Source organism: Stylophora pistillata, chromosome 11 (assembly GCF_964205215.1).
Source record: "Stylophora pistillata chromosome 11, jaStyPist1.2, whole genome shotgun sequence".
Classification (NCBI taxonomy): domain Eukaryota; kingdom Metazoa; phylum Cnidaria; class Anthozoa; order Scleractinia; family Pocilloporidae; genus Stylophora; species Stylophora pistillata.
The window spans coordinates 17596349-17650046 of record NC_142529.1 but is presented as its reverse complement, the minus strand read 5'-3'; the positions used below and the strand labels follow the sequence as shown (position 1 = coordinate 17650046).

Here is a 53698-nt window from a genome sequence, read left to right as displayed (position 1 = left end):
AATAAGTGTAGTCTGCGTCTTGGGTATTCTGATAATTGATGAAAGTCGGGTATTTCATTAAAGGTAGTTTGCTCATTAGAAAGTTCAATTTCGGTCTCGTTTACGCAGTTAAATCACCTTAACGCTTCATAATAAAAATATTTTGTCACGGAGCAATCCAGAAAAGTATCCTCTATTGAATCTGAATTAGGGCAAAAGGTTCAAATTGAATCATCAGTTCATCAAAATTTGTGCAGTTCCTTTTTGGTTACTATAACTCTACGCAATGATCTAAATGAAATCTGTCTTAACTTGTTGTCTCTCGTTGATTGATATACACAAGAAAATTTGTTTTTCCCTTCTTTATGAGTATCGGCAAAATTGACTTACCAGGTTTTGATGCCAGTTGGTTCTACTGTGGGGCTTTTGTTAAATATTTTATAGTAGTGTTTGCAGCGCATGTGTGCCAAATCTACGAGACTGCTTCCAGGAAACAAAGATATCGTAGTAGTGTTCAATAGCTCGCGCAAGGGAGCTTCACATTCCCTGGCTTTTTTCTTCAAGTCAGTTGGACTAGCTGCTATGAGTTGGAAGTAGTGGAGATAATTTGTTTTTATGTTGAACTTATTTTGAAATTGTTGGAAAGTAAGAAAGTTTTCATCCGCATTTAGGATATCTTGTATAGAGAGGATGTTCATCTTAAACCAAGATTTCCAGAAAAGCGTATTTTTATCAATAGCTATTTCCTCGTTATTCCATAGCAGGAGTTTGCCATACTAAAATATTTTCGTCTTATCTTTAAACTCTTGAAAATATTGTAAAAGCTCCCGATAGAAAGTAGGTAAACCATTATATATGGAGGCGGCATTATAGCTGCATTTAAGAAGGAATTTTAATCCTCCATAAGTATTGAAATAATAATTTGGAAATTATTGCTTTCCACGAGTCGGTGCTGCTGCTTAATAACCGACTTATCCACGCTAGGCGCAACGATTTTACTACTACAGAAAAGTTTACGAAATCGAGACCTCCTTCCACAAGAGGTTGGTACATGACCGTTCTTCTTATTTTGTCTTTTTCGTTTTTCCACAAGAATGAAAAGAGCTCTGTTTGAACATTTTTTAATACTAAAGGTGGAACAGTCAGCATGGACGCTACATAGACTAACTGAGATACTCCTAACGTTTTAACTAATAATGATCTTCGGTATAGCGTCAAATCCCTGGAGTGCAATAGATTTAATTTGGTTTTCATCTTTCGAATCCTGCTAAGAAAGTTCTCTTCGATGTTTTTATTTTGATTGTAAGATAGAAAGGTGCCTAGAACTTTAGTAGGGTTCTTTGTGCTTTTGAATTCTAATATATTCGAATTACTGTGTTTCATTGTACCCAGCCAAATTGCTTTAGTCTTTTTCTTATTTAACTTTAAGCCTGAGACGGTGCCGTTTACTTCAATTGTTTGGAGATGCGATTTAAGAGAGTCCGTGTTGTTAGTTATTATGGTTGTATCGTCTGCAAATTGAGAAATTTTTACTTTTTGATTGTTCTGTAAATATCTGCCCTCACAGTTCCTGTTTTGGCGTATCTTAAGGGCTAAAAACTCGACTGCAAGAATAAATAAAGAGGGGCTAAGTGGACAGCCTTTGCGAACTCCACTTGTTATTTCGAAATAGTTTGTCATAAATCCGCCATTTACGACGGCGCTTTGTATGCCGTTGTATAACACAGTAAACCATTTTTTAAACTTATTTCCATAATTAAAAACCTCTAAGGTTTTTGATATGAAACTCCATTCTAAGTTGTCAAATGCCTTTTCAAACTCTACGAACAGAAATATTTCCTGGAACTTTTGCTATCTGAAAACTCCATTATGTCACTGAGTAGTCTTATAGTTTGGCTTCTATATCTTCCGTTGACAAACCCTGTTTGATCAGAATCAATTAGTTTAGGTAAGTGTTGCTCCATTCTTTTGGCCAATACTTTAGAAAGAATCTTGTGGTCGATGTTAAGTAGAGAATTAGGGCGCCAATTCCTTAGGTCAGACAGATTTTCATCACCTTTCGGAATGAGCGTTATTGTTCCTCGCTTCTGGTAAATTGATAATGATCCTTTGTTAAATGCATCGTTATAAGAATTTAAAAGCCATTCCCAAGGAGATCAAAGAATGCCTCATAGAATTCCTTTGTGAATTCATCTTCTCCTGGAGATTTATTGTCCGCAAAGGATGTTAGAGCATCTTTTAGTTCCTCGAACGTCAGATCCTTTTCTAGATATTCTTGTTCTTCTACATTTAATTGTGGGGTGTTGAGACCTTCGATAAATTTGTGAATGTTATTGTTGTGTTCAGATACATCGCTGGTGTTGTTACCAGTAATTTTAGAGGTATACATTTTGCTATAAAAATTCTCGATCTCTTTATTAACTTGCACAAGGTTGCAGATTACTTCATCATTTTCTGTCTTAACTTCTCGAATTAGTTTTTTCTCGTAGTTGCTTTTTTCTAGGTTGAAAAAGTATTTCGTTGGCTTTTCTCCTTGTTCGAATCATTTCGTCTTGGATCTAAATATAGCCTCCTACCCCCTAGTGTCGTGTATCCTTTTTAATTTATCCTTAGCGGCTTCATATTTCTCCGAAGTTTCCTGATCGAAAGCATCATTGTTACAGATTTTTTGGTCCAGTTCTTGTAGTTCTTCTTGAAGAGCTCTTTCTTCCTTTCTTAACTTATATCTTTTCTCTTTCGAGTACTTGATCGTTTTCGCGCGTAGCTCCATCTTTACTAATTGCCATAGAAGTTGTCTATCTGTAGTCTCGCTGTATTTAACTAAAATCTGCGGATAATAGAACTCAATGAGCTCTTTGTCATTCTCATCCTCCAGTAAGGTGTTGTTGAATTTCCATAATCCCGGGCCTCTAGCGAATTCATTTTTAATCTCGCTGTTTAGGAATATTGATTTATGGTCGGGTGCTATTGATGAACGAATTTCTGTGCTCTTTACGCAGTAAGAGAGAGGACGAGAAATAAGGAAAAGGTCGATCCTTGATTTCAAACTTAAGGGTTTTGATTCATAAGTAAAAGATTTTGTGGTGGGATGGATTTGTCGATAAATGTCTATAAGATTAAGTTCTTCCATGAGATTCATGAGAGAGTTTCTATAGTTTGTAGCTTTCCAAGGCTGGCCGCCTCGCTTATCGATTGGATTGAAAGTAGTATTCCAATCTCCTGAAGTGACGACTTTTGAGGTGTCTGCATTCGAAATAAGTTGTTCACTTATTTCGTACCGTCTATTGTCCAAATACTGTGAATGCAACCATCTCTTCGTTTTGTGTTGGCTGATTTCACCAGCCCTCTTCTGTACGATGTCAGGTTTTCGTTGATAAACAGACGGTCGTTGAATCTTGCTGCCGCGGCCGCATATCCAGGAAACAAGTCCGAGGCTTTGATGTTTTTCAGCCTTGTGCGTTGTTTATACAGCTTGGTTTCAATTTTATGACTGCAAAATTTTACAATTTTAGCATTGTCACCGTTTTTTCGTTTCAGTTTATGTGAGATTTCGATGTCGCTTGCAGCCACTTGAACTTCGAGTGCAGCTGCTATCTTTAGAACGACTTCTTCGGTTGACTGGTAGGAGTTTTCAGGAATTCCGTGGAATTCAAGACTATTTTTGCGTGTATACTGTTCTAGATTTTCTAGCTCCTCATTTAGACGGTCGACTTCTTCAGTTTGTTTATCTAAAACTCTTCTTGTTGTTTCAAGTGAGGTAGCTGTCGCCTGCAGTTTTTTTTTCCAGTGCATCATTAGACTTGGCAGTTTTGTCGACCGAGATCTTTAGTTCACTAATTTCTTTGTCCTTGGTTTGGATGTAATTTTTCAGATCAGCTAGTTCCTCTTTTAATTGTTTGTTCTCAAGCGCAATTGACGACACTGCAATCTGTATGTCGACCAGCATTGATTTAATCTCATGTAGGCTTGGTTCTTCTTGTTCTTCGCTCTCTTCGTTTCTCGCATCGGCCTAGCTGTCCGCCATGTTGTATCTCTTCGCGGCTGAGGTTTCTTCTTCAACTGAACCACGATCGCCTCTTTTGTTTTTCCGCCTTGGCGGCATTCAGCTCTTGATTGCTTGATGTTGTCCGTTTCCTCGTATTTAAAAGATAAGCATCGAAAGAGGAAGGGTGAGGGCTCTCCGCTCAAAACACACAACCGCCCTGCTTGGGCCCACGCATCCTCTTCAATTAATTTTGTTTTTTGGACTAGACTGCCATTGAACAGAATTGTAGCCTATTCTTTCGCGCAGAGACGTTCTACAAAACAAGTTTCTTTAGACGACGCTTTTAGTCAATACCATCTGTCTTTTATCGGAATGTGACTACAGTTAATAGACTAAAATAATATATCTGGGATTGGGAAGCGAATTTTTGAGCCCGACAAGATCTTTTTAATGGTCAACAGGTCGTTTGTAACTTTTCCTAATGCGAATGATACGATGCGCAGATAAGGCCGTAGTATGTATTTCACAAATTAAAATCAAAATACTAAGAAGACAAATAAAAGTAAAATAATAAATTCTTTACTCGAGAGTTAACATACAATACGAGCGGAAATTTTACTCGTATTAGCTCGTATTTTTCCTCGCGCGCTTCTCTTCGGGGCTCAAAAACGAAAAAAAAACAGAAAATGAAATAAAATACTACGCAACTCGCAAGATATCCACGTATATTATATTTTAAATCGTCGAATATGGTATATGTACATAATCTCGTAACGTGGCTTTGGATTGTTCGGTACCTTTCGAGTCAGACCATACTTAGTTTTGAAAAAAAAGGCCCAAATACTGAACAAAAGTCCCAAACGACCAGAAATCTGACAAGCTTGTCATCGATCATTCGAGAAAACGATAGTCATTTGTAAATACTTACCTCCGATAACCTCTGCGGAACTTGTCATTAAATTCTTAATGCTTTTTTTGTATCGTTATGGCAACGCGCGTGTTAGTAATCTTTTATTTCATCGCGTGTGAAGTTTTAAACGTAAGTATGTTTTAACAAATTCAATTTTGTTAACCAAATGTAGCATTTGTTAGAATAATTCCTAATGAGTGGTTTAATTTCCCCTTATCTCATTTTAGATCTTATTCACAAAGAACAATTCACGTTCCAGCTGGGGTGGGAACAGCGAGAAATACCCAGATAACGTACCAACAGCGTTCGACTGAAATGCTGCATGATGCAGTGTTTGATTTTGGGCCTCTTGGACGTTGAGTGGGGAGGGGTTAAATTGATGTTTCCCCAACTTCCTTCCCAGGGTCTCTTAGCGTCCCGTTCCCTGGGGCGAGAGGGAATGGGAAGATGAGAGACCCTGGGAAAGAGGTTCAATGTTTCTCTAATAGAATATAAATGTATGGTCCGTACAGGGATAATCTGCCTGAAAGGGGTACCCCTTTGTTCAGATTAAAAAGTGCGAGGTTTCACGAGCTGATCATGAGCTGCCATGAGTTGGCAGATGTTCTTCGAGCAAGATACGTTTCCAACTGATTTGAAAATCCTGCAACAATTGATATTTACCGTAGTGGAAGATTTACTGATCTTTTTGGGCGTCTGCTGAATATTCTCAGTTGATATTCGGTTGGAAGCGCTTCACGTGTCGCTTGTTTTGACTGCCGATAAGCTTACTAAGTGTTGAGTCAGAAACTATAGCAAATTTATAATGACTGTTTTCAAGTGATAACAGTCAAGTTATCTTCGAGAGACCCACCTTACATGTCACCACTGATAAAGCACCTTTGTAAGATCCGAAATGAGAATGCAAGAACAGAGAGTGATGCTATGAGAGCTACTCGCCAAGAGAAAATCAGTGACCTGATTCGCAAAAATCAAATAAATGCTGTTCGTAATGAAAATAGGAAACATTACAGGTGATCTAAAGGATAGTGGGACATGGCTAATAAAATTACTGGTACGAAAACTCAAGGTACCTTGGTTAGTAAAGTAATTAATCCTGATGATATTAATGCATACTTTCAGTCTATAAGTACTGATGATGCATATGTGGCGCGGAGTCTCTCGAGACACCAGACGGTACACATGTCCCCAAGGTTATCTTGCTTTCAGTTTGGATCCTCTTGAGGCACCAGACACGTACAGCTTCTGGACCTGATGGGGTTCCTTATTGGTTCTGGGGTGACTATGCTGACTATTTAGCTCCTATAGTAACGGGAATCTTTAATAATTCAATTAAACAGCAAAAAATTCCCCGTTTATGGAAATTGGCCAATGTTACACCTATTCCTGAGGTATTCCCATTAAGTTGGAATGTAGTCAATTGAGATCCATATCACTTACAAATGTGATCATGAGAAGTTTGGAGAGAGTCATTTACAAACAATAAATATTTCCTACCCTGCAGTCACCTATTGGGCCCAATAAATTTGCCTTTAAGAGGGGACAAAATACTACATTTGCACTTCTTAAATGCCAACATTACTAGTTAAAATGGTTGGATAAAGATGCAGACTTTGTTAAGGTGTATTATTTTGATTTTTAGTAAAGCTTTTGACCTTGTCCCTCATCAGATTGCACGGAATAAGTTCAATTCATATAATATTAATCCATATGTTATTAACTGGATAATTAATTCTTTGATTGATCGTAAACAGAGAGTCGTAGTTGATGGTGTCGCAACAAAGTTCACTGCAGTTGGCAGGGGTGTACCACAGGGGACTGTCCTATGCCAAGTGTTATTCTTCAAAATGGTTACTGACATAAATGCTGTGAATCGAGAAGCAAATCTGCATATTAAGTTTGCAGATGACATCACCATCATCCTAAATCGCTGGTGACGTCATGTGTAAGGGGTCTATTCCGGTTGGGCCAAATTTGCCTGATGACTCTTCAGTCAGTGAAATTAAAAACATTAAGCTTTGGTCAAGTATGAATTGTATGAAACTAAATTTGACCAAGATATGAGAGTTAGTGATGAGAGGAAAGACCAAAGCAAAAACCCATCCTGGAACTGTGCACATGATTGAAAGAAAGAGTGAGCTTATTGGGATTAACCTTTTATGAAAATCCATGCAACTGGGATAGTAATTTTCACAATATGATGGATAAGGCTAATTCAAGACTCCATATCCTTCGGATTTGTAAGTACTATGGATACACTTTAAAGTGTACGATCATCTTTCGTAGCTTAACTATGTCTGTATTTATCTACGCAATTAAGGTATGGGCATGTGATTATGGTTGTAAATACCTCTCTAAGATCGATAAATTCTGTAAGCGAGCATGGAAATATGTTTACACGAAGGATCGCCTATCCATCAACAACGTGATCTTAACTAGGGATGAACAACTGTGGGAAAAAGTCACACCTGCAGATGCGCATTGTTTGGCGGATCTCCTTCCGTGTAAACGTGCCCGTCCTTCACGTCAGCGTGGTCATGATTACACGTTACGGGTGTTCGCACAGAGCTTTTAAGCGCTGTTTTATAAATAGGCCTCTTTTTAACTTTATTTAGTTTAATGTCTGTAAACTTGCACGTATGTCTCCAAGTGTTTAGATTGATCTATAATAATAAAGACCTTCAGCATCATCATGTCACTGGGAACATAGAAGCTTCAACGGGGTGAGCCTACCTGAGATTTATAGTAAAAATTAAAAAAAATACAGCCCAAACTCCCATTTCTCAATAAGTAGCTCAGATGAAACTTTCGCCACCTTTTCAAGAACAAAGCAAAAGTTTGGACTATTACTTACGAACTTGTCACTGGAATATCAATCGGAACCTTGCACGCAGTAAGGGATTAACAAAAATTTATTATTCAAAAATTGAGGCAAAAAGCAAATGTAAATCTAGTACTGCTCGACATCGATATAGCTTATACTGTGGAAGGATCTTCTTAAGATCCCACGAGCTATAAGTAGAATAGCGGAAGAAGATTACTCACGTCTATAAAAGGGGTATCAGCTAAAATAAAGTAACAGCAACCGAGCCGTAACAAGAGAAGTTTTTGGCCTGTGTGATCCTATTACCGATAGGATCACACAGAAAAACATAGGATAACTGCTTTATCACACGATCGACATTTGTACTCTTTAACATCACAATGAAAACAGATCGAAAACTGTTGATGAAAGCATAAGACCGTATTCAATACAGCCAGATCGGTATGATATGACTCTTAAAAAAAAGAAAATACATTTCTCAGAGTACGATTAATATTCTTTCCGAAATATTATGAGTGGCTGAACTCATTTATCTCTGACAAAAATATTTTTCACTAACTTTGAACGATGACATCGAGATGGAAAGTCAGGTTTGCAAATATACAGCGAGCAGATCAAACTAGAATTTTTGAGCTCAGACAACTTAATCCAAGTATCCTTTGTCCTGAAATCGACAAAGCTCACACAAAATTTATAGATATGATTAAGTTTAAATATTTGCAAATGGACAGCAAAATGGAAGGTTACATCATTATTTCACAAGAACAGCGATCTGTTAAGAGAAGTTACCTCGCAGGTTACTTTCATTAGAATCTGTTCGATTGTTCATCATTTACTGCAGCCAGCATCAGCTGCATTGGCGGTGTAGGATATTGGTTTGGTGACAGTGGATAGCTGGGGTAAAGTGGAGGAGCCTGACTGTAACCTGGAGTAGGCTGGTTGTAGTTCATCGGCGGAGGAGGATGTACTTGCTGCGTCATCATCATGCGTGCTGAGAAGTTTTTTTGTCTCCGCTGTTGGCCAGTGAAGGCCACAGAACCAAGTGTACGATAGTAGTAATATGGGAAACTTGCATAGCAGCAGTAGGATACGACGGAAATGATGATGGCATAAAAGATAATTGTGCCGCTAACAGCCTGCAATAGCTCCGCCGCTCCAACCACACGTTGGCAAACGCACTCCCACTCAACAGTCCTATCCAATGTCACACTGATGATTTTGCGAACAAAAACAAGATGACAAACTATCGATATATTTGCCATTGCAACACTGCTCGTCGCTGTCATATTCGTAGTCTTACGGACAGAAACAAGAAGACGAATTACTGATGTATTTGTCCCACACTTGTAGTCGTCCCACCAGACGTAACGACTCTCTCTACAGACTTTATCTGTACAACAGAACTCGCTGTAGGAACAATTGTTGTCGTAGGTACAGGTGGTAGCACTTCCCGAGGCAAAGAAACAGACGAAAAGAAAGCATACGGATTCCTTAGAAGCGATTTCCATTACAATTTCAATGGCGTCTGCTCGATAAGGATGGACCGATACCGTACAGGGATGATCATTTTGAAAGAGGTACCCCCTTATTCAGGTTATGACTTCCGGGGCTTCACGCGCAGAGCGGTGTAAACACTAAAACACTTTAAATCCGTCAGGGACACAGATAAGTTTTGAACGCGTACCAATCTTGTTTTATTTCACGGTGATTTACTCGAAGGATTACACAGTTCCTAAAAGGTAAAACGAATTTGATACAAATGATGCAATGGAGAAAGGAAACGCCGAATTAAAAACGAACCAAACAATACGAATAGTACTTACAAAACACATTTTACCCCCGATAAAACGTAAAACACACTAAGAAACTTGAACTAACTCGACTTACTCAAGGTCGTCACTAAAAATGGCGACCATAACACATGTGGCTTAGTTGCGGCGGGCTGGGCCCTAAATTAGCGCGTGAAAACTTCCAGGCGCAAGGACAAACTTGAGCTTACATTCCCGCCCCGATAAATGCGCCTCGGGTAAGCATTTAGACAATGTTCCGAGTGTCACTTAATGTCGAGCTAATACTTGCGTCTTAGAGTTACTAAAGTTACTTCGATCCAATTTCCCAGTTTCAACTTGCAAAACAAAAAATAATAAAATAAAATGCATGTTGGACATAAAGGGTCCTTGAAATGTGTTCACAGTCCACATTCCTCCATGGCCTCGAGAAGGATACACTTGTCGATAGGGCGTTCTAACTCTGATGTCTTTGACTTCTCTTTTACTCGGCGCACAAATCCGTCTCTTCCGGGCATGACTTCGATTACTTTCGCCATTGGCGAACAGCTGCTAGGAGAGCTGTCATTCACCATCAACACAACGTCACCAACAGCTAAGTTTCTGCGCGGAAAGTTCCACTTCTGCCGGTGCTGTAACAAAGGGATATACTCACGAGACCACCGTCTCTAAAATTGATCCGCGAGATACTGCACTTGTCGCCATCTCTTGCGAGAATAGGTATGCTTATTTTTGAAAATTCCTGGGGGTACAGTCGATCCAGATCAAAGCAGAAGCAAATGGTTTGGGGTAAGAGCCTCGAGGTTTCTTGGATCCTGAGACACCTCTGTGATGGGTCTACCATTTATAATTGACTCTATCTCACACACGAGGGTTACCAAGGATTCATCGTTAAGAACTTGCTCCTTCAGTAAGCATTCAAAATCTTCCGCGTGGTGCGGATACACCTCTCCCAAATACCATTGTTGTGTGATCCAGAGGGAGGGTTGAAAATTCAGCAAACATCTTGCTGTAACAGGTACTCATGAATCCGCTGGGTGTTCCACTGTAGAATGTTAGCACGGATCTCCTTGTCTCCGCTGAGAAAATTGGAACCGTTATCGGTTCTCACCAACACTGGCTTGCCTCTCCTCGCAATAAATCGGCGAAGTGCATTTATGAATGAGTCGGTATCTAGCGAGTAAGCGACTTCTATGTGGACAGCTCTTATATTCAAACAAGTAAAGAAGCACCCATACCTTTTGAATCGACGTCTACCTTGCTTCACCAGAAACGGGCCAAAGAAGTCGATCCCCACATGGCTAAAAGGTGGTTGCCAAGCCGACACTTGTTCCTCAGGGAGATCTGCCATTTTCCGATTACAGACCGGGGCTTGTCTTCGTCTACAATCAAAGCACTTCACCCGGAGCTTCCGCAACACTGAATTTCCATGAATAACCCAGAACTTGCCTCGCAATAGGGACAGAACGTATTCTCTTCCTGAGTGACCAGATATGAAGTGATAGTGTCGTACTATCAAGTTTGTCACGGATGATTTTCAGTAAGATGACATGGTGCTTAGCATCCTGGGGCAGCGAAGCACGACGTAAACGTCCTTCGACCCTTAGCACACCATCCATGAGGACCGGGTCTAAACTAAAGACCCTACTACTCTTCTTAACGGAACTTGGCCTGGGCCCTGAGCCTGTATTTTCTTCATGATTCTTTGGCACCTCCAGACTCTGGATCTCTTCCTTGAAGTGTTCTTTTTGAACACATTTGATGATACTTCGTTCAGCATCTCTCATCTCGACTTTAGAGATTGGCTGTATAGGTTGGCTTCCTTTCTGCGTTACTGGTACCTCGAACGCTCGACAGCTCGCTTTATGAAGGTTAGCTTTGAACCTTAGGATCCAGGCGACGAACTTCTCAAGACCGTGTCATAAAGAGAATCTGTTAAATTCTTCATAAATTTTGGCAGTAGCTTCTTTCGTATGCACATCGCCGACTGAAATTATTTTCTTGACTTCAGGATCATCTCTTGAAATTTTCTCAACGCTGGACTGATTTGGCCACTTATCTTTCGGCTTCCACAAGAAGGACGGGCCTATTTTCCACCGAGCAGCTGTTAGAAGGGCTTCAACCTTAAGACCCCTTGACGCATCATCGGCGGGGTTTGACTTGGTTGGGACATGTCTCCACTGGACAGGGGAAAAACCATGGAGAATCTGAGACACTCTATTTGCCAAGAAAGTGTGAAACCTTGCATTACTGTTTCCAGTGTACTTAAGCACTGAAGTACTCTCTGTTCAGAAGGTTGATTCGTGCACAGACAACTCTAACTCTCTTCTTATCATCTTGTCGAGTCTGACAGCCACAGTTGCTGCAGACAGCTCGAGTAGTGGTATACTAATGGACTTTAGGGGGGCCATTCTTGACTTGGCCATGAGAAGCGCACAATGGACCTGGCCTCCTTCATCAACGAGACGAATGTAGGTGACTGCGCCATAACCAATCTGCATCGCATCGCTGAAGTGGTGAAGTTGGCATTTGGAGATCTTCCCAAACCCGTACGGCTTAACGCAGCGGTCAATAGAAAACTATTCCATTCGAGAGAGTTCTAAAAGTCATTCCTTCCAGCACTTCAAGCTTTCTTCCGGGATGGCTTCATCCCAACTAAGCCCTCTTCTACATAGGTCTTGGAGGACAGCTTTAGCCGGTAGTACGAAAGGACTTACGAAACCAAATGGGTCGTACACTGAACTCACTATAGATAACATTCCACGGCGTTTTGGAGGCTTGTCCTTAAACTTCACTTTAAACCCAAAAGTGTCCGATTCTAAACTCCATCTGACACCAAGGGCCCGCTCCGTTGGCATGATTTCACAATCGAGCTCTTTAACAGAACTTGCTCTCTCTGACTCAGGAATAGTTGCAAGCACCCTCGGAGAGTTACACAGCCATTTTGTTAAATGGAAGCCTCCTTTCATTAACAGCTCACTGAGTTTAGGCAGGAGCTTGATGGACATAGTTTCACTTTCACTCGACTTCAAGCAGTCATCAACGTATAAGTTTTTGTTCACAGTTTCGACAACGTCGGGGTGGAAGGTAGCACTGTTATCCTTAGCTGTCCTGCGCAAGGCAAATCCAGCGCAGCTTGGCGATGGCACCGCCCCAAACAAATGATCTCTTATACGGAAATCCTGAGGCTCTTTATTCATGTCGTTCCCAGGCCAACATAAATAGCGCAACGAATCACAGGGATCTGGGGCAACTTGGACCTGATGGAACATGGATTCTACGTCGAACATCAAAGCTATACGTTCTTGCCTAAACCTAAGTAGCACACCAACTAAGGAATTATTAAAGTCTGGTCCTTGCAACAGGAGGTCATTCAGTGGTGTATTTACGTACTTGGCAGCACAGTCAAAGAAAATTCTGGTCTTATCAGGTTTCGCGGGGTGTAGCACGGGATGATGAGGCCAATACCAGACCATACCATCAGCACGACTCAGTGAGCTGTCTGGAACCTTTTCACAGTAACATTTGCGGAAGTAATCATCAATAACACTTGAGTAGTTTCCAAACAGGTCAGTATCTCTGCGAAACCTCTTCTTAAGAAGCTTTAACCTGTGCTCTGCAAGAGCGATGTTATTAGGTAGAGAGGGTCGTTGCGATTTCCATGGTAACTATATCTGGTCATGGTTTTCATTAAATACAGTTGCCTGCTCCATTATCTCAACGGCTTTGAGATCTTCTCTGGACATCTGAGCTGTGGCATCAACGATAGAGTCGTTGAATTCTAGTCCGCAGAACCTTTCGAACTGTTTCTCTAGTTAAATGTCTCCTCTGATCAAGCTCGCACTGTGGCTTGCTCCATCACTCTCACGGCCTAGAGGACCATTCACTGTCCACCCGAACACAGTCCGAACTGCATAGGGTCCTTCACCTCTACTTTGCTTGATTTCAATTGGTTTTAGGGCCCTTGCATTGTCATTACCGATTAGTAAGCCAACTTGAGCGTCCACCTGGGGTAAACAGATATCGTGAAGATGAGGCCATCCCGCGATGTCCTCCTGCCTTTGAATATTGCCTGGTGAAACTGGCAAGATGGGGGTGGAAAAGACTGTAGGCAAGTCAACAAAGGCATTTTCTTCAAGGTCATAGGCTTCAAGGCTCACAACACAGCACTCCATCCCACTTTTCTCTTTCTCGATTGTACTCAGTGAGAGACTCGTTTCTTCGCCTTCTAGGTTCAATTGTCTTAGGAGTTCATCCATTCAGAAAGTTCAGTCAGAACCGCTTTTCAGGAAAGCATGTGTAACTACGTAGCCTTGATGCCCTCTGGCTTTCACTTTAATAGGTATGATTGGCGATCATACCTATTAAAGTGAATCTTGTAAAGATTGTGCTTTCTACCACAGTATTTACAAGAGTTCCTCCTTTTACATTTACGCACCCTGTGATCAGGGGTCAAACAGTTATAGCACAGGTAGTTGCTCCACGCAAACTGAACGCGGTCATCATAACTCTTGCGCTTAAATTCTGGGCAATCCTCAAGCCTGTGAACTTGTTTACACAAAACACAAGTTTTATTTGGTGAACTAGATATCCCAGATGCGAAGTTTCTAGAATTTCCATTGCCTTTAGCTTGGTTATCACTTCCCACTCTGGTGGCAAAGTTGTTGTTCTTGAACTTCGAATTGATCGTTGGACCTTAGGATGTCTCCAAACACAGGATGCGAAGAGGTACGAGATTCCTTCTCAACAAAGGCCACGATGTCGTCGAATCTGATCTCTCTATCCTCGCCTTCCATTATCTTATCAGCCGTCGCCCTCCATCTCTTTCTTAACTCGAATGGTAATCTTTCAACAACACCTCTAAGGCTGTCGAGATTTTCGATCTTACTAGCATAGCCAATACTCTTCAAAGTGTTTCTACAACTTGTAAGCAGGGTTGAAAGTTTTGCAAACCTTTACTGTCTTCGGCCGTAAGTGCTGGACCCTTCGTCACTTTGTCTACAGAGGCTGTGGCGATTGTGTAGTTTTCTCCATATCTCTTTTTCAATATCTTACGAGCTTCAGGGTAGCCCTCGTCAGGGTTCATGATCAAAAAGCTACTCATCCGTTCATGCACCTCTCCTCTAGGGTACTGCACAAGGTAATACAGTCTCTCACTATTGCCACTGGTTTTGGATTCGATAAGGCACTCAAAGGCTTTCACAAAGCCGCAGTACTGGATCGGGTCGCCACTGAAAACTGGTACTTCTTGCTTTCGTTGGGTTAAAGATAACGCACTCTGTTGCTGCTGAGCAACCAGGCCTTCCATACATTTTGTCTGCCTTTCTTGGAACTTAATCATCCTTTGAATTGTCTCAACATCTGAGTTTGGGGGACTTGCTGTAAATTACTCCAAAACGATCCAGAGACAAGCATTATCTTTTCATTATCCCACCAATAACGTAGCTCCATTTTCTGCCTTTAAAAGCACACACAACCCACAATTCGTCTATTCGCTCTGACGAAGGGCTAACGCTCAAAACGTCAGCTTTTGTAGTCGTTACGGTGGCCAATTTACCATTTCAACTTTGTGATATATCCAAATTATTACGTTACTCCCACCGACGCAGCCCCAAACAGTTTCTTTCGAAACTATCAGCCTTTATTGTTTTATTTCGGGGTGATTTACTCGAAGGATTACACGGTTCCTAAAAGGTAAAAGGAATTTGAAACAAACGATGCAATGGAGAAAGGAAACGTTGAATTAAAAACGAACCAAAAAATAGGAATAGTACTTACAAAACACGTTTTTCCCGATAAAACGTAGAACACACTAAGAAACTTGAACGAACTTGACTTACTCATGGTCGTCACTAAAAATGGCGTCCATAACAGGTGTGGCTTAGTTGGGGGAGGGGAGGGAGGGGAGGGAGGGGGAGCAGTGAAAGGGAAAAAGAAACAAGACTGGGAAGTTAAATAGGAAAGGGAGAAATCTCATGGCATTTATTTTACCAAGTAAAGCGATGAGAACGCACAAAACATGCCACGGTATCACACTGTAGAGTAGGGCAAATATACTAAGAAAAAAATTGTTTCACATTCCATAATGCATCCCTTGATTTTGCCAATGTGTTTCTGAGTCGTCTGAACCCACTCTGTAGGATTAGGGAAATCTAATTCCGTATTCTCCTTTTTCGCCGGTTTCCCAACCTTTAACCGTATTCTCTTTTCTGTGTCAGAATAAGGTGTGGCGTCAAGCGCTCCGATCCGTAATAGAAACAGCGTAGATGCCTTCACAGGCATAAATTTATTTATGAATGTCATCATCAGTATCTTTATCATTGTGTTGTAACGCTTCTTCGCTTGCTTACTACTTGTTCCATTCTATTGTTTGAGCCTTGTTCAATACTCTCATGAGTAATTCCAACTTTGTACAACTTCCACTGCTCTTGACAGGCCAAATTTTAATTGACATTTGAAGCCTTTGACTGTATGTCTGCGTCATGTGATCATCGCATGATCTCAAAACAATAGCAAGCGACTCATGGTGGGTACAAAAATTATTCTAGAAACATTCCCAATTTCCGGGCTTGTTTCTAGAATACTTTGTATTTGTTAGTTTCGTATCAGAAGACAGTCTATCAGGCATCGCTTTACATACGAGCGAGTCATGTGCTTGCTTTTATGAAGACCTGAAACTAATTCTAGTTAACGCCTAAGGTAGTAGAGGTGTTTATGTAATCGAAATAACGGTCGACTCTTTAATCAGTCATTAGTTAATAATGCAGTTGTCAACAAAAACATTTAAAACACGTTACGTGGCATCATAGCCGGAGAGTCATTTGGAGCCAAACAATAATCATAGGAAATTTTGGTCAAGTGCTGGGCAACGAGCCTATAAACGGTTTATTCATCACAGGAAAACTGTACGATTGCCTTGTCTTTTCGTGCCTCAGAAAATCTTCGTAACAGTATTGGGGTAATCATTCTGCTGGTTTACATCGGAACTACGTCGGGTTCGTTAGACCGTTTCTGCGAACAGAATTAATTCCAGCCATGCAGTAAAATTTGCTTTGTAATGTTTAGATCATAATCCTTCACTTATCTTAGACAATCCTACACTAATCTCGAGACTATGGATATGTTTGGGTTAACCATTGATCAAAGGATGATTTTCCATGATAGTTGACAAAGCGTAGTAACATTTAGCTTGCTGTCGTGAGAATCTGTTTTCACTGCAACAGTAAGTCAAAGAAGTGATCGGGAAGCTAACGACAGGGGATTGTCAAAAGATATGAGCAGGCTTGATGTCGGGGGGAGGAAGAAAGCGAGCTTGACAGGGGGGAAAGCGGAAGTGGGGAGGAGAAAAGCGAGGTTGCTGGAAGAGAAAGCGGAAGTAAGCGGAGGAAATAAGCGATCTTGGTGGGGGAAAGCACAAGTGGAGGGGGGAGGAAAGCAATCTTGGTGGAGGATAAAGCAGAACTGGGGGGAGAGGAAAGCGATCTTGGTGGGGGGAAAGCAGATGAAGGGGGATAGCTATATACATTCTTGTATCATTATTGTTGAGGGGAGGCGGAAGTGGGGAGAAGGAAAGCGATCTTGTTGAGGGAAATGCGGAGGTGTGGGAGGAGAAAAGTGATCTTGGTGAGGGGAAAGTGGAAGTGGGGGGGGGGGCGAGCTCGCGGGGCGAGAGGGTTAGGGTGTTTGATGAAGGCAATAATAACGCAGGAGGGTATTGAAAACAGTGATGTTATTAGGAAAGCAGGAAAGGCTTACCTAACAATTAACAACAATAAGTAATAATAATAATGATGAAAAAAGAGAACAAACTGTGGAATGGCGCTGTACCACTGTATGTTTGAGAGATCTGATGTGAATTATACATTGAGATTTTACGAATGGGAAAGCTGAGAAGAACCTCATGAGAACTGTCTGAACTGCCGTTTTGTTTTGTTCCAGTTTGTTCGTGTTGTTAGTTATATTCTGTTTCAAATGCGTTGAAATGAATCGCCAGAAACCAGCAAATGCAAAGGCACTGCAAGAGCTTGTTTCGAAGCGGTTCTTTATTCCGGTTTAAGTGCCCCCTCGGATAAAAGCTCCCCATGTATAAGCCTCATTATGGGAATATGGGGAATACAAAGGGAAATGGAATACAAAGTGTAGATCAATAAGGAATCTTAAGCTATTGACTACGTCTACATTCTTGTAAATGGAAAGAAAACCATTCACCGCAACATGTTCTGTTTGGATGAATTACATCCCAGCTTATTCTAGTTAGAGCTTGTTCGATTGTCCAGCGTTTACTGCAGCCAACATCAGCGCCGCTTGAGCATGTCCTGGCGGTCTAGGATATCGGTTTGGTGGTGGTGGATTTGGATGGATTGCTTGAGTATACGTAAGGCGGGGGAGCCTGACTGCAACTAGGAGGGGTCTTGTTGTGGTTTACCGGCAAAGGAGCTTGTACTTGCTGCGTCGTCTCCTGTGTGTCTGAGTTAGGACAAACTGTTGTTTCGGCTGCTGGGTGATGACCACAGTACCGGGTGAACGATAATTGTAGTATAGGCAAGAAGTATGCGGCAGAGGTAATGCTACCTAAAATTAACTCGCAGCAACTCGAGTTTTTCTCTTTCCAACCACACTTCTCCTTTTTTCTTAGGCGGTATTGTGGCGTCTTCGGCATCTTTAAATATATTTGAATCTGTCTTACCCTTACTTTTTCTCATTAATTTCTTGATCTGATAAATGGGATTCTGTGTCGTCAGAACCCACACTATAGGAGTAGGCAATTTGAATTCCTCAGCCGTCTTTTTTTCAGTTCACCGGTTTCCCACCGTATTCTCTTTTCTGTGTCATGATCCAATGTGGTGTCAACTGCTCCGATCCGTAGTGCAACCAGCGTAGATGCATCCTCAGGTTTAAATCTCTCTCCGTCTTTCATCCGCTCCTGTTTCTTTTTGTTATAACCGTCCTTTACTTGCTTCTCTACTTGCTCTATTCTGTTGTTTGTACCCTTTTCAATACTCTGTTGAGTAAAACCAGCTTTGCACAACTTCTACAGCTCTTTCGCCTCGTCTTTAAATGGAAAAGGATCATCATCAAGGACAACGGTATAAATGTCAGGGCTGTATTTCTCTCGGCGAATGCGATCATGAATCCATTCCTTGGTATTAGAAAAATTGCATAGGTCGAACATCAATTGATTTCCCTTTGTAGGGTCCCAGAACCACGTGAAAAGCTCATCCCAGGTTTTCGGCCATCCCCTCGCCGTCGACCCATGAGTTTGCCGTAGGCTTGTAGTGGGCATTCTTCGTTCTCGCCAGACACTAAAAAGATATTTCGTTATGATGATGACAATGAAGATAGTTGCGCCAATAATGATAACATTTGCAATAGACACGCCGCTCCAACCACAGTACGATCAACACACTCCCCCACAACATTCCTCTTCCGTGTCATAGTGGTTGTCGTTCGAGCAGGAACAAGAAGACTCGAGCTACTGATGCATTTGCCATTACGGTATCGGTCGCCACTGTCACATTCGGAGTCGTACGAACAGAAACAAGAAGACAAACCACTGATGCATTTGCCATTACAGCATTGCTCGCCGCTGTCACATTCGGAGTCGTGTAAACAAGGACAAGAAGACATATTACTGACGCATTCGCTGTTACAGCATGGTTTGCCACTGTCGCATTCGTAGTGGGACGAACTCGGACTAGGAGACGTACTACTGACGTATTCGCTGTTACAGCATCGCTCGTCACTGTCACATTCGGAGTCGTGTGACCAGGAGCGAGTAAACCAACTACTGATGCATTTGTTATTTTAAAAGCACTGCTCACTCGCTCTACATTGGGAGTTGGACGAACAGTACGAAAATTTTTCTCTGCAGACGTTATCTGCTCTTAGTATTGGCAAATTCGTTAAGTCTAAGATCAAATCATTTCCATTTGTAGAGTTCCAAAACCACGTGAGAAACTCATCCCCCGCTCGCTGTTTAGACTTTTCACTCGAAGTTTATTTTAGCTTTCCCATTACTTGAATATTCATGTCAAATGTGCAGCAGAGCAGCAAATCCCTCAAACATACATTGGTACAGCGCCGTTCAAAAGCTTGCTTTGTTCTGTTTTTATTATCAAACTGAGAATACCACCAAAGAAGCCCAACACAAGCTAACGCAAAACACATGAGTCGACGGCGACATCCTTTTTGTTATTTTGTTCCAGCTTTGTTCGTGTTGCTAGTTTTATTCTGTTCCAAATGTATTGAAATGAACTCTATTTGATGACGTCTTGAAGCGTCATTAGGAATCAGCAAATGCGACTGTATTGATTAGCACTGCTACAGCTTGTTTCGAGGCGCTTTTTTATTCCGGTCAGATGCCCCATCGGAAAAAAGCCCCTCCGTGTATAAGCGGCAGTTTAATTACAGTATCAACCTAAAGCAGTTCGTTTTTAAAGGCTCCTGTAAGCCGCAATGTTAAGCGATCTTTTCGTCTAATACTCGCTCATTTGGAGATCAAGCTCTCCCAGCTCGTTCTTTCCGTTTCAGATAACTGATACAGAACTTTTTCCGGTCTTACTTATCCCTGTAATGGTTGAATAACAAAACGAAACTCAGTGTGATTTCGAAATATAAAAGTCTAAAAATGCACATTATAGGAGTTACGTAGTAGTCAGGAAGGAACGCTTTCGGATTAGGATCATGTCACTGGGCACATGGAAACTCATAGTCTTTTAAGACCCTGAGTGTTGGTCCGGCCGGGGCTCGAACCCTCGACCTCCCGCACAACAGTGCGGCGCTTAACCAATTGAGCTAACCGGAAGGTGGTTTATTTGCCTTCAGTTCTATCGAAAATTATTTCAGCAGTAAGGATCATATTTATCTTACGAACACCTAGAGGGTTGAATTCTGAGTAACTAAAGCGTTTCTATATAAGTAACCTTTGTTTTGGTACTGAGCATGCTTTATCAGCGTCTTATAAGCATCAACGCAGCCGGCTAAATTAAGATTATAGTAATTACATCACGCAAACTCCATGAAAATGATTATAGAAATTTGCCTTGTTTTCTTGCAGTTTAGTTCCTCACGAGCCAACCTGCAATCATCGAAATCCCTGCCAACTCAAACTTGGCCGCTGTTTAGTGAAACATCTGTGTTTTTCTTTGTCTGTAATAGGTAGATGCGGGGTCTCAAAAAGCCCTACAAAATAGCATCTGCATTTTCAAAATTATAATAAATATTGCAAAACAAGATCAGAACTTTAACCACTTTGTATTCGCTGATTAGACTCTGTTTCGTCAAATTTCTGGGTAGAAAAGCGAACGCGACAAAGGCATGGTATTTTAATACTGAAAGCCATAAGCAACCGTATACAGATGTTTCCACCTGGTTGGCGGTGACATGTCTCGTCTGTTTACTTTCAAGAATACAGCCTCAAGAGGAATTCCTCATTGAATAGGTCGGTCGAAACTTTCGCCACTATTACAAGAACAATGCAAAAGCTCTGACTATCCGAAGCAAAAACACCCCTGCGGGCAGGCCATCGACATATCAAACCTTGCACGCGGCTGGGGACTAACACAAATTAATTATTCACAAAAATCAAGTATGCATAAAAATTTATTATTCACAAAACTGAGACAACACACAAATGTAAATACTGCTCGGCATCAACAGGGCATATGCTGTCGATGGATCGCCTAAGGATCCGATCGGCTAAAAGTAGAAAATGGAAAGGTAACAAATCTTCCTGAATAAGATATGCTCGTGAAAAATAGAAACAAAAACCAAGCGTATAACGTAAATATATTTAACAATTGTTTCCTACGTCAGCGTGCGTTCATCGAGATATGAAGCAAGCGGGAAGTTTGGAGAGCACGAAAGATGCATAAGAGTTGCTCGAGGCGTAGCCGAGAGCAACTCTAGCTTCTTGAGTACTTTCCAAACTTCCCAAGTGCTTCATATCTCGATAAACGCACAGATGACGTATGAACCACTTGTTTTATAATATTTTCAACGCTGCAGTTTATGTATAAAGGGCGGAAATTCCCTCTCATACGCTTCAATGCGTTGTTTATTTTGTTTCGGAAAAGTATTTCGCCATGCTTCAATTATCTTGTCTCAGATTGGTCAAAAACTGACAGGTGCATTCATGCGTGGAAATGAAGTTAGAGTTTCGAAACCAGATGAAACCCGTTGATTGTTTTGTTTTCTCTTTCTTTAGGTTCTTTCTCGGGAGTTAAAAACCCTTTACCAAAGAGAAAGTAGGCAGATCTTCATCGGCTTGTTCGCTTGTTGCCATGTCTAGTTTAACTTTTTTGCGGACGTTTTTCCCGTTTTTTAATGAAGAATGCTGAAGTCAATCGCGAGAAAAAAAATATTTTCGCGAGGCATTTGTTGGCTGACGTTACGAGCGTGCACAATGGAAAATTGAAGCAGGCTCGCGCTATTGAATTTCATTGTAGGAATTTACACGCTATGTTAAAATATTGGTTTTAATATGCTATGTCAATTTTACTTCTGTACGACACGATCGGCATTCACAATCATGAAAATCTCAATGAAGCACAGAACTGTGCTAAATACAGCCGCGGCTTGACTGATATGACACTTAAAGTGAAACTACAGTTCTAAGTATACGACATTCATTCTGGAATACAATTATCGTTGCCGATGGCCAAACGCACGTATCTCCAACAAATATGCTTTCCACAAGAAGCCTATGTCTACTTTTTGTTATTCTTTGAACGAAGAAAGCGACATATGGAATATCAAACTTGTAAAAGTACAGATTAGTCAATAATTTTAATTATAGACTACGTCTATACCTTTGTAAATAGATGTAAAATCGAAGGTTACTCATATCATCAGAGCAGTATTATGTTCGGATGAGTTGCATCGCAGTTTACTTTAGTTAGAACTTGTTCGGTTGTCGAGCGTTAGATGCAGCCGGCATCGGCGCCGCTTGAGCTTGTCCTGGAGGTGCAGGATATTGATTTGGTAGTGGTGGATTGCTTGAGTAAGGTGGAGGAGCCTGACTGAAACCAGGAGGAAGCTGACTGTAGCCTGGAGGAGGATGGTCGTTCTTCGGCGGAGGAGCTTATACTTGCTCCTTCAACCATTTCTTTTGTTCTTTCTTAGGAGGCACTGGGACAACTTTAATTTCTTTGAATATATCTAAATCAGCCTCAAGCCCCTCGCTACGACGTTTCTCAATCAATGTCATGATATCGTCAATGTGATTCTGTGTCGTCAGAACCCATTCTGTAGTAACAGGCAAATCTAATTCCACAGCTTTCTCCTTTTTTACACTTTTCCCAAGCTTTTCCCGTATTCTCTTTTCTGTGTCATGATGCAAGTTGGTGTCAATCGCACTGAATGGTAATGCGAACAGTGTAGATGTCGTCGCCTCTTCCCAGTTCTTCGGCTTGTAAGTCTTCTTTATCTGGTCTCTTACCTCCTTCATCTTATTGTTTACACTCCTTTGTGTAAATCCAACTTTGCACAACTTCCACTGCTCTTCCGTTCCGTTTTCAACATTTTCATCTTTTGCTTTGAATGGAAAAGAACCATCGTGAAGGACAATGGCATAAATGACAGGTCTGTATATCTCTAGGCGAATGCGTTCTTTCCGACCCTTAGAGCTAGCATATCTGTTTAGGTCTAAAATCAATTGATTACTATTAGCAGTGTCCCAGAACCACATGAGAAACTCATCCCTGGTTATCGGCCATCCGCTCGTCGTCGACTTATGTGTTTGGCTCTGGCTTACAGGGAAAATTTTTTGTGGCTTTGCTGGTGGCTCCGTCGACCCGCTTGTTTGGCTTTTACTTATAGTAAGCTTGTGTAGTAGCCTATTCGGTCGCTCTGGTGACTCAAGTTTTTGGCTCTGGTTTTTGCTGCTAATGTTTTGTGGCTTTATTGGCGGCTCTGTCGACTCACTTGTTTGGCTCTGGCTTGTAGTTGGCTTATGAAGAGGCCTCTTCGGTGACTCCTGAGACTCATTTGTTTGGCTTTGGCTTGTGGTGGGCTTCTCTTGTTGCTTTTCAGGTAGTTCTTTTGGCGGCATTCTCACTTAACGCTGGACACCAAAAAGATATTTCCCGATGATTATGATGGCAAAGGAAATAATTGCGCCGATAATAGTGTCTGTATTCGACACGCCGCCCCAACCACAGTACGACGAACACACTCTCCCACAACATTCATCTCAAGTTTCACACCGGATATCGTACGAAGAGGAAACTTATTAATTCTGTGCGATTTCAAAATATTTATAAAAGTCTAAACATCTGCATTTATAAAATACGAAAGGCAGCCAGTCGAATCCGTTACCAAAGCAACTTGGGCGCTGTTCAGTAAAATCTCTTTGCGTGTTCTTATTTGCAGTAGGCAAGTTTTGGGTCTCTCAATGCCCTACTAGTTAGTGTTTGCATCGGCAAGATGATAAGTATAGCAAAAAAAAATCGGAACTTTTAACCGCCTGTTATTTGCTGATTAATGTCTGTTTCGTCAAGCTTCGTCAAGCTTCGTCAAGAGAAAGCGAACGCGACAAAGACATGATTAGGTTTAATAACAAAAGCCAAGAGCAACCGTATACAAACGTTTTCAACTGGTTCGTCTCGACGTGTATCGTCAGTTTAGTTTTAAGTAAACAACCCCAATAGCAATATGTCAATGAATGAGTCAGACGAGACTTTCGCCGCATTTACAAGAGCGAAAGAAAAAATTCGGAATATCTGATGTACAATTCACTTGCGAACCAGTCACTGGTATATCAAACGGAACGTTACACACAAAGGCGTATTAAAAAAAAACATTATTTACAAAATTGAGACAAGACACCTATATAGCATTAGCTGTCGATGGATATGCTAAAGATCCGATCAGCTATATGTAAAACTATAACATAGTTAAACAAAAGCACGCGCTCTGATTGACATATATGCTCGATCCATTTGCCCGTGGGTTGCACGCCGACGTCAGTTTGGTTTGTTCGTTTGTTTGTTTTTCTTTTTTCAAGGCAACTTTTTTCGTCGATGTTGCCACTATATACAACATAGTTCATGTTTTTCTGTGGGTATTTTACTTGTGAAATATGATAAAATTTTGTAATTTTTCCGCAGATATTGAAGATAATTCTTGTGAGCTGCCAAATTTAGAGCTAATTTTTTTCACGGACCTCCAGCTAAGAGCCCGAGTATTGCGAACTTAAGCCAGCAGGGGCTTAACCAGCTGGTTAAACAGACACTCAGAAAAGACCAAGAAAACAACAAACTGGTTTGTATCAATCTTTCGAGGTGGGTAACAAATAGCAGCAGTTTTAGAGAGTGTGTCTCAGCGATTTAACGATAATAAAATTCTGTACAAGCGTTCATTGTAAAACTTTTCCTGCGTGGGGTGCTTTTTAAATGCTTCCGGCGAGCAAAACTGTTCTTGTGAGTTATACAAAATGTCTTTCCCTTTAAGCCTCAGCTGTCTGTGTTTTTACAGAACTCAATAAAGAAGGTAACGGATATCAATTTGTTTGAGCTATTCACGGGTTCAGTTTCAGTCTGGTGCTCAGAGAAAACTATACAAACACAGCTCGAGAACATGACGATTGGTCAGCTGGACCACAACCTGCGGCGATTTTACGCCGAGGCACGAACTCAAGAAGGGGAGCCATACAGTAAACCTCCCTTGCTTGGATTCAGACACGGAGTTGAAAGATGTCTCAGCTCTCGTACATACAACAAAGGGCTCCAACTAGCAAGTGGCCAGAGATTTTTGCGGTGAAACCAAATCTTGGACGTGTAACTTGTCAATTCAAAACGAAGCGGAAAGGAAAACGTAACCGACAAACCTGCTATTGAAGAAGAGCATCTCAAACAGCTCAAAGCTAGTGACGTTTTTTCGTTTTCCTCCACGCTCTCGCTTTTGAGAAATGTCTTGTTCTCTATCACTCTTTTCTTTTGCTGGAGAGGCCGTAAGGGACAGAGAGGTCTGACAACCAAAAACTTTAATTTTGGTGTCGATGTAGGCGGGCGAAAATTCGCAACCATGGCCAATGATGAAGCTTCGAAGAATCATCCCGACGGTGTCGATAACAAACCCAGAAATGAACAGGAAGCTAGAATATACGAATCTGCAGACCAATACGACAGCTACAAGGCTCTAAAGCTCTATCTTGAAAAGATAAACCCGAGATGGAGGGCGTTTTTCCAATATCCCAAGTCAGATTTCGGCCCTGAAGAAAACGTGTGGTACGAGCAACGGCCACTAGGAATCAACACGTTGGCAAACATGACGAAACAAATTAGCGAGGCGGCTGGGCTGTCCAAAATATTCACAAACCACAGCATCAGAGCGATGGCCATAACTCTGTGGTCCAACGCTGGTGTCCCAAATGGACATATAACATCTATTTCTGCGTATCGAAACGAGCAGTCTTGCCCACTACAACGCTCAACCATCCATTTCACAGCTTCAAAATTGCATTGATGTGCTGTCAAGGGCGCTTTCGGTCCTAACTGCTCGTTGTGTATCCAAAGCTTTCTCAGTGGTGCTGTCAGAGAAATCCACAGTCCGAGTGATCAATGGTTCACGTCAAGAATTAATTCCTTCACGATTTACAAAAATCGTGGCACCACTCTCCAAGATTGCTCTTTTTAAAATGAGAAGTTTGTCTTCAACTCTCCGGGAAACTGACCCAACTGAGACGAAGTTTTACTAACAGCACTTTCGCTTGTTGCCAGTTCAATATTTAGGCTAATTGCGCAGTCTGAAACTGTTTATTAGTCCGAGATGGAAAAAAACGCATACCATCCCACTGCGATGATTCAAGAAAACTGTTGCTGTGTCGCTTTGTCAGTTTTTGAATGAACATTTTCGCGCGCTGATTGTGCTTTTCCTTGTATTTGAACAGAACGAATTAAATTAACAGATGGTAAAACCACTGCGTACACTATTGAGTCATGGATGCAAGCGGGAAGTTGCCAAAACATTGATACTTTGTAGCAAAGGAGTTTTATTTTATTTAACAAATCTTACGTGCCCAGAAAAAACAAGCGCGTGTAAAACTGGTCTTTGCATTTGCTCCCGTCAGCAGCGCACACCCATGGGCAAATGGGGGATCTCAATTGATCAATCAGAGCGCGCGCTTTACTTTGGTTAAGATATGATAAATATTTATACACGAAACGAAAGATGTTTGCAAGTCATAATGTTATAAAAGAGATGGTAAGCGTGCAGCGTGCAACCATCGAGTTCTAGATGCACTTGTGAGGTTTGCTAAGCACTCAACAAGCTACAGTCACACTCGGCTATCGCCTCGTGCGACTCTTGCGCTTCTTTCGTGCTTAGCAACCTCCCGTATGCATCCATAACTCGATGGTTGCACCCTGCATACTAACCATTCCTTAAGTAGAAAATGAAAAGGTAAAAAATCTCCCTGAAGCGGAGTAAGAATACTCACGTCTGTAAATGAGGCAGCAGCTAAAATATAGTATCAACAATCTATCTCCGTCAAAAATCCTTTCCACAGGAAACATATGACTACTTGTTGTTTTTCTTTAAACAACGAAAGCGTGATGGAAAATTAAATTTGCAAATATACAGCGTGCAGACCAATCAAGAATCTTAAGTAATCGATAACACCTACATATTTTTAAGTGGACAGTAACGCTGAAGATTTCTCATTTCAACAAAAGAGTTACTTCGCAGTTCTTTCACTCTTTTGATTGTCCAGCCGGCATCGGTGCCGTTTGAGCTAATCCTGGCCGTGGAGGATATTGGTTTCGTGGTGGTGGATAGCTTTGAAAAGGCGGAGGAGCCTAATTGAAACCTGGAGGAGGCAGTTTCTAACCTGGAAGAGGCTAGCTATAGTTGGTGGAGGAGGATGTACTTGCTGCGTCATCATCATGTGGGTTTGTGTTGAGACGAACTGATGTTGCGGCTGTTGGCCGGTTATCACCACAGCACCGGGTCTGCGATAGTGGTAGCATAGTTAGCAAGCACAGAAGAGGCATGATACAATGGAAACGATGATGGCGAAGAAGTCAATTGTACAGATAACAGCGCCTGCAATAGCTCCGCCGCTCCATCTACAGTACGGCGAACATACTACCCCTAAAAAATCCTCTCTACTGTCACACTGGGAATCAAACGAACAAGAAGAAGACCAACTGTCGATGCATTTGGTATTATATGTTCAGCACTTCTCGCCATTGTCACATTCGGAGTCGAGCGAACAGGAACAACAAGACGAAGTTTTGATGCATTTGCTCTCAGATGTACAGCACTTCTCGCCACCGTCACAGTTTGAGTCGATCGAACAGAAACAAGGACAGCTGTTACAGCACTGCTCGTCACTGTCACATTCGGAATCGAGCGAACAGGAACAAGAATACAAAATGTTGATGCATGTGCTATTATAGGTAGAGCACTTCTCACAACTCTCACATTCGGAGTCGATCGAAGAGGAACAAAAGGACAAAATACTGGTGCACGTGCTGCTACAGCACTGCTTGCCAGTGTCACGTTCCAATTCGAAAGAACAGGAACAAGAAGACCAACTACTTATGTACAAGTGGTTGTTACAGCACTTCTCGCTCGTTCCACATTCCAAGTCGGACGCACAGAAGCTACAATATTCTCTACAGACGTTATCTCTATAACAGGAATTAAGCAAGGAACAATCGCTGCTGTCGGTACAGTAGGTACACTTCTCAAGGTAAGGAAAAAGACGAAAAGAAAGCGAAGATAATAATTTAGATGCGGTTGGCCGGTTACCCAATTTTCTCCAGACCCTTTACCATGGAAACCCTTACAGGGAGCATAGATGATGGGAGGGGGACAGGGGTTGGGTAAAAAAGAATCGGACGGGGAAACTGAAGGGGAAAAGGAAAAAAGCTACGTCCTTTTACCAAATAAGGTATAGAGAATGCACAGCATCTGCCAAGATATTACATTGTAAAACAGGGCAAATATACGGAGCAATAAAATGGCCTCACCGAGCGGTCCAGACTGTTGGTTTTCATGCTTGACTATCAAAAGGTAACAAAGAAGGTAAATCAGCGTTTCCATCTAAACTGAAATAGTGTAAAAATTATTCGCGCTATCCCTATAAAACGTTCATATTCTTGAAGCTTAATAAACATTGATTTTGGATATTTCATTTATTTTTTTGACTAGATTGCCATCGAATACAATGGCAGCTTATCATTCTTTCGCGTAAAAACGTTTTACAAGATAAGCTTATTTTGACGACGCTTTTTTTAACCTTCTGTCTTTTATCGGAACGTGATCTGCTGTTATTGAACTGAAAAAATGTATCTTGCATTAGGAAGTGAATTTTTGAGCGCGACAGGCTTTCTTTTATTGTCACAAGGTCGTTTGGAACTTTTTCCTAATGCAGATGATGCGATGCACAGATAAGGCCGTAGTATGTATTTCACAAACTCAAATCAAACTACTAAGAAGTGAAATAAAAGTAAAATAATAGATCCCTTACTCGAGAGTTAACATATAATATGAGCGGACATTTTGCTCCTATTAGCTCCTATTGTTCCTCACGCATGTCCCTTCGGGGCACGAAAAAAAATACTGCGCAACTCGCAACATATCCACGTTTATAATAAATTAAATCATAAAATAAGTTATATACTCATAATTTCGTGAAATGGATTTTGGATTTTTCGGTACCTTTCAGGTCAGGCCATGGATAAGTTTCAAAAAAAGGCCCAGATACTGAACAAAAGACCTAAACCACCAGACATCTAAGAAGCCTGTCATCATCGATCATTCAAGAAAAACATAGTCGTTATATATTAGAAAATAATGACATCCGATAACCTGTGTGGATGTACTTGCTGCGTCGTCTCATGTGTGCTGAGACCATTTGTTGTTGCGGCTGTTGGCCGGTTACGAGCACAGCATCGGGTGTACGATAGAGGTAGTACGGACAAGAAGCACAGCATAGACAGGATACGGTGGAAATGATGATAGCAAAGAAGACAATTGTGCCAATTATAACGCCTGCAATAGTTCCGCCGCTCCAACCACAGTACAAAGTCGAAAGACTGACACATTTGCTATTACAGCACTGCTCACGAATGCCACAATCCTGAAGTGGGACGAACAGGAACAAGAAGACGAACTACTGAGGCATTTGCTATTACAGCACTCGCTCTTTCCACATTGCGAGTCGGACGGACAGAAGTAACATTTTTTTCTACATACGTCATCTGTACAACAGGACTCACTAAAGGAACAATCGGTGTCGTTGGTACAGGTGGTAACACTTCCCAAAGGAAAGAAACAAACGAAAAAAATTCATACTAGTTCCTTACAAGCCATTTTCTTCTCACAATTTTAATGGTGTCTGCTCGATAAGGATGGACCGATTCCGCTATGAAATATTTCATAACAGCGATATTATGATCAGATCGGAACTATTGGTACTAGCGAAAAGTGTCGATGCTTTCGATACTGCATGTGACCTGCTGGGCTCGAGATTGGGCAGTAAGGACCGCAGTATACGGTTTAAATGGTATGTGAGTGCTGCAAGAGTGAACGCATTGATGACCATAATTTTGACTTAAGTAGGGCTTTAATGCGGTTTTGGCTATTTTAACAAAATGTACCTTTTCATACAATAAATTTTATTCAGTGGACAACATGATATAACGTTTGCGCAGGATATAACTTAAATGCCGCATAATGGGGAGTTTAATTTTGGGGCTCATGTATTTAACATTAACTGGATTGAGGTGGGGTTAAACATTATAGAATATACAGTCCGTACGGGGATGGCCTTTTCGAGGGAGGCACTCATTTATTCAGGTTACGAGTTACAAGGTTTCACGCGCAGAGATGCAGTTAGAAGGAAACTGTTGCGCGCAGGAATAAGCGAGTGATTTAGTTGTTATTGGTGTAATTTCTGTGTCAGGTAGATAAGATTGAACAATCTAAGGTTGAAATTCTTTGAAAAAAGTAACAAAAAAATTAACCAGTCCAAAAAAAATTTAAAAACACTTCCTTTTTAAAACTTTCTTCGTACTTGAAAAACGTTAACAATATATGCTTCCCAAAGTTTTTTTTCCAGTTAGGTGTGTTGAGGTCCTAAATGTAATAACTCTCCTACATGCAATAAAAAGTCCTAAATGGAATAACATTTGGTCCTAAATGTAATAAAGTTCTAAATTTATATTAATATAAATACATTAATATAATTCATATTAATATGCCAATGCATTGTTTTTATAGCGGGCATCCCCATCGAGATTTTACAGTGAAAGCGGTTGCACCAATGAATCCTCCGACCAGTGTTCATATCACGGGCTCGCTGATATTGATCAGCTTTCTTTTTTTGTTTGCTAGACTTAAGCCGAGAAGTACTGGCTGCAAACCGTTATACCAGTTAGTATCAATTGGATAATTGAACAATTGGCATCAAATTACAGCCGGTAAAACAATGAGTACGCTAACCAATACCTCCCTAGATATGACTGGCTCCGACTCTTAAATACAATAGCTTTTGAAAAGATGTGATAAATCTATACATGTGCAATCAGTGATGGAGTTAACAAGACACAACTACTCGACATTGATACAGCATATACTATCGAAGGATCTGCTAAAGATCCGAGCATCTAAAAAGTGTTTATGAAATGATAAAAAACCTTCCTGAGGTGGAAGAAAATTTCTTACGTTTTTAAACGAGGTAACTGCTCAAATAAAGAAACAACAACCAGGGCAGTAACATGAATATTAATCTGTGTAAATATGCCGTGGAGTTTATCAATTTCGCTGCTATACGACACGATCGACATTCGCAATCTTGAAAATCTAGCAGGCGAAAATAATTAGAAAACTGTCGATAGAAGCATAGACTGGGTTAAACACAGCCAGATAAGTTTAATACGACACACTTTAGGTAAAACCACACTACTGAGATGAAAATATTCATTCTGGAAAACAGATATAGTTGCCAATGGCCGAACTCATCTATCTCCTACAAAAATCCTTTCCACAACTGAGAAAGCTATGTCTACTTAGGTTAGAAATTATTCGGTTGTTCGTCGTTAACTGCAGCCAGCATCGGCGCTGCTTGAGCTTGTCCTGGCGGTAGCGAATAGCTTGGTAAGACGGAGGAGCCTGATTGAGACCTGGAAGAGGCTAGTCGAAGTTCGATGGTGGAGAAGAATGTACTGGCTGCATCGTCATCATGCGTGTCTGAGTTGAGACAGACTGTACATGTTCTTGCGGCTGTTGGGTGACGAGCCAGGTGAACAATAGAGGTAGTGCGGGCCGCAAGCACAGCAGAGACAGGATACGATGAAAATGATGAAATTATCCGCCGCTTTAAAGCAGATGCGTTCCAGCAAGGACTGCATGGACACTACATGTATTTATATTCACACGCATGAATTCAAATTGGGAAAGACACAAAAAAGCAATATTCAGGTAGGTAGGTCTGTTCCATGTGTCAAAGGTAATGCTACCTCAAATTGATTCACAACTGCTCGGGTTTTTTCTTTCTGTCAGTCCTCTTCGTGCTTCAACCGTTTTTTTCTCGTGTCCTTAGGAGGCACTGGGTTATCTTGTATTTCTGTGAATATGTTTGAATGAGCCTCACCTTCATATTTCTTCATGAAGTGTTGTCGTCAGAACCAACTATATAGCATTAGGCAAATCTAATTCCATAGCCATCTCCTTTTTCACCGGTTTCCCAGTCTTAAGCCATATTTCCTTTTCTGTTACAAAATGCCATGGGTTTTCAACCGCTCTGATCGATAATGCAAAAATTCAGATGCCTTTTCCTCTTCCCCATTCTTTGGTTTTTGAAAATCTCTTTCTATAGCCATCTTTAGTTGCTTTGTTCTACTGATTTCACCCTCTCTAAAATTCTTTTGAGTGAATCCAACTTTGCACAACTTCCCCTCCTCTTCTATTCTGTCTTCAGCATTTTCGTCGCTGGCTTCAATTGGAAAACAACCATTATCAAGGACAACGACATAAATGACAGGTCTGTATCTTTTTCGGCGAACGCGATGAACCATGTTTTTTGGTACTGGCGGATTTTTTTAGGTATTTCATCTAATCATCTCCATTTTAAAAGTCCCAGAGCCACGTGAGAAACTTATCTCTGGTTTTTGGTCAACCGATCACCGTCGACTCATGCTTCTTTAGCGGCTTCTCTGGTGACTCGATCAACTCATGTGCTTGGCTTTGGCTTGTGGTGATCTTCTTTTGTGGTTTTATTGCTGGCTCCGTCGACCCATGTGTTTGGTTCTGGCTCGTAGTGGGTTTTTGTATTAGCCTCTTCGGTGGCTCCGGTGACTCATGTGTTTGGCTTTGGTTTATGGTGGGCTTTTCTAATTGCTCCTGTGGTGGCTCTCTTGATGGTATTCTGAGTTCACGCGGACACCGAAAATATTTCGTTATAATGATAATGGAAAGAAGATAATTGCGCAGATAATAACGTCTGCAATAGACACACCACTCCAAACACAGCACGACGAACAGAATCCTCTGCTGATGCATTTTTTTTACGGCACTGCTCGCTCGTTCCACCTTGGGAGTCGGACGTATAGAAACAAGAAGACAAACTACCGATGTTTTTGCCATCACAGTATTGCTCGCCAATGTCACATCCAAAGTCGAACGAACAGAAACATAAAGACCAGCTACTAATGCATCTGTCATTATAGCATTGCTCGCTAGTGGTACATTCGTGGTCGAAGGAACTGAAACAAGAAGACCAACTACTGATGCATTTGTTATTACATTGCTTCTCGGTCCACATTGGGAGTCGGCGAACAGTAGGAACAATGTTCTCTGCAGACGTAACCTTTACAACAGGACTCAAGAACCGAACAATCGAAGTATTTGGCACTTCCCAAAGCAAAGAAAGAGACGAAAGGCATAAAATTTCCTTAGAGTCCTTATCTTCTTCATAAGTTTAATGCCATGTGAGATCATAATTACCGTAGAAGTAGTTGGCTGGTTCTCCAAATTTTCAGACCAAAGAGCATAATGATAGGAGGGTGACCAGGGAAAGGCAAAGAGAATCGGAGGGGAAATTCAAAGAGAAGAAGAGAAATGTTAATGTCAGTTATTTTACCAAGTAACATATGGCGAACGATCCTCGCAGTAGATAGCGCTATTTAAGCAATAGCGAAAATCAGACCTGAAAAAAAAAAATCAGGCCTGTGAGGGATTCGAGCCACTGACCTCTGCGATACTAGTGCAGCGCTCTAACCAATTGAGCTAACAAGCCAACTGGGAGCAGGCCGTTAAGTTGATTCGTAATAAACCCGTGAAAGTGATAAATCAGATACAATGAAATATATGAAGTTCATATATTTTGAACTGCGGTATTAGATACATATGGTGAGCGATCCTCGCAGTAGATAGCGCTATTTAAGCAATAGCGAAAATCACTTAACGGCCTGCTCCCAGTTGGCTTGTTAGCTCAATTGGTTAGAGCGCTGCACTAGTATCGCAGAGGTCAGTGGTTCGAATCCCGTACAGGCCTGATTTTTTTCAGGTCTGATTTTCGCAATTGTTTAAATAGCGCTATCTACTGCGAGGATCGTTCACCATATGGATCTAATACCGCAGTTCAAAATATATGAACTTCATATATTTCATTGTATCTGATTTACCAAGTAAGGTAATGAGAACGCACAAACTGTGTCACGGTATTACACTGTAAAGCAGGGCAAATATACGGAGTAACAAAATGTAGCCCATCCTTAAAGCACCCTTGACTATGTCGATGTGCTTCTGGGTCGTTAGAACCCACTCTGTAGAATCGGGTAAATCTAATTCCTCAGCTGTACATACATACATACATACTAACATACATAAGCTTTATTTATCCTCGGATTTCAGTGTAGCTTACAAGCTAGTATCTCCGATCCTAATTACTAATTTTAAAAGTTACAGCAAGAACAAGGCTAAAACGATCAAAAAATAGTTAATAATATAATAATCATTAATATAATAATATAATGTAATATTAATTTAATATTAGCAGAAACCGTGCACTAAGAGTTTGCACTTAAATTCATTATAATCTACAGTCTTTCTAAAGTGGTTAGGGAGGGAGTTCCAGTACTTAACAGATGAATAGCTAAAAGAATTTAGACCATGTGTGGTTGTAAACGGCTTAGGAAGTGATAAAATATTGGTGCCCCTTAGGGAATAAGCAGTAGATCTTAGCTTGATCAGTTCTTTCAAATAGCACGGATATTTACCAAGACGGAGACAGTTGAATATACAAATCATCATATTTTGTATCATCCTGTTGGCTAAATCACACACAGCTGCCTTGTCTACAAGATCATCATAGTTCGAGTTCCAGTCCTTTAAAACAATCTTAAAATACGTCTATTTAAGGTGTCCAGTTTAACAGAGTCCTCTGAATTACAAAAGTGCCATATCATTGAACAGTAGTGAAAATGGGGTAACATAAACGTTTTATAAAGGCGAAGCATAATTTCGGTAGAAATAAGTTTGTCAAATCTTTTGAAGACACTGAACTGATTATTTATTTTTTTACATACAGAGGATATGTGTTCCTTGAAATTAAGTTCATTATCAAGAATTATTCTAAAAAAGTTCCAGGCATCTTGTGGTTGAGAAACAGAAAGGGTAATCGGTTTTGCCAAGAACCATCCCTTGGTGTTTAGCGGGGTTGGCTTTAATCCCATTAACTTCGAACCATTCTTTTGCTATTTGTAGATCATGATTGATCAGCTGTTCCAAGGCTACTGGGTCTACGTCAGATGTGTGCAGTTGGCAGTTATCAGCATAGGTGTTTAGTTTTACAGACTCAATGTGAAAGATGAGGTCATTGAGGAACATGTTGAAAAACATGGGTCCCATGACGCTGCCTTGAGGCACGCCACACTTCACGCTCATCCAATCCAAATAAGTTTCACCAATTTTTCACTCGCTGCATTCTATCCGTCAAGTAGTCACCGATAAGGACACAGCTGGATTCATGCAAACCATACGCTTTCAGTTTCACTAGTAGCTAAGCATGAGGTACGGTGTCGAAAGCTTTTGACAAATCCATTGATATAACCGCCACGATCTCTTTATTATCTAGACTACGCCTCTAGTCCTCAGTCAGCCTAAGCAAAGATGTCTCACAGCTATGGTGCCTTCTGTACGCAGATACGTATTTAGACAATATGTTTTGGTAAAAGTCGCCCATTTGAGGTGAAAGCAGACTCTCCAAAACATTATTGAGCGCAGGTAGAACGGTCACTGGTCGATAATTGCTTTTGTTCTGTTCATCGTCCTTATTAAATAAAGGAGTAACTTGACCTAATTTCCGGCGCGACGGATACTATCCTGTCCTGATCGAGTGATTCATTATTGCAGCAATAGGACCAGCAATCGCGTTGGCAGACTCTTTTACCAGTCGCGGTGGTATTCCGTCATGACCACAGGATTTGCGGGAGTTATCTCGCATTTCAGAGCGGGAGCTGTCTCATTTGCGGGAGCTGTCTCACATTTCACCAGTTTTACAACGTTTAGCCGTAGTTTCTTTTCTGTGCTATGATACGCTGTGGTGTCAACAGCTCCGATCCAAAATGCAAACACTGTTAATGGCTTTGCCTGTTCCCTTTTCTCCAGCTTGTAAGATTCATTTATATTCTTTATTAGTTGCGCCATTCTTTTGTTTGAACCCTTTTCAATATGCTGATGAGTAAATTCAAGTTTCCACATCTTCCACTGCTTTTTCGTTCCGTCTTTAACATTTTCGTCCTTCCTTACAGGCCCACTTCCAACCTTGATACAATGTGCTATTTTGTTTTTCCTTTGAACCGCCGCTTTGTTTAAATAGTGCTTCTGATTGGTCAGTTATTTTAACTTGCTACATTGTGAATAAAGGTAAAGACCGATAGGCGAGAGAACGAGCAAAACATGTCACGGTATTACACTGTAGAGCAGGGCAAATATACGGAGAAACAAACTGTTTCACAATCCTTAATGCAGCCCTTTTGTCGATGTGTTTCTGTGTCGTCAGGACCCACTCTGTAGGATTAGGCAAATCTATTCTTTAGTATTCTCCATTTTTTCAGCGGTTTCCCAACCTTTACCTGTGTTTTGCTTTCTGCGTTATGATTAGTGCGGTGTCAACCGCTCTGGCAACAGCTTAGATACATTCGCAAGTTTAAATTTCTCTGCGTCTGCCATTGGCCTGGCGTCGAAAGTGGCGTCCAAAATGTGGAGAAATCTGCCAAGTGACAGAAGAATGGTCAAGAGAAAATGTTTTATTCAAGAACAACAACGTCTTTATTGTACTATGAGTTTCCTGTAAACTAATAAATATGAAAAGGTACAGACCTTCACAAATAACTTTTAAGAGTTAGAAATGCCAGAGGGCCAAATTCTCTAGGTAATAATTTAAGGCTGTAGATGGCTCCCCAACCAGGGAAAAAGTGCTTGGTTCTGCAGTCTTTATTGGACTTTTTTATAAATATCTGGTACAAGCAAGCCTTTTTTTATAAGCTGAACTCTGGTATGGAAAACGACCAGCCATTGTAAATGGACTTGCAGCAATAACATAACGATCTCTTGATCAACCAAGAAATTGGACACATGTTCAAATATTTAATTCCACTGATCGACCTTTCCTAAAACAGAACTGGAAAGGAAAAGACTAGAAATATAAGGAAGACCTTGATACTGAGGTACTAGAGGAGCTAAAGTGCCCCACATGCCAAACAGTATTTAAGAGAAACAAAGACCAAAAATACCACATGAAAGGCTATCGAGTGTGTAAATGTAATGTACCTGGACTTCGGAGAAAATTAAGCCACGAGAAACAGCTCGGAGTAAGCGCCCACTTGTAAGAGGTAACAAAGTTCTATTTACAAGTTTTTTATTTACAAAGTTCTATTTACTAGTTTTCTATTTACAAAGAGTTTTGTCCCGACCATGTGGGGCGGGAACAGCGCGCGGGCCTGTAGCCCGAGTAAGCACCCCTCATGGGCGAGGTTTAACAAGTTTTATTAAATACAAAGGTCCAGGGGGGAGCAAGAGAGGCGAAGAAGACAGGTTTACCAGCGTCGACCGAACAAAATACGTTTTTAAAAGACCAAATATTCCTTAAGGTATCAGTGTCGCTACTAAGAATTCTGAGTTGGACATCTTTCTTAATTAAGTCGATAATCGCGTTGGAGCTAAAAAGAGAACCTTCGAAAGTAGCTTTATTTCTGGCAAGCCAACACCAATATATGATGGTTGCCTTGAGAAAGTTAGATAAGGATATACCGGTGGTAGATTGGTCTAGGGAAAAGGGGTAGTAGATAGATGTAGGGGAGATAGAGAAAGGGGAGCCGAGTAGAACACGTAAAAGGGGGGAGAAATGGTCCCAGACTTTCAAAACTCTGGGACATCCCAAGAAACAGTGTTCAATAGTTTGTGTTTTGCCGTAGATCACGCATTTATCATTATTGATGTATCCCAAGACTTTAGGAGATATCTTACGCGGATCATTCTATGGATCAATAGCCAAATTAGATCGTTCTTCTTGTTTTCAATTAGCCTTAGGCGAGACTTGCGCCACACCCAGGCCCAACGATTGATGGGGCGGTTCATAGCAGACGCCCAAAAACCGGAGCACCGGGGTGCAACGCAGACGGGGTCAAGCAACAAAAGATGTAAGTTCTTACTGGTGAGTAAATCAGGTAAGGCACCAGTTTTCTGATGCAAGGTACGGAAATTATCTAAACAAAGCCGGTAGTAATTGGAAGGAAGGAAGGAAGAAGGACCAGAACTGGTGGGAAAAGAAAAACGGGGATCTAGAATAGTTAACTTATGTCCTAAGAAATATCGAGCCAGGTAATGCCATCTGGGTGTGCCAAAGTCACCTCTTAAACTGGAGAAAATAGATAGGCGCAGGCTAGCGCACTTAGCTTTAAAATTAACGACGTTGAGGCCCCCAGTGGATGGGGGCGCACAACAGCGATCGCGACTAACATTTTCCATTTTTCCTTTCCAGATAAAAGGCCAAATGATCGATTTAAATCTATCGTGCACCCAACGAGGTGGGGGATAACTTTAGCAACGTGCCATAAACGGCTTGCGCCTAAAGTATTTACAATTAAGGTCCTACCGATAAAAGAAAGGTCTCTTTGATTTAGAATCGAATTTTGTTTGTCTGATTTGGCCCGCCAATTGTCGTCGTCGACATTGACGAGGCCGTTTGAAAAGAAAACACCAAGCGCTCTCATTTTAGTGACCCATTTGAGGCCATAGGGAGATTCAATTCTAGTTCGCCATTTTCCTAGCCACATTGCTTCAGATTTGGACGTGTTCAGTTTAGCGCCAGATCCTTGTTCAAATTTTGATACGACTCGGAGAAGTGAAGAAAGAGATCTTTCGGATTTTAAGATGCACGTTGCATCGTCAGCGTCCTGGGATATTTCATATTGAAGGCCCCCTGCTCCGGGGAGCAGGCAACCTTCAATATATTTACAATTACGGATTTGCGTCGATAATACTTCTGAAACTAGCACATAAAAGAGAGGAGATAATGGGCATCCCTGTCTCACCCCTCTCCGTAAGTAGTCAGGGGGGGGGGGACAGGGAGCCATTAACAATGATTCTAGAGAAGGCTTTAGAATAAAATAGTTCGACCCACCCACAAAAGGAGGGGCCGAAACCGAATTTACGCAATACTCTCATCATGAATTCGTGGTCAACTCGGTCAAAAGCTTTTTCTTGATCTAAGGAAATGAGAATACCTGGTTCATTTGTTTTGTCAATCATGTAAAGGGCATCACGAAGTAAGGCCAAACTTGAGAAGATAGTGCGGCCGACCACACCGCACGTTTTGTCTGAATTCACGATGGAGTTCATGACTTTTTTCAATCGTTCAGTGATGATTTTAGATGCTAACTTGTAGTCAGTGTTTAACAAGGAAATTGGGCGCCAATTGTTTTGCGAGGCGTCGATCATATTTTTTGTGGATGAGTCGTAGGAGGCCCTCGTAGTGGCTATCCGCGAGGGAGCCAGCAAGAAAGGCCTCGTTCAAGACAGAAAGGAGAGATTTGCTCAAATCGTTCCAAAAACACGAATAAAATTCTGTTGGGAGACCATCAGAACGGGTGACTTGCCGGTCTGAAGGCCTTCCAATGCAGTAAGTAATTCATCATAAGAAAAAGGGCCTTCACATAGATTGCGCTCAAAATCAGTCGGTGAAAATTCGAGGTCGTCAATTATTTCAGTTTGAATTTTGCATATTAAGAGGATCTTTGGTGAATAAATTCTTGCTGAAATTTGTTAGAATTTTTTAGAGATCATAATGTGAATATCTGAGAACACCGTTCTCGTCAAAGAAAGACTCAAAAATATTCGTGTCAGCTCGTTTTTTCTCCAGACGGAAGAAATAGCGTGTTGGTTTCTCGCCTTCTTCGAACTTTTGCGCTCGGGAGCGGACTTTAGCTCCTTCGGCTTCTTTCGAGATTAGAGAGGACAACTGGCTTTCCAAATCGCTAATTACACCTGGGTTATTTAAGCGATTAGAATGTAAAGCGTTTTTAGCACGGGTTAATTGTTTAGTAATTAGGATTCTTTTGGCATTTGCTGTTCTCTGTTTACGAATACAGTATGAAATACTTGTTTTGCTGATTTCAATTTTTAGAGCATCCCACCCATTCGCGAAGGGAGGCGAATTCGGGGAATTTAAGCTTAAAGTTGTTAATCGATTTTGACATAATGTTTTTAAATTCTACATATGAGAGTAAAGAGGTGTTGAACTTCCAAACTCCAGGACCGTGATTAGAAGGGTTAGTCGTTAGTTCAATTTTTACAAAGTCATGATCGGATAGTGCGTATACGCATGGAATGATATTACATTTCGTTACAGGGGTTAAGCCTTAAGCGATGAGAAAGCGGTCAATTCTAGATGCCTGCGTATGGTCTTTGTTAGACCAGGTGAAAGTTACTTTGCGCGGGTTGTTTTTGCGCCAAATGTCTGTGAGTGAGAAGTCAGCACAAAGGGATCGGGGAGGTGTTTGATCAGAAAATGGGATGGCGGAACAATTTAGTTGATCTAGGACATTGTCCACACAATTAAAGTCTCCCCCGATCTCTAGATCTCCTCGGGTGAGAAAGTAATTGTGCAGACGAGAGAAAAAGCTATTGCGGTCTGAGGTAGTATTGGGAGCGTAGATATTGACTAAATTAAGTTAAGAATGATAACATTCGATGAGTAAACTCAATATTCTTCCGTCTGCGTCAGACAAAAAACGAATAATTTTTCCCGGAAAGTTTAAAGAAAAAAGAATGGCAACGCCGGCGGACTTGCCTGTACCGAAGGACCATAGACATTTGCCGCGCCAGAGTTTTTCGAATTCCTCTGCGTGCTTTCTGCAAGAAACGTGCGTTTCCTGTAAAAGAATGATATCACAATTCAAATGGCCTAATTCCTGAATAATTTTTCGAGTTTTGCTGGAGGATCCAAGTCCTCGCACGTTTAAAGATAAAATTTTTAGCTTGCTCATCGAGTTTAAAGTAAATATTTAATATTTATACCGTCTTCTTTCATGGTAAGCTTTCTGCCATCCTTCATCATCTTCGGTTTCTGTGCCAAAAAAATCACGGCGGTTGAATCTGTCGCGCTCGTAACGATAACGGTCCCGATAATATTTATCACTTCTTTCTCTTCTATCGTCCCTGCGATCTTCCCTCCGCTCCTCTCTTCTGCCTTCATTCTCAGAATTCCTTGTGCGCTCTCTTCTGTCATCCCGTTGTTGCCACTGTCGTTCTTTGTCTTGTTTACGCTTTTGCTCCTACTCCTTGCGCTTTAGCTCTTCTTTTTGTTTGCGTTTTAGCTCCTCTTGTTTGCGTTTTAGCTCTTCTTGTTTGCGCTTCTTCTCTATCGGCTCCTTCATTCGCTTAGCCCGTTCTTCCTTATCTTTCTGTTTCTGCTCGTCCGATTTTTCTTCACTGGATTCATTGTTGACATTCTCACTGAATAAAACAAACGGACAATTACTGATGTCGTGATCTTCTGCTCTGCATACGCTACATTTTACCGGCTCTCCCCAATCTTGGGCGCGCGCGATGGCCAGGCTTTTCACAATTAAAGCATCTGACCGATTGGTAATCTTTAGCTAGGTGGTCTTCAGAGCCACAATTGCGGCAAGATTTGGGCTGGTCGGGATACCAAATTCGCACCACTTCGCCGGCTACACTGACAATGTTCGGAATGGTGCGTTGGATATTCATTCTGGCAGTGCGAAACCCGTTCTCAATATGCTGGGCAATTTTATCTCTCCGGAAACTAAGTACTTTGCCGTAGGAGCTCAGCCGCCCAATTAATACCGTGTCGGGTAACTCCGCAGGCGCTTCGTATATCTTGACAAGGGCGAGGCGATTTTCGCAGTCCCCTAAGAACACACTCAGCCCTAACATGGTGACATGTTGGATCTCCAATGCTGCTTCCTTGGCGGCACGGGAGGAGAAAGTGACGATCTAAGAATTGTTGGAGGATTTTCGTTGCACGCTTGTTATGGAATCGATATCAATGCCGGCGGCATCGAAGGATTCCAAAATAAGCTGCGTTGTGACCACCGTATCCACTGAAAAATAAATTGACCGATCTTTGACAATTTTGTTGGACGGCATGTTTACGAAAGGCACGCCAATGAACCTGGTGCCACTGTTTTCGAGCCACTTTAATGCTTCTGGAGCTTCTACTGGAGTGTCGCCCCAACATTGATCGGCTAGTGCACCTGCGCCTGGTGAACTTGCGTTTGTACTTGTGAATTCATCGATAACTGGATTTTCCTGGCTTTCCGCGTTATTCGTCGTGATCAAAGTCTGCAAAATAAGAGACAAAAACTTTTTCATTAGCCTTTCAATATTTAGCCAAGAGGCCGAGAAACTTTTTAAGTTTTGAATAGGGTTTATTCATAACAAACCACCTAAGTTACAAAATAAAAGTGCTAACGCACGTGGGCTTGGCCCCAACTAGTTATTAATAAACAGTCCAAAGTTCAAGAGTTCTTAAATATATACGAGTATTGAATATTACTAATATTAATGTAAGATTATAAATAATTCCAAAATAGTTAGGTCTAATATTAATATAAGCTTAATCTATAATATTGGTATGGCTAGGGCTAACGTAGACTAATATTAATGTAACTCTAGGATTGTTTAATGCTAATTCTAAGTTGTAAATAATTCCAAGTTGATTTAATCAAATGTTAACTAAAGCTTAAGGTAATCTATTTACAAAAGTATTCTATAGGAGTCCTCATCAATTGTACAGATTGATTAAGACTCCCAAGCGTTTCTAAAGTTAGATAACGAGAGTCGGAAGTAGTCGCACGTAATTCTGTTTTTGGTCTCGCTGAGGGCATAGCGAATTATACCCTCAGGGGGTCATTCCCATTGTGGAAGGTAAATTTATTTCCAAATTTCCAGATGCTGTACAGAATTGTCTTAATTAGAGAGCGGGCAGTACGATTCTGTTTTGGACTAGCAGGGATCCAACGAAAAAAGAAAACATAGGTACAGGATGGGAGAAATCTAGTTCCAAGGATAGAGGAGATAATAGGGGAAAAGTGGCTCCATACAGATTTCACACGGGGGCAATTAAGAAAACAGTGATCTATAGTTTCTTTACGGGAACAGAAGGCGCATTTATCTGAATCGATATATCCCCAATTATTTAGAGAATCGCGGACCTCAATAGCGCGAAGTACAATTTTCCAGAGTATGTCGTTCTTATAATTTTCAGAAAAGTCATCTCGCACTAAATTCCAAAATTTGTCAAGATTAAAGTCAATCGGAAGGGAGTCCAAAAGCGATGAAGAATTGGAGATGTGAAGTTTTCCTTCAAGAGAGTTCGATAACATTTCTTGGAAGAAAATTCAAAATCGCACCACTCCGTGCGGGAGAGAATCCCACGTAGAGTGGTGAGCGCCGAGAGAACATTCTCATAATAGGGCGTCAAGATCTGTGTACTCGGGGTGGAGTTATCTCGAAGACAGCGCCACTCCGAGCGACAGGAGGCAAGCCTAGATCCAAGAAAATATCTGGCCAAATAAAAGGATTTTGATTCGCGATCATCTAGATTGGAAATTACTGAGGCTAATTTAAGAGATTTAGCTTTGATCAGGAAATTCAAAATGCCGAGACCGCCATTGCTAAGAGATTGGTGGCAGGACACTCGGCTAACCGTGTCAATTCGACAACCCCAGACAAATGGCCAGATTAAAGCGTTCAACTTAGAAATTACTCATTTTGGGACACACAAAACTGTAAAGAGATATAGGAGTTTGCTAATTCCGAGGGTGTTAACGATGAGTGATCGGCCGACAAGAAAAAGAGAGCGGGATTTCCATAAATTTAGATGCTTTTCTAATTTCTCTAGTTTTGGCTGCCAGTTATCTAATTCAGTATCGCGGCCGAAAACAACACCCAGAATTTTAATTTTTGTCACCCATTTGAGGCCGAGTGGTTGGTCGTCGCGCGTACGCCACGCCCCCAACCACGTGGCCTCTGTTTTCGTGAGATTAAGGCGTGCCCCAGAGCCACGCTCGTAAATATTAATCAAGTTGAATAGAACTTGCAGAGAGCGATAAGATTTCACTATACAGGTCGTATCGTCAGCATAATTTCCAACTTTATAGCAGAGACCATGTGCGCCCGGAAGGAGAAAGCCTTCGATTCCAGGATTATTTCGGATTTTGCATGCGAGAGTTTCAACGCACAAAACATAGAGCAGGGGAGACAGGGAATCCCCCTGTCTTACCCCACGAGACAAAGGAATCGCATCGGTTAGCCATTCATTAACAATAACACGCATATTGGCCCCATTACATAAAGTGTTGATCCAAAAAAAAAAAAAGACGGGCCAAAACCAAAACGGGGTAAGAGGCTTTGCAGAAAGGTGCGATTAACGCGAACGTAGGCTTTCTCTTGATCTAAACTGAGCAAAATGCCGGTTTCATTCGTGCGGTCGATGTAATCTAGGATATCTCTAAGTAAATGTAAGTTTGAAGTTATTTTGCGTCCGGGCACAGAACAAGTTTGATGAGGGTCAACGATATATTCCAGAACTTTAGAGAGTCGAAGAGAGAGAACTTTTGAGCATAACTTATAATCAACGTTTAAGAGGGAAATCGGACGCCAATTTTTCAGATTCTTACGATCTCCTTTCTTAAAAATAACGCGTGTGTTGCTCATCTTCATGGAATCACACATCTCTCCGGTTTGGTAGCATGCATTTAAGACTTGACATAAATGCGGAGCTAAACGATCCCAAAATCTAGCGTAGAATTCAACCGAAAGGCCACCAGGGCGAGGCGATTTATTCCTATTCATATTTTTCATAGCGAGAGTAAGTTCGTCAAGCGTGATCTCGCCTTCACAAGATGACTCGTGATCACAAGTTAATTTCCGTGATAGAGAGGATAAAAGATCTTCTTGAAGAGCAGCATCTATCGGTTCTTCGGAAAAGAGCTGAGTGTACAAATCGATATGAGCTTTTTCAATCTCTTCTTGGGAGGAGACTTCGATACCGGTAGAATCATAAACCGAAAAGATGTAGAATCGTTAAGCTTTAATTCCTTGTAAATTAAAAAAGTACCGACTGGGGCGTTCGCCTTCCTCTAGCCATTCTGCTCTACTACGAATAATGATTCCTTCGACTTGTTTAGTTCGAAGGGCTTTCAAACGACATTCGGTGTCAGACATTAAAGGGATGACGGAATTGTCTCCGTCAACTAAACGTTGACGAAGACAGATCAATTTGTTCGTCAAAATTGCCTGGTCTCTTTGCAATTGTCTTCGCTTTTTACGGGAAAAGGAGATCGTTTCTTCTTTAATAGACTGTTTTAAAAACTCCCACCAATCTTGGAGAAACGGAAAACAAGATAAAAAACGTACATGATCATCGATTAGTTTCTCTATAGAAGCGCAAAAATCCTTATCGTTCAAAAGAGAGTTCTTAAAACACCAAACGCCTGGACCGCGTTTTACAGCGGAGGGAATATCAAAGGTAAGAAAAACAAAATTGTGGTCGGATATCGAACAAGGGCGAATGTCACACTTAACGTTCGGTGATGATAAATCTTTCGAAATTAAAAACTTGTCAAGTCTACTCCCAATTGACCGTGTAGAATTAAACCACGTAAATTCTCTTGATCTTGGATGCAAATTTCGCCAAACATCTGAAAGCGCGAAATCACTTTTTAAGACTCGTAGTCTTTGTGTATTGACCACTTTCAAAAATGGCTGCTGCATTAACATTTTTTTTGTTTAAATTCAAATAGCCTTCCTGGCCTCGCTTGAGATAATGCTTCTTTTGAATTTTGTACTGGAGAACGAGGCCAGAAAGGCTAATTTAAATTTAAACAAAATAATATTAATCCGGCAGTCATTTATGAAAGTGGTCTATAGAGATATTCTCACCAAATTTATCGAGAGCGTTGTCGTAACAATTGAAATCTCCTCCGATGATAGTCGCAGAGGTGGGAATGAAAATTCGTGAATCGAAACAAAAAAACTTTTCCGTTCGGTAGGATTGGTAGGGGCGTAGATGTTGACTAGATTAATATCAAAGTCGTTGCACCTGATCAAAACACTGACAATACGACCTTGTGAGTCCTTCCAAGATACGATTTCGTTTGAGCATTTCGAAGAAATCAAGGTGACGACACCACCCTGTTTCCCGGAGGCAGGGGACCAAAAACTACGGCCCAGCCATCTACGGGATAGAGATTTGATAGTAGATTCAGAATTAATTAGCGTTTCTTGTACAAAACAGACATCACAGTTGGACTTCTCGATCAAATCAAACAAGAAATTGTAGGTAAGGGGGTTTGCTAGCCCCCTTGCATTAATAGTCAAGAGTTTTAAATAACTTGGAAAAAAGACTCACTCAAAAAAGTAAAAACTTACTTGGACTTTTTAGAGTGTCTATTTTTTCCTTTTTTCTTTTCCGTGGGGGTAGTTTCCTTTCGACTTGGAGATACATCGGATGATTTTCTTTTGAGATCGTGGGTGGTTTCCATGTCATTTTCGGTTTCAAGGGTATACGAAGCTGTGGAAGGAACAGGTATCGATGAGCGTGGCTTTCCAGTGGTGAGCGTAGGTGTAGTAGGTTTACGAATGCAGGCAAGGGACAGATCAGGCAAGCGAGCAGGTGTGCGACGGGATGACGGCTTGATGGATTTGGGAGCAATGAAACCATGAGGATCCAGAATCGGGGAATCAGAAGATACAGATGACGGTTGAGAAGATTGTTCGGAGAGATTGTTCGAGGGCAGTTCGGGTTGAGAGTGTCGCTGTTCAGGTTGAGAGTGTTGCGAAGGTTGTTCGGGTTTAGAATGTTGCTCAGACTGTTGAGGTTGAGAGGGTGGCTGAGTCTCGTTGAAATGTTCAGGTTGAGAAGGTTGTTCCGGTTGAGAAGATTGATCAGTTTTATTGAAGTCGTCAGGCGGGGGGGGGGGGGAAGACGGGAGGCAAATTCTCAGCAAGTTCTTCGTTGAAGGGCGGATTTGGCGGAGGAAAATTTTCAGAAGATCGTTTGGGTGGAAGAAGAGCAGAGGCAAGTTGAGCATTTTCGTCAATAGAACCATGGTTGTCTGATACATCAATGTTTACTTCATCCGTTTCATCGGTTTCGGCGCAGCGAGTGAGTGGAAAGACCCAAGAGTAATCACAACTGATCCCCAAGTGGCCTTCCTCTTTACAAATACAGCATAGAACAGGGCATTAACACTCTGACGCCTCGTGGCCAATGCCTTCGCAAATAAAGCAAATCTTGTCGGGGCAGCCATTAACAAAGTGTCCAGAAAAATTACATTTGCGAATTAAGGTTTCCTTCTTGTAAGTTTGTCGGTGTGAACTGTAAAAAAGAAAAAAGTCCAAAGAATTAAGGGTTCAGATAGATTTTCCTCGAATAGCAGACAAGACTAGGGCTAACTAGCGTATTCGCGATTTGTTGTGTAAATATATAAAAAGCAAAAAAAAAAACAATTCACAATAAATACTTACATATTTCAACATCTTCGGTTGCAAAATGTTTCTCGCAAGTACACACTCTAACATTTTTTTTATCTGATCCCCGAAAGTCGGCCTCCATTTCTCTTGTCTTCTTTATTTCTCCAAGCCACTCTTCGCGCCATTTTCTATGCCTTTTGTCAACAGCCGAGGGCAACTTCACAATACTGATTCCTTTCGTTCTTCTACACGATCCACAACCAAAAATCGCCCAATTACGTCCTGGCATCGTTAATTAAAAATCTGAATACTTCAAAGTCATTCAAAGCACTTTAAATGATAAAATCTACGTAATATATCTCTTGTTGGACTAGTACTCGCTTGAAGCTTTCGATAGCTGATTGTGTGCATCCTCGGACCCACGTGACCAAGGAAAAATCAGAACAAAGAGATACCCCTTTGAAGTTTGCCGGGTTTCATAACCAGTCCCCTCTGCTAACTCTGGTTTGCTGGAGTCATCTGGAGAGCATAAATAATTTTAAAAAGAGAGGAAAAATGACTGTTCTATTGAAATACAAGGTAACTTATGACGCATTGCTGGCTAGGCGACTGAAAAAAATTTAGACAGTTGGCAAAGACGTCGACCGTCAGATGAAAAGGGTATCGACCGTTAAAATGGCATCAACCGTTTACGAAACGGAAATTAGCGTCGTCGCCGTCCACTCATGTGTTTAGCTTTGGCTTACGGTGGGCTTCTTCTAATAAAACAGAACAAAACAAACTTTAGAACAACGCTCTACCAAAGTATGTTTGAGGGATCTGCTGCAAATTTGACATAAATATTTAACTAATGGTAAAGCTAAGATGGGCTTCCGGGAAAAAAGTTTGAATATCCTTTTTGTTAATTTGTCCCAGTTTTGTTCGTGTTGTTAGTTTTATTCTGTTCCAAATGCATTGAGGTGAATTCGACTCGATAAAGTTTTGAAGCATCATTAGAAACGTGTTTTGATTAGCACTGCTACAGCGCTTTTTTATTCCGGTTAGATCCCCCTCGGATTAAAGCCCCTCCGTATGTAAGCTCTGCTAAACCCCAGCTATACAAAGATGTATAGGTGGCAGTTGAAGGGCGGTATCGCCCTAAAGCACTTCGTGTTTAAATGCCCCTGTAAGCCGCAACGATGTTAAGCGATGTTTTCGTCTTATTCTCGCTCATGTGGAGGTCAAGCTCACCCAGTTGGTTTTTTTTTCCGTTTCAGATAGCGGATAGTTCTCATTCAAAGTTTCCTAACAATTAGTGACAGAATTGTTTCCAGTCTTATTTATCCTCATGGTTGAATAACTTAACTGATAAACTAATTGATTCAGTGCGATTTCGAAACATTTGTAGCAGTCTAATAATCTGCATTACTTTAGTAGTTACGCTGTAGTCAGAATAAACGCTTTCCAATTAGGATTATGTTACCGGAAACATGGAAGCTCAGAGATGGGAGCTTATCTGAGATTTAGAGTTTTACAGCTAAATTTACGGGCAAAGTCCTTGAAATACGAAAGCCAGCCACTCAACAGGGAGAAGTGCAAACTGAAAGATTATTATGAATTAAACCAAGCCATTTGTTTGCCTTCAGTTCTATCGAAAACTATATCAGCAATAAGGATTTTATTTATTTCACGAACACCTAGAAGGTTGAATTCTAAGTGATTAACTCATTCCTTTTTAAATTGTAAAGTTTATTTTGGTAGCATCGACACAGCTATCTCGATCAAGATTATAGTAATTACATCACGCGAGCTCTAAATACGATTGTAAAATTTTGCAATTTTCTTTGCATTTTACCTCTAGGCTTTACATAATAAGGGTTTGTACATTTTTATGGCTATTCGCAGGAGGATTTGACAGCTCCTTTTAATAGCTTAATTATCTCATTATTTTTTTATGCAGTTGAAATTTGGGGAAGGCATTAAAATGTAAACGTCATAGCAGAATCGATAATTTCTGTAAACGTGCCCAAAAATATGGTTACCTATAAAATTTTAAAGCCATTAAATATATTCTTTGTGTCAGAGATGAATTTTTATGGGATCATGATGCGAGACAGCGATCACTACCTACATGACCTACTTCCCATGTAGAGAGGAAGGTCGCATTATTCTCGCGGCCATAATTACATTTTACCTCGTATTGGTACGGAACGTTTTAATCGAACTTTTATCAACATATTTGTTTTATGTTTCTTTTAGATTATAACTAGTAGTCTCTTTACTGATAAATTTTGTATACCTTGCACATTTGTTTGCAGCTATATATTGTTGTGTAATCAATAAATAAAGACTACATACGTACTTCTCACAAGCCAAACTGCAATCGTCGAATCCGCTGCCAACTTAACTTGGACGCTGTATAGTAACCTCATTGGGCATATTTTTTTCCAGCAAGGACTGCATTGATTGCATGTGTTTATATCCACACGCACAACTTCAAATTGGGAAAGAGATAAAAAACCAATATTGACTTTCATCAATAAAATACAAATAGGTAAGTCTGTTCCATGTGTCAGGGGTAATGCTACCTCTAATTGATTCACAGCAGCTCGGGTTTTTTCTTTCTGTCAGTCCTCTTCCTGCTTCAACCATACTTTTCTCATGTTCTCAGGAGGCACTGAGGTATCTTTTATTTTTGTGAATATGTTTTAACAAGCCTCCCCACCATATTTCTTAAACAATTTCTTTATCTTTTCTATGTGATTCTCTGTCATCAGAACCAAGTCTGTAGGATTAGGCAATTCTAATTCCTTGGCCTTGTCCTTTTTTACCAGTATCCCAACCTTAAGCCGTATTTCCTTTTCTATTACATTTTGTTGTGGGCTTTCAATCGCTCCGATCGGTAATGAAAATAATTTAAACGCTTTTGCCTCTTCCCCTTTCCTCGGCTTGAAATCTCTCTTTTTATTCATTTTTAGTTGCTTTATTAATATTCTATTATTTCATGCTCTTCAAAATCCTGAGTGATCCCAACTTTGCACAACTTCCACTGCTCTTCCGTTCCATCTTTAGTATTTTCGTCTTTCGCCTTAAAGGGAAAAGAACCATTTTTAAGGACAATGGCATAAATGGTAGGGCTGTATCTCTCTCGGAGAATACGATGAACCTTGTTATTGGTACCAGCCGTCTTTGACCAAGTCATTTCCAATTTTAGAGTCCCAGAACCATGCGTGAAACTCATCTTTGATTTTTAACTCGTGCCGTACGCGATAGCGTAGAAACGAGTTATTGTGGGGACTTTGGGAAATGCAAATTAGCGTGGACTCCTCGTTACTATTCGTAATTAGTCGTAATTAGTCGGCTCCGAAATCCAGATCTATTCTTCCGAAGAAGTCCGAAGTCTTAGCGCCATTGCGATTGCATCGATCATTGCGATGTTTATTGCTTTTACACGGCTGTTTCGAACTTTACTAAATTGAAATGAACTTCGAATGTTTCGGATTAGTGCTATGATCAACTTTAAGACCAAATTGAAGGATCTTCGAATCTTCCATGCAGCGAGAATCACGAAGAGTTTGTGGTTAACAGAGCAAGCTGTTGACATGGAAATTCCCATGTAAACGTGAACCCATGACTTAAAAAAATGCTAATTTACAGCATTATAAAAAAAGGGGGAAAGTGTAAATAACAAACCAAATTCATGTAAAAAAATGAGTCCCACCAAAGATCGAACTCGGACACTCTGTCCAAAGAGACCTAAGTATGGCCATATTACTGCTGCGTCTCTTAGTAAATATGCTCGAGAAAAATGAGCTACTCATACCATAAGCTGAATTTGGCATTTGGGTAGTAATCTCATGGTCAGTAAAATTTATCAAATCATTAACTTCTTCGACTGTCTCGACATTTGCTAAATTGAAATGGACTTGGAATGTTTCAGATTAGTGCTATGAGCAACTTAAAGACTGAATATAAGAGGTCTTTAAAATGTCCAGACGTAAACATAACGAGGAGCACCGTTAAAATGTGATCCAGGGTTCAAACTAACAGCCGGCTGCCGGCGGCAGTCGATTTTTTTTTAGCACATTTGCCGGCGATTTTTCACCAAAGATTTAGAATTTTACAGAAAATATTACGCTTATTGATGGTCTAATTGAAGTAAAGTCGCTGTTAGGTCATGGTGAACATAACACATCAGACAATAAAGCAGCCAAGAAATGTTTTAAATGCTTTTAGGAAACGTAAACGAGTATGAGGTTTCGAAATTTGAAGCCTTCTGCAAGGTAATTTTGTTTACAGTAGTATTCAGCGTTCTACGTATTTGTTCAAGCGTAAATTATGCAAGTCTGTGTACACACCGTTACATTGCTATGTTTATGTTCCTGCACATATATACTACCTTTAATCAAGATCTATTTTCCGCCAAATCCTGTTCAATGCCGTTTTTAAAGCCTTCTCATCCGTTCAAATACGCGACTTTGCTAATACTGGGGTCGGAATGAATGCCGGGATTGGCCAAGCCAGTAACAGGTCGCTCAAAGGGTATGTTGCTTCGCGCGGCCTATATCTTCGTTTTTGTTGTATGAGATGCGGAGTTCAAAAGCTTCGTGAATTCCTTTAGATTTGTCTGTTTACAAGCCTTTTTGATTTTTATAATGGGTCGAGGTGATCATTTATCTATGTGGGAATGGGGAAATGACCGTGGACGCTACGAAAGGTATAGAATTTTAGCAAAAACCTTTTGCTTCTAATGCGTTCGTGCTGAAGTCCGTAGTAAAGTTTTTCACCTTCTGTTCCATTCCGTTTCACGCAACCTCGATCCTCTTTTTTGTAGAGTCTCAAGAGGCTTCAGAAATGTTAGAAATTTAATTTTTGCAATCCTCTCGCTCTATGATGGGCCGAGGAGAACATGCTAACCGAAGATATCCTGTAAGTTACGTAAATTAAAGGAAATCTGTTATTTACATTTTGCGGCAACGTTTTGTTCATGACATTTTCCATTACAGTTGTGACATATAATTCCGTCTGTTCTTTTTCCTTTGTCCGATTTTCAATGGAAGTCAATTGATAGCTTTACTCCAATGGTTTTCTCCAGGAGTAAACATTTAAGCGGCCAGTTTGCCGATTTGTCAGGATTACCATACAATCGCGTGCTACCAAAGCGAAGTAATAAATACTCATGAGAATGCAAACTCTACAATATATCCTCTGGACCAAAATTATAAATTGCGAGGAAAAATAACTAACAAGTATCCCTTTATTCAAAAATGTGCTAAAACAGACCAATCCGAAGGAAACACGATTGCATTTCTTGCATTTACAAGACCCGGGTGATATATTTACGTCATTGTTAACGTCATTTCATGGCCATTAAATCGCGTAGCAGTGTGCTAAAAATTCTCTTTCATCCCGATTTAGGTAGACCTTTTGGAGCTTAAACGAAAACTACATATCCCAAAAATAATTGAAATTTTTAAAGCGAAGGAATTAGCGTTGGAGTAACGAAAAATGCAATTCTCAAAAGCGTGAGGACTACAAAGGCCGGAAAATGTAAACAGAGCTTATCAAATTCAAGGGAGGCTTTGCTACACTGGTGAATTTCTTTTGTCCAGATGTTCCTAAGGTATTGTTCAATCGAAGATTTTGTCTCTAAATTATTTAACTCTCAGAATTTCACAGATACTGAAAATATCATGAACAAAAGGTTGTCGCCAAATGCAAAAAACCGATTTTCTTCAATTTACGTAATCTTACAGGATATCCTCGGTTAGCATATTCTCTTCGGCCCATCATAGAGCGAGAGGAGGTTGCAAACATAAAATTTTTTCAACATTTTTAAAGCTTTTTGAGACTCTACAATAAAAGGTATCGAGGTTGTGTGAAACCGAATGGACGGGAAGGTGTAAGAATTTATTTCGAACTTCAGCGCGCACCGACACATTGGATGCAAAAGGTTTTCGTTAAAAACATTTGTACCTTTTGGGATTTCCGTGGTCACTTTCACATTTCCACATAGATAAATGATCACCTCGAACCATCATAAAAAGCAAAAGGGTGTGTAAACAGACAAATCTAAAGGTATTTGCGAGGCTTTTGGACTCTGCATCACATACAACAGCAACAAAGACATAGGCCCAGCGAGGTAACATGCCTCTTGAGCGACCTAGTATTAGCTCGGCCAATCCCTGCATTCATTCCGACCCTAGAATTAGCAAAGTCGCGTATTGAAGTCGGTGCATGACAGTACGCATTTCCTGATATATAGATTTAGCCAAGCCTAA

At 40.9% G+C, this 53698-nt stretch overlaps 4 protein-coding genes and 2 pseudogenes across 5 annotated transcripts; 1 reads left to right on the top strand and 5 right to left on the bottom strand.

The window, feature by feature from the left end:
- Nucleotides 1–3246: 3246 nt before the first annotated feature.
- LOC148720382 (uncharacterized) lies at nt 3247–4920 on the bottom strand. The gene is made up of 4 exons (XM_088737618.1): nt 4893–4920; nt 4564–4625; nt 3785–3988; nt 3247–3747 (listed from the first exon to the last, which is right to left on the bottom strand). The coding sequence occupies exons 1-4, from the start codon at nt 4918–4920 to the stop codon at nt 3247–3249; spliced, it is 795 nt and encodes a 264-aa protein (XP_088593744.1).
- A 7171-nt stretch (nt 4921–12091) lies between these two features.
- LOC148720381 (uncharacterized) lies at nt 12092–13744 on the bottom strand. Its single transcript, XM_088737617.1, has 2 exons — nt 13354–13744; nt 12092–13101 (listed from the first exon to the last, which is right to left on the bottom strand). The coding sequence occupies exons 1-2, from the start codon at nt 13742–13744 to the stop codon at nt 12092–12094; spliced, it is 1401 nt and encodes a 466-aa protein (XP_088593743.1).
- A 1768-nt stretch (nt 13745–15512) lies between these two features.
- On the bottom strand, nt 15513–19112 carry LOC148720380 (uncharacterized). Its single transcript, XM_088737616.1, has 4 exons — nt 18873–19112; nt 18236–18516; nt 16585–16597; nt 15513–15755 (listed from the first exon to the last, which is right to left on the bottom strand). The coding sequence occupies exons 1-4, from the start codon at nt 19110–19112 to the stop codon at nt 15516–15518; spliced, it is 774 nt and encodes a 257-aa protein (XP_088593742.1). The 3' UTR covers nt 15513–15515.
- A 1998-nt stretch (nt 19113–21110) lies between these two features.
- LOC148720379 (uncharacterized) lies at nt 21111–29194 on the top strand (annotated as a pseudogene). The gene is made up of 2 exons (XR_015993438.1): nt 21111–21203; nt 24593–29194. The product of XR_015993438.1 is annotated as an uncharacterized LOC148720379 (transcript).
- LOC111330465 (uncharacterized) lies at nt 21193–23700 on the bottom strand. The gene has a single exon (XM_022935323.2). It carries the CDS (start codon nt 23533–23535, stop codon nt 22567–22569), a length of 969 nt encoding a protein of 322 aa, XP_022791058.1. The 5' UTR covers nt 23536–23700; the 3' UTR covers nt 21193–22566.
- A 74-nt stretch (nt 29195–29268) lies between the features above and the next one.
- Nucleotides 29269–29804, bottom strand: LOC148720378 (uncharacterized; annotated as a pseudogene).
- Nucleotides 29805–53698: the final 23894 nt, after the last annotated feature.

Bases quoted from the DNA above. Each gene is read 5' to 3' on its own strand.
- LOC111330465 (XM_022935323.2), bottom strand. From the start codon at position 23,535: ATGCCGCCAAAAGAACTACCTGAAAAGCAACAAGAGAAGCCCACCACA.
- LOC148720380 (XM_088737616.1), bottom strand. From the start codon at position 19,112: ATGTCTTCTTGTCCTTGTTTACACGACTCCGAATGTGACAGCGGCGAG. The intron at 18,517-18,872 runs GTTGGAGCGGCG...AAAGAGCTGTAG, and splicing joins AGTGTGTTGATCGTACTGTG to AAGTTGTGCAAAGCTGGTTT.
- LOC148720381 (XM_088737617.1), bottom strand. From the start codon at position 13,744: ATGGATGAACTCCTAAGACAATTGAACCTAGAAGGCGAAGAAACGAGT. The intron at 13,102-13,353 runs GTGAGAGTGATG...TCGCTCTTGCAG, and splicing joins AGTGAATGGTCCTCTAGGCC to AGCACAGGTTAAAGCTTCTT.
- LOC148720382 (XM_088737618.1), bottom strand. From the start codon at position 4,920: ATGACAAGTTCCGCAGAGGTTATCGGAG. The intron at 4,626-4,892 runs GTAAGTATTTAC...TTCGTTTTTGAG, and splicing joins TTCCGCAGAGGTTATCGGAG to CCCCGAAGAGAAGCGCGCGA. The intron at 3,748-3,784 runs GCCAAGTCTAAT...AAAAAACTGCAG, and splicing joins AGATCTCGGTCGACAAAACT to GCGACAGCTACCTCACTTGA.